This window comes from Sorghum bicolor, chromosome 10 (genome assembly GCF_000003195.3).
Source record: "Sorghum bicolor cultivar BTx623 chromosome 10, Sorghum_bicolor_NCBIv3, whole genome shotgun sequence".
Classification (NCBI taxonomy): Eukaryota; Viridiplantae; Streptophyta; class Magnoliopsida; order Poales; family Poaceae; genus Sorghum; species Sorghum bicolor.
In genome coordinates this window covers 59,634,067-59,697,475 of record NC_012879.2, presented here as the reverse complement: position 1 = coordinate 59,697,475, position 63,409 = coordinate 59,634,067, and the positions used below count along the sequence as shown (strand labels likewise).

Here is a 63,409-nt window from a genome sequence, read left to right as displayed (position 1 = left end):
GGCAGCGGGGATCCACCTTCTTCCCGTCGCCATCAGAACCTTCGCGCACTGCGAGAAGCACGCAAAGAGATGGGAATTTTCAGTTTTTCTTCAGGGAGCAGCGCGCAAAGATCGAAACTTGCTCATGGACACGGAGTTCCAGCGAAGAAATCCGGAATTGCAGATAGAGGGCTTACGGAAGACGTAGAGGGGGAGGCCGCCGGAGCCGCCCTTGTCGCGGCGGCGCGGCCTGGGATGCGGCGCGCCAGGGTCGCTGTGCGTGCTCCCCTCGTATCCACGTGGCGGCAGCGGCACCTTGGGGACGGGAACGGGGCAGTACTCGGCGCAGCGGTGGAAGGGGTTGGCGGCGTTGGGGCAGTCCGGATTGACCGCCTGCCACTGCCTCTCGCCGCCGGCCTCCCCGTCCGTGGCTGGCGACCGGGCGCTCGTCCTCGTCCTGCCGCCGCTGCCCTCCCCGTCCGTGGCCGGCGACCGGGCGCTCGTCCTCGTCCTGCCGCCACTGCCCTGCTCCTCCTCCGCCCCGTAGTTCTCGACGCTCTCGCCTTGCTCCTCCGCGTCATCGACGACGGTAATCTCGCACTCCTCCTCCACGACACGGCGCGCGGTCCCGTTCTGCGCCGCGTAGCCCAGCACCGGCGCCGGCCCCTGACGAGGCGGAGACGTCTTACTGGCCGGGTAGTAGCCCGGGTCGACCGCCCGCGACTCCTCCCTCTCGCCGCCGTCGTTCTCCTCCTCCTCCGCGTCGGCGGCGGGAACGACGCGCGCAGCGCCGTCTCCGTGCTTGGCTGTCCCGTTCTGCGCCACCGTCGTCGTCCTCGGACGAGGCGGGGCCGGCTTGCCGCGCGCCGCAGCGGCGGAGGCGGAGGCGGCTTTGTTGGCGGCCGGGGCGGGGACGGGACAGTATTCGGCGCAGCGGTGGAAGGGGTTAGCGGCGTTGGGGCAGTCCGGGTTGACCCCCTGCGACCGCACCCCTCCTCCTCCGGCGTCCATCATCTCCGGCAGGCAGGCAGGCAGGCAGGCAGCAGCAGCAAACTCAGACTCTCACCCCAGAGAAGGAGGAAGAGTCTAGTTTGACCCGCAGCTCGCAACGGATTCGCGGGTAGAGGAGAGACTCAAGTAAAGACGGGTGCTTTGGTGGTGGGTGGTGGTGGAGGATGCCTGATTTGACAATTGAGGGTGGTGGTGGCGGAAGAGGACACGAGGAAGAGGAAGAAGGGGAAGGGGAAGGGGAAGGGGTCCAAGTTCCAAGTCGTAGTAGGCTAGCGGGCAGCCGGACGGGGGAGGAACGGAACGGAAGGGCAGGGGAACGCAGGTCGGTCCAATCTCATGGATGCCCCTCGTCGTCCCGTCGTCCCCGCTGCTTTTTCGACTTTTTGCGTTTGTTGCTTCTAGCGCATTTGACTAATCTGCAAACATTTGTACGTATATTTTTTATTCTTCGTCTTCGTCAAATGTGTAAAAGAATGGTTGTTCATCCAGAAGCATGGAGTCATGGAGTTGCCGAATTTGGACATCAGGTTCCAGCTCCAAGACTTCATTCAAAAACAGGGGTCGGGCTTCAAATACAGTAATACGAGGTTCAAATGTTTTTAAACCAGCCAAGGGAAACATACGAGCGAGCTTATACTCAGTCCGGCCGTCCAATAATATTATTATAATCCTTATTATTATTCGAGAATTCATTCAAGCGCTCCTAAATCAAGTTTTTTTAAAAATATATATATTATATTAAGATATCAAATAAATGCCATTAGACTATGATGTGTATTTTCATGATATAGCTATTTAGAATCATCAACGATATATAAGCAATTTTACGACTAAATAAGGAGTCTAGTTGTCTGGCTATTAACTTGCTTAATCTTTTTAGGAACACATATAGTTTAAAAAGGAAGTCATGCATGTCATTGATTTTGGCTGTCATGAATGAGGTTTAAAAATCCAATACACAATAATGAATTTGAGAAATCTACAATACTTGTAATTTAAAATGAATTTTAAACTTTGATGCTTTGTATTTTAAAACAGAGAAAGCAAAATTTAATAAAATTTTTCATAAACTTAGTCAAAACTAGAAAAATTGACTCACATAAAAACCTAGTTTTTTTTATTACAGAGGTAGTATACCAGTAGCACACTGTCAGTGTCAAATGATTCGTTACGCATGAGGATTTCCAACCGTAATCTCCAACAGAAGAAGGCTTTTAAGGCCCTGCCATTCAGGCCTTGTTCAGTTGGCAAAAATTGTAGATTTTCGGTACTATAGCAATTTTATTTTTATTTGACAAATATTGTTCAATCATAGACGATCAAAAGATTTGTTAAATTACAGGTAATATGTGTAATTAATTTTTGTTTTCGTCCACATTTAATACTTTATGCATGTGTCGCAAGATTCGATGTCATGGATAATATAAAATTTTTGGCAAGACTTTTTGAGAACTAAACAAGGCCTGAGAATTTGAGATTATGGTTTTCACCATCATCTTGCATTCTAGAAGGAAAGGTGCTCCGTTCCATTCCCCTTCTCCAACTTCCGTGGCACGGCACCGAAAGACTTGTGCGCTCGCGTCATCGTGGGAGACGAAAATTAACGGAAAGCAAAACGTGGACAATAGATATAATAACATAGTTTTTCTTTTATTTTAATTTAAGTAAGATAAGAAAAAACTAAACGAAGAATATACGGATTCCAGTTTCATCCAAGAGAATCTACTGGCACTCTCGTTCGCTGGGCGCGGCGACAGGAACCTTAGAATATCTTCTAAATCTCACGGCTCTGTGTTTTGAATTTAGGCAATAGTTTTTTCTCTTACATAAACCAATGAATAATACTTTCAATTATAACTTTTTAAACAAACAAACAGACTTTATATAAAATATCAATTAAAGAGTTATTTATATTAAAATCATTTTCTATATCCTATTATTCTTCAATACCTTTTGTAAATCTCGTGCGCATTCTAGAAAGTTATTCTCATTTTCTATTTTTAATCAGTAAATAATCTGAAATAAAAGATGACTATATTCAAGTAATTAGTTAGGAAAAAATATTAGAGGGTAATTTTTATCATAATTTTTATTTTTAATATTTAAGAATGATATAGATAATCTTTTAAAGATGCTTTTTGATGTACAAACAAAACATGGCTTAAATGATGCCACATGTGCACGGGAAAGGCAGCCTTTTTTTCACTGCAACAGGGACGCTCATGTGGTTGGAAAACATCTGTAGCAACGAAAAGATGCTTCGAGAATAACAGGAAGTCACTAACCCTATCTGGTTACCACAGTAGTACCAAGGCCTTGTTTAGTTCCAAAATATTTTGCAAAATCGACACTGTAGCTTTTTCGTTTGTATTTAACAAATATTATCCAATCATAAACTAACTAGGCTCAAAAGATTCGTCTCGTCAATTTGAACTGTACAATTAGTTTTTATTTTTGTCTATATTTAATACTTCATGCATGTGTCTAAAGATTCGATGTGACGGGAAATCTAACTAAACAAGACCCAAAAGCTAAAAGTACCGCTGAACGAAATTTCTAGAAACTAATAACTAATTCTCGTCCTGCCTGTCGCCGTTGTGAACCTTATCATATGTGCATTTTCGTTGGTGTGACCGATGAATAAAACACTCTTTTATTTGCGCGTGACAACACCGAGCCGCATCATACATTCCAAATTTGTTTTTTAGACTAATAAATACATTTGTTTATATATATATATATCCAAAACAAAAGGACCTAGTTTTTTTTAAAAAAAATCAAAGTTTATTTTATCTATATCTAATAATAAAGAAAAAAAACAAAACTGAATCTGTCCTAGTATTTACTGTACTTTTCACAATGCTCTCGCGTCACGCTGTCCTCTATCCGTGACCAAGACTCATGGATTCAGTGCTCATATGATATGAGTTCGAACAATACTCCCTCCATCTATTTATTAGGGTTGTTTTCTTTAAAAAAAATCTCCAAAAGTCGGAATATGCATCTAACTATATTATAAATTTTTATTCTAAGATGTACTAAAACAGATGTGTGGCTTATGTCTTCATGCCTTATGTCGTCCGGATGATCATACAACAATTTGTACGTTCCATTGCAATGGTGGACGTATTTGTTATTATATGCTAAAAGTTAAACATGAACCCTTTTCGTTGGATCTGGTGTCATAGTTTTTGTGCCTTTAAAATCAAAATCCCCCGTAACGCTATATTTGAGTTTTTAGTTAAACCGTTTAGTCTCAAAATGGCTTTGCCAAAAATCTCAATATCATCTAAATTCATGGTTCAAAATATATTTTGTTTTCATGTGGTTTCCCAAAATATCTGCTCAAGTAAATTTTATGATATATTAATAAAGCACATGCTCTAAATTAATTTTGATTTTAAACTAAATATAAAATCATTCAAAGTAAGCTTAATATTTTTAGAGATGCACCTAAATTTCTATTATATATCTGAAGTAGAAAGTAATACTAATAAAAAAGTCAGTTTAAGATAAAAATAAATTATTTGTGAATTAAAATGGACGTCGGTAAAGTTAGCAGTGAAGCTAAATTACAAAGCACCAAGAGCCGTCCGAGCAGCAACTTTACCCAAAACAGTTGTTTAAGAGAAAAAGCAACAACATCATGACTTTCTCTAATTACTCCTTTTGTACCTAAATAAATTAGATTTATAGGTGCATAAAGCTTTTTTTTAGTTTGACTGAATTTATATAAGAGAACACTCGTATTTAGTACATGAAAGTAAATTAATACAATTAGATGTATCAGAAAATAATTTTACATTATATAACTTAGTGAATAATCGTACTTTTCCATATAAAGTTCGTTAATTTTAAAGTATTTTAACTTAGAATAATTTTAAAAGTCAGGTTTATTTTAAAAGGTGGGAGCAGTACGTCACACATCTGTCATGCTTGTGAAGCGGTGACATTGACATAGGCCTTGTTTAGTTCGCAAAATTTTGGCTTTTTGGCTACTGTAGCACTTTCGTTTTTATTTGACAAACATTGTCCAATCACGGCGTAACTAGGCTCAAAAGATTCATCTCACAAATTTCAGATAAACCGTGTAATTAGTTTTTATTTTTGTCTTTATTTAATGCTCCATATATGCGACCAAAGATTCGATGTGATGGGGAATCTTGAAAATTTTTGGGAACTAAACAAGGCCATAGTAAACAAACAACGCTTTGCACGCAAACTAGCTTCTGGTTGACTGGCTATAGGTGACACTGACATAATCGACAAACAACACTTTGTAAGAAAAATATTTAGAGTTAGAGGTGTACTACTGTAGTAGTATTGATTATTGCCATGGCAGATACGCCAAATTGAGCTTTTCTGGGACACAGAGCTCGGGAAAGAAAGAAGGAATCACGGCCCATTGTCACAAGCTAGAGGTTGCCAAACGCGATACGGAAAAAGTGCAAGGTTGCACGAGAAAGGAAACGCAGTGTAGCTGAACAATGGGGAAGGCTGTAGGCAGGCTTAGGGCAGCTACGGGTGATGGGCTTGACGGACCTGAATGGCTGACAGTGCTTGTCCAGCTTCATCAGCCCAAGAGATCACGGCAGTGCAAGCACAAGCAGCTTCCACAGCGCGCGCTCCTCGCACGTCGTGGGCTCGTGGCCCGTGGGCGCAACGGGTGGAAGGCCCCATCTAATCATCCCCGGCCCAACAACGATAGACACTTCCTGCAAATCACAAAGCCCAGCCTAGAACCGCATTATGGGCCTTCATTCCTTGATGAGGCCCATCCCAGTCACCAAATACCTTTTGACGCAGGCCGCGCGGCCCGCGGCGTCTTCTGGGCCCCACCAACCGCATCACGACACAACGGTCAAAAGCGCAGGCATCCGATGCGGCGACCGGACCAGCCAGTCTAGCAGCTTCTTCACCGCCACGCGCCGAGCGTGACAAGGAAAGGAAAGCAACGGACGGACGCCGCCGGACGCTCCCCTCGCTCTCCCATCACCACCACACATCCGCGCCGCACTTTCACCCTAGCTCCTCACTCCACTCTCCCCCCCCCCTCCCGATCCACACCCACAGCCTACATGGCGCACTACTACTCGGGCGGCGCCGGCGGCAAGCTGTCGGCGGTGGACGCCATCCTGGCGGAGGCGGCGGACCTGGTGGCGCTCGAGCAGATCGCCAAGCTCAACACGGCCCACCTCGCCGACGACTCCGCGCTCCCGTCCACCCTCGAGGCCCGCTTCCGCAAGCTCAAGTCCCTACCCTCGGCCGCAGCGCCACCGCCACCCGTCAGGACCCTCACCCGCAGCGTCACCGCACCGGGGCCCGCCGCCGCTCTCCCCGACCCCAACCCTCCCGCTCCGGCTCCGCCTGAGCATCACCTGGCCCCCGCGGTCCACGAAGATCCTCCTCCGCCGCCGCCGCTGCCGGGAGACGCGGAGACGAAGTGCGGCGGGTCCTCGCCGCGTGAGGCTCGTGACCCGGCCCCCGCACCCGCGGTCCACGACGCCGACGCCGAAGACGGCGCCGACGACCTGGAGCGGCTGTTCGGGTCAGGGCCGCGGGGGCGGCCGACGCTGCGGGAGCGGAACCGGGGGAGGGATTCCTCCTCCTCCGCTTCCCCCTCGCCGCCGCCGCAGCGCCAGGCGTGCTGCTTCGGCTTCTCCCCCAAGAAGCCGCTGGAGAGGACGCCATCGTCCAAGGCCACGAAGAAGGTCCACCACGGGTCCGGCGACGTCCTCGGCGTCGACGCCGACGAGTGGGGCGACGAGAACAGGAGGATGGCCACCGAGCTCAGGGAGCAGCAGCGCAGGCTCAGGAAGGCGCTGGAGGATCAGGTGCAGGTCAGCAGGGAGACCGCCAAGATGGCGCGCTGGGTCAAGCAGGCGTCCGCGCGCATGACCCATGTCGAGGCCATTGACGATTTGCTCAGTGACTGCGAGGACGATGAGGAGCTCAAATGAGATCACGCCGCGCCGACGCCGCTGGTTTTGCCTGTCGTGCTCGCTGGTTGTTCCACCGTCTTGATGATGATCACAAATCTGTCAAAATTTCTTATATGTTTATTAGTTCTATATAGAAGAAACATATTATTAGGATCAAGCAAAATGTATGAACTGATCGTGTATGTAAGGATTCGGTGAGTGTTGGTATAGGAATGGAGAACCTGCTATTATGAAAAAGATTTGATCATGTGTTTCCTGTATAGATTATGCACGATGAAGCCCATAATAACAGGAAGAAGCCCATAATTCAGTATCCATGAGACAACCAAGTATTTACACTTGGCTCATCTTCTAATTTTAGTAGTGCATCAAATATCTACAATCTGTCAGGATTGAATCATAATTGCTTGATCCTACTTTGAATATAGTCTTTTAGCACAAATACAGAATTTAAGCAGCATAATGTGATACTATGAAGCAGAGTAAAAAAAAAAGAAAAGAAAAGAAACAATTGGCATTATAAATAGTGAAGATGAGAAGTTGTCCACACTCTACCACTTGATAGATAGCTGATTGCATAAGCTACATACAGTTGGATCCAGTTACACAAAAGTCATAACCAGACACCTAATGTTTCCAGCAATACCTTATCACACAAAGTTCCTAACATATGACTCAGAACGAAAGCAACGTAAAGGAAATCCACAATGTTGATGTACTTCATTATCCAATTATGCATCTCACTGTCCATGATTCAAAATTTCTTATATTTATCCCTGATACAGAGTCTTGCCTTAACCATAAGCCTGACTACGTACAAAGGCGAAAAGAATACCGGTTTTATCCTGCGCTGTAACAGTAAAAATGAATGTAAGTAATGCTTCATTGTTTGCTTAAGTGCAAACCGGCACTGGTAAACCCCATACCTTTTTCACACTTTTGTCCAGCATAAACAATCAAGAGCCTTGAAAATACAGAGTTAAGCTTGTTGCTGTGACCGTCCCAAACTTTGCAGGCAATGCAGTTGATGAACAGATGCATCAAACTGAGTCACTTCTGAGTTCTGAGAGGGTCGGAATACGCCAAGCTACTTTGCAAGCAGAGAACTTCCAGATGGATCAACATTTTTCACGCCTCTGAAAAAGAAACCAATGGTGATGACTGTCCCTACAGATTCAGCAGGACCATTCAAGACAGGAAGTAGCTTGACCGAGAAAGGAAAGAAAGAATTATTGGTAATTTACTGGACCCTTTCAGGCTCTGGTAAACCTGTCCCAAATGTATCTAAAAGGAATGCGAAATACACAGCAAGAGACTCTTCTCAAGTGTCTGGCAGCTCAAGGAAGCGAGCAAGAATGGCAGTGGACAACAGCGTTTTAATTTCATTATTAAAAAAATTTCGGTCACCCTCCAAAATTATCAAAATTAGTGAAATTCAGGCAAAAATTTTTTAGAGACTCTCATGTGAAGTATGTTTTTTCTACAAAAATTTAGATATAAACAAACATTAGCATGATTTATGACTACACATCTATTGAGTAGAAGAATTGCAACTTTTTTGCAGCCAAAACCAACCATTGTACAGTTACAGCTGCTCCGACTGCAAATAAGCTGCATTCCTGGCGGGCAGCCCAACAGGCCCGTCGATAGAGGGAGCTGCAACTATATTCTGCGGCTGGGCCCAAAGAACTCCTGCCCATTCTACAAAGCCCACAGCGGGCAAACCCTCAGGCTCTCTACTCTATTAAAGGAGCATACCCTAGCGTCTCCACCCTTCATCCTCGCAGTCATCCCCGAGAAGGAGCCGCCGCCGCCGCCGCGCAAACCCGCTTCGACGCCGTCACTCCTCCTCGGGGCGCAACCATGGTGGCCGCAAAGAAGACGGTACCTATCTCCCGCTCTCTCACATCTATCCCCCGTATCTCGACCACAAGCCCACGTTTCTCCCGCCTTTTCCGTCGATCTGCTGACGTCTTCCGGGCGGCACTGCGGCAGTATGGCATGCAATTTCTGTTCTAAGCTTTGTTTTCTTCGTCTTTGTTGGTTTTCTGCAGAAGAAGTCTACGGACAACATCAACAACAAGCTGCAGCTTGTGATGAAGAGCGGCAAGTACACGCTCGGCTACAAGACTGTCCTCAGGACCATCAGGAACTCCAAGTGTAAGGAAGCTCGGCCTTGCTATTCTGTTTCATGCGTAAGGCTGCTAGATTAACTCTTTAGAACGGTGAATCGGTGCCTATGGATGTGTGCCTATGTTTCTAGATCGTAGATAGTAGATTAATCCTGTGGGATGGTCTAGTTGTTCTTTACTGCTGAATGTAGATTAGAATTGGCAATGGCCACTCTATGAATAGATGTGATGACCATTAGTTTTACTAGCTTGTTCGTGTGGGCTTAATGATCGTTTTCTAGCTGGTGGGGGCATCTATGATTGTGCACAGTTACTTGTAACTTTTGTTATTCCAACTGAAGAGAACAAACAACAGAAGTGAACATTTTTTACATGTCACAATGGGAATATGACTTTGAGAGAAGGAGAATAGGGCCTTGGGTTCATGACCTCAGCCACTATAATTTTATGGCTACATGGACGCCCACCAAAATATTCTCTGGACAACGTATTTTCTGGACATGTTATCTGAATGTTTTTCGCCTCTATACCATAATGTTGTTAGTCGAAGTCGAGGATATGATGATCCTTTCCCCAGATGATCGACAGTGAACATACTGAGCGCTATAATTTCTCATTGAGAAAACCAAGCCAGAATTCTGATCCTCTATTTGTGCAGAAAAATTGATTCAGATTTTTTGTGAAGTGCTTTTTTTGTTGCCTCTTTTCAAAATATGCGTCTCTTTTTGTATTTTTTTGTTCTCTTAATTGAGTTTTACATACCCAAGAGGATATGATGACCCTTTCCCCAGATGATCGACAGTGAACATACTGAGCGCTATAATTTCTCATTTGAGAACCAAGCCAGAATTCTGATCCTCTATTTATGCAGAAAAATTGAATCAGATTTTTGTGAAGTGCTTTTTTTGTTGCCTCTTTTCAAAATTTGTCTCTTTTTGTATTTTTTTGTTCTCTTAATTGAGTTTTGCATACCCAAGAGGATATGATGACCCTTTCCCCAGATGATCGACAGTGAACATACTGAGCGCTATAATTTCTCATTTGAGAAAACCAAGCCAGAATTCTGATCCTTCATTTCCTCTTTTCAAAATTTATGTCTCTTTGTTTTTTGTTCTCTTAACTGAGTTTTGCATACCCAAGAAGATATGATGACCCTTTCCCCAGATGATCGACAGTGAACATACTGAGCGCTATAATTTCTCATTTGAGAAAACCAAGCCAGAATTCTGATCCTTCATTTATGTAGAAAAAATGATTCTGAATTCATGTAGTGATCTTTTTGTTGCGCCTTATCAAAATTATGCCACTTTTTGAGCTTTTTTGTTCTCTTAACTGTGTTGTCCACTTCAGAGGATATGATGACCCTTTCCCCAGATGATCGACAATGAACATACTGAGCGCTACAATTTCTCATTTGAGAGAACCAAGCCAGAAATCTGATCCTCTGATTGTTATTTGAAACTCTTCATATGTTGATGTATTTAGAATAGTTATTTTTTATATGTGGCTGGCATTTGAGTTTTGCGTTGAAAACTGATTACCAATGGCTGAATTTAGATGGTCATTGTGTATGAGTCAACGCCATAGTGATCCCCATGTCGTCCATATATGTTACTAGTGTGTGGTATCACTGGTTGGGCATGAGTGGAGATATCTTCTTACTAATTTAAATTTATAATTTTGCTTTATAGTGTTTTTTGGATTATGTTGTGTTTTGAATATCTCCTGTCTATTTATTAGATGGTGTAATGTAAACTTCTTTGCTTTGCCTAACTGTTCCTTCCACATGACAATATATATTTAAATTTAGACGTGAGTACATACAAAACTATAATGTCTGCCTTTTACTATAGAATTTGTGCAATATCATTTGTTATATAGCATGTAATATTCCTAAATCAATCTATTGATTTACAGCAAAGCTAGTGATCATTGCTAACAACTGTCCTCCGCTCCGGAAGTCTGAAATTGAGTACTATGCTATGCTTGCTAAAGTCACAGTCCACCACTTCCATGGAAGTAAGTTTGCATCCCTTACTTTTGGTTCTTTTAATTGATGTTGCATATGATCTAGTGAAATGTTTAATTGTCAACTGTCAGTAGGCATGGTACCTTTTAATCAATATATTCTTTTGTAATGTCTAGCCAGTTGCAGAAAAGCACAAGAATCAGTGATGGAGCTGAGGACCATGTCACCCCATGCATCTTAATGCTTAAGTTATTTATTAACAATATCAACTGAAAATATCATTTTGTCTTCCATAAACCCAAAATTATTACTAATTGGCTCCCCTGGAAATATATTTCTGGCTATGTCCATGATATGAATTTACATTGTAAGAATGATGTGCATGGTTGGTTCCTACCGTTTGTTTTGAGACATGGTTGTGTTTGTCTTTGCAATTAACTGTTTTTGTGACATTGTCCTGAAATTAACTTCAATTTGTTGTTTTCCAGACAATGTTGACCTGGGAACAGCCTGTGGAAAATACTTCCGTGTCTGCTGCCTCAGTATTATTGATCCTGGTAATGGCTCCACCCTACCACAGGTCAATTTGATGTTTTGATCAAAATATGGATAGGAAGAGTAATTGTATTCTGTTTTCAGGTGATTCTGATATCATTAAGACTACACCGGGTGAGCAGTAAGGAAGCCACACCAGTAGAGCGCTCTTGTGCAATAGTGCTGTAGCGGATCTTCTTGCTGGACTTGTCTTTTGTTTTGTTCCTATAGAATTTACCTGACAGTAAACAGAGTTCGTGGGAACATTATTCTCTTTGATTGAAAATTTTGTACCTGGCAATTGAGTAATTGACATTGTTGAATGTTGAATGGATCTTATGCTGAATGTGCTCGGATTAGAATAGAACTTTCTTGACGACTCTTTCTTGACGACTCTGAACATTGAGTTGGGTCGCCAGTATTCTTCTAGGCCTTTTGCGCCTCTCTCATCTCTCACCACCACAATTTTCCTCTAGCTCCGTGCTTCATTTTGAAACATTCAGTTGGGGCGTCGTAGTATTCTTCTGCGCCTTTTGTGCCCTTCTCATCTCACCACCACAATTTTCCCCTAGCTTGCTGCATCATTTTGAAAGCTGCTGGACAACACCTCTTTCCAACTGCATGACAACCCCTCTTTCCAACTGCATTTCACACATTCGATCAATGTGGCCGATAAGACCGTAAACTTCGTGTGTCTTTGGCCCTCCTCGCCTAGATCCATCAATTGCTTGCGAATGTCCAGCCTCACCTTGATCCTCATATACTGACTGATAGCAATATCATCGTCATCCGCATCACCTCCTCAAATCATCTCACCATCAGCCCAAGGGCATTTTCAGCACCCTCACCTAGATCGGAATTGAATTGAACTCTATCTCATCTATGGTTTCGCGCCATCAAACTCTGCCACAACCACCAAGCCCTTCCTGAACATCCACGAACCGTCCTCCAGAGCCCTCCTTTTCCCGTGAAAGTTCTACGGATTCCGCTCGCACCGTTTTTTCAGCCATGGCCTTCCCCACTGCCTGTGCACCACCCCGCCACAAATCTATCAAAATGCTTGCCTTGCTACTCGTTCTAGCAAAGTAACGAAAGAATACTGTATTTTTTCTTAATTTTATGTTATTGTTGGCATCAAGCAAAATTTATGATCCAAACATGTATGGAGTCCAATAGTGATAATATACAAATGGAGGAACTACAATTCTGATGAAAAAGGTTTGATCATGCGGGGGTTTTTTTTTTTTCCATTTTGTATAAACTATAAGTGATGGAGCCCATAATAAATAAACTCAATCATAACAACGTGGACTTAGGTGTGAAAGTTAATTCAGTAACCAGGACAGAATCAAATATTTACATTTGGCTATTCTAATCTTAATAGTGCATCAAGCCATCAAGTATTTACAGTCTATTTATTAGAACTAAATCATAATTCGTTTGTGCTACTTTGCATTTACAGTATTTACAATTGGCATTTTTTATAAATAGTGAATATACAGTTGTATACACTCTACCACTTGGTAGTTGATTACATAAGCTACCATGTAGCTGCTTGGATACAGTTACATAAGAATCAATAATCAAAACACCTAATGTTTTCAGCAATTCCTCGTCACACTCACACCAAATTCCTAATATATGACTCAGAAAGAAAGCAACTTGTAAGAAACTTCGACAACGTTGATGTACTTCATTTTCAGGGTGTCCATCCTTCTTGCTGTTCATGGTTATGTATATTTTCTGATTAGTCTTGCTGTGACCATAACCCTGACTAACATAAGGGTGAAAACTACACTCTGTTATCCTGCACTACAGCAGTAAAAATTAATGTAAGTAATGCTTCGTAGTTTGTTTAAGCGAAAACCAGCACTGGTAAGCCTCATACCTTTTTCAATCTTCTGTTCAACATAAACATTCAGGAGCCTTGGAAATACAGAATTATCGGCTTGATGCCAAAACCATCCAAATCTTTGAAGGCATAGTGTTTCCCAACATTGGAGAAAATACCAGTACAGGATTCAACCTGTATGATGAACACAGTTAGACTCATATACTCTGCCTTTAAAGTAGAGATGAAGTATATTGAAAAAAAAAGTATGCCTTCAAAGTTGAAATGGAAATAGTGATGGGCATGGGCACATGGCAAAGCAACATTTACATGTTGTACGGTTAACCACAGAAGTTGATGGCCAGACCTCAATGGTCTAAACAAAATGTTATCTCCAGCTGTTTTCTGCATCAAATCCAGCAGTAGAAAATTAAGTAAAAGAAACTGAAATACCTTCTTGGAACTTGGAACAACTTAATGCAAAAATGATAATCCATATTGTGGTGTTAGCAGAATGAAAAACTGGAGAAGAGACAATGCCATAAATCAAGGTGTAAAACTAATTGCCTACCCTGTGTTTGCTCTGCATCATGCATGTGTAAGTAAAAAGGGAGGCGGGTCCCTGAAGTTACAAGCATTGACAATGGACGGATTACAATATCAAGAGTTTCAATTCAATAGATACCTGTCAAAGCATTTTGCATACATCACCACTCATCCATTGTATTCACCCTTAAAGCACCAGTCATATGAAATGAAATACTTACATCCTCTTTGTTCCAGAACTACAGTTGCATCATGTAACATTTCTCTCGCTTTTCTATCTGGAGTGCATCCAGCACGTTCCATTTCTCTGTATACTTCAGATACCTACTCAAGCCAGGAGCAGAATTATTTCAATGTTTTCAGATTAATCAGGTACATACAATAAGATCAGTTAATTTTATATTCTACCATCCTAATCAAGAACAACAAAATTTTGAAGCCTATATATTCAAGAGCTGAAAACAAGACCTTTCATAACCATTACCAACAGTTAAGGTTCTGTGCATATGTGTCATGTGGGGAAATACTTACACTAGGCGTCGCAGGCTGCGCGATGTGCGCAGGGCCGCTGAGCGCGCCCAGAGCCTGGCCAAAGGGGCTGGCGCCGTTAGTGGCTAGCCAGGCGCCTAGGCGGCTTGGACAGATTAGGAGAGTCCAGGTTTGGTAAGATAGGGATTGTTTAGAAAGAGATTATCAGGTTTCCTTAAGTTTAGAGGATTAGTTTCCTTTCTTGTTGGGAGTCCAGGCTATAAAGCCTTGTAATTGGAGACCTTTTGAAATCAAGCAAGATTAAACCTATCTCTCTTCTTCTTCCTCTCAAGCCGCCGGCCAGGGGGTATAACCCGTCCAGCGAGGATAGGCGAGGGGGCATAACCCCGCCAGTTATCACGGACCAAGGCTACGAGCTACGTAGCCGAGGGCCGCCGTCGCTGGGCAATAACGCCCTTGACAACCTGGCACACGGTCACGCCGATCCTCGTCCACCTCTCAAACCTCCACTGCCGCAGCCCACCCTGCCCTGCCGCCAACCCCTACGTCCTCCACTGCGTCCACCTGTCCCCCACCCGCCATGGCTGATCCCACCATCGCCGATGTCGTCGAGATGCTGAAGTCCTTCAAGGAGGAGATGTTCTCCATGAAGGCCGACATGCTGGCACTGAAGGAGAAGTCGGCTTCGACGTCCGAGAGCACGGGCGGCGGCCAGCGCGACTTGGATCGTCCCCCCAAGTTCCAGAAGCTTGATTTCCCGCGCTTCGACGGCAAGTCCGATCCGCTGCTCTTCACCAACAAGTGCGAATCGTACTTTCGGCAGCAGCGCACTTTGGCAGAGGAGCGCGTCTGGATGGCGTCCTACAACCTCGAAGATGTCGCACAGCTCTGGTTCATCCAGTTGCAAGAGGACGAGGGCACTCCTTCCTGGGGTCGCTTCAAAGACCTTCTCCACCTGCGGTTTGGGCCGCCCCTGAGGTCGGCTCCGCTCTTCGAGCTCGCGGAGTGTCGCCGCACAGGTACTGTCGAAGATTACTCTAATCGTTTTCAGGCCCTGCTACCACGCGCCGGGAGATTGGAGGAGACCCAGCGCGTTCAGCTCTACACAGGGGGACTGCCCCACCCCTGAGTCACGCAGTTCGCATCCACAACCCGGAGACCCTCGCTGCCGCGATGAGTCTGGCGCGCCAGGTCGAGCTGATGGAGTTGGATCGCGCCCAGGCCACGCTCCCGCCACCAGCCCCGCGCGCTGGTCCAGCACCCCGGCTGGCGGTCAGACCGGCTCCGGCACCCCTGGCGCTCCCGGCCCCGGCGCCGGCCCTGCCAGCACTCCCAGCACCGCCACCCAGGGGCGCGCCCAACCAGGTCAAGCGGCTGTCGACCGAGGAACAAGCCGAACGACGACGCCTCGGTCTTTGCTACAATTGCAACGAGCCGTATTCCAGGGGTCACAACCGGGTCTGCCGCCGTATCTTCTTCATTGATGGGGTCGAGCTCGCAGACGACGAGGCCGTTCCTGACGATGCCGAGCCAGCCGCCCCAGTGTTCTCCCTCCGCGCCGTCACGGGTATGCCCATCTGTGATACGATGCAGGTACGAGTGGCCGTGGGCGACGTCACCCTCACGGCGCTCCTCGACACGGGCTCTACCCACAACTTCATCGCGGAGACGGCTGCGACGCGCACCGGCCTCCCTGTCCTCGCCGACCCGCGCCTCACCGCCACCGTCGCCAATGGCGAACGCATCGCGTGTCCAGGCGTGCTGCGACAGGCGCCGATCATCATCGACGGCGAGGGTTTCTGCGTCGACCTCTACGTTCTGCCCCTCGCCGGTTATGATCTGGTCCTGGGCACCCAATGGCTGGTGACCCTGGGCCGGATTGAGTGGGACTTCACCGCGCGCACGCTGTCCTTTACCCGCCAGGACAGGCGCGTGTGCTGGTCCGACGTGGCCACACCCACGCCAGCCCTCACCGCCGCCGTGACTGCACTGACGACCCTCCTGGACGAGCTGCTGCTCGCCTTTGGGAGTCTCTTCGCGGAGCCGGTTGGTCTGCCCCCTCAGCGCACCCGCGACCACAGCATCGTCCTCAAGCCCGGCGCGCTGCCGGTGGCTGTCCGGCCCTACCGCTACCCCGCTGCGCACAAAGACGAACTCGAGCGGCAGTGCGCCGCCATGCTGGAGCAAGGCATCGTACGACGCAGCGACTCCGCGTTCTCGTCCCCGGTCCTCCTCGTCAAGAAGCCGGACGGGTCGTGGCGCTTCTGCGTCGACTACAGAGCGCTCAACGCGCTCACCATCAAAGACGCGTTCCCCATACCGGTGGTCGACGAGCTCTTGGATGAGCTCCACGGGGCCTGCTACTTCACCAAGCTCGACCTCCGCTCGGGGTATCATCAAGTCCGCATGCGGCCGGCAGACATCCACAAGACGGCGTTCCGCACGCACGATGGCCTCTATGAGTTCCTGGTCATGGCCTTTGGGCTATGCAATGCTCCGGCCACGTTCCAGGCTTTGATGAATGATGTTCTTCGTCCGTTCCTCCGTCGTTTTGTGCTGGTGTTCTTTGACGATATTTTGATTTACAGCAGCACTTGGGCCGATCACCTACGCCATCTTCGTGCGGTCTTCGACGAGCTGCAGCGCCACAAGCTCTTCCTCAAGCGCTCCAAGTGCGCGTTCGCTGCAGCGTCGGTCGCGTACCTGGGCCACGTCGTCTCTGCTGCTGGCGTCGCCATGGACCCCGCCAAGCTCCAAGCCGTGCGGGACTGGCCGCAGCCACGGTCCGCCCGGGCAGTGCGTGGGTTCCTGGGGCTAGCCGGCTACTACCGCAAGTTCGTCCACAATTATGGGACCATCGCAGCACCTCTCACCGCCCTGCTGAAGAAGGACGGCTTCTCGTGGTCCGCCGAGGCTGCTGCTGCGTTCGATGCCCTCAAGGACGCGGTAACCTCGGCGCCGGTGCTCGCCATGCCGGACTTCTCCAAGCAGTTCGTCGTCGAATGCGACGCATCGTCGCATGGCTTCGGGGCGGTACTGGTCCAGGAGGGCCACCCCATCGCCTTCTTCAGCCGTCCCGTGGCGCCACGTCACCAAGCTCTCGCCGCCTACGAACGCGAGCTCATCGGCCTTGTGCACGCAGTTCGCCATTGGCGGCCGTATTTATGGGGGCGCCGCTTCACTGTCAAGACCGACCACTATAGCCTCAAGTACCTGCTGGACCAGCGCTTGTCAACCATCCCTCAGCATCACTGGGTTGGCAAGCTGCTGGGCTTCGACTTCACCGTGGAGTACAAGCCGGGGCACTCGAACGCCGTGGCTGATGCTCTCTCACGGCGGGATACTGTCGAGGAGGGCACGGTTCTAGTGTTGTCCGCGCCCCGCTTCGAGTTCGTGCAGCGTCTGCGCCAGGCTCACGCAACCGATCCGGCACTCGTCGCCCTCCAGCAGGAGATCAGTGCGGGCACACGGGCGCTCCCCTGGGCCCTGTCCGACGGGCTGGTCACGTACAGCGGGCGGCTGTACCTCCCACCGGCCTCCCCCTTGCTGCAGGAGGCTCTGCGCGCCGTCCACGAGGAGGGCCATGAGGGGGTCCAGCGCACGCTGCACCGACTTCGTCGCGATTTTCACTTCCCTCACATGAAGACGGTGGTGCAGGACTTTGTGCGGGGCTGCTCCATCTGCCAGCGCCACAAGTTAGAGCATCTTCACCCAGCGGGGCTCCTACTACCACTACCCGTGCCGCAGGGGGTGTGGTCCGACATCGCCATGGACTTCGTCGAGGCCCTTCCCCGCGTTAAGGGCAAGTCCGTCATCCTCACCGTCGTCGACAGATTCAGCAAGTATTGCCACTTCATTCCTTTGGCGCATCCGTACTCGGCGGAGGGGGTGGCCCAAGCATTCTTCGCAGACGTCGTCCGGCTCCACGGCATCCCGCAGTCCATCGTGTCCGACCGCGACACGGTGTTCACTTCCAACTTTTGGCGCGAGTTGATGCGCCTGAGTGGCACAAAACTGCAGATGTCGACAGCTTTTCACCCCCAGACGGACGGGCAGTCCGAATCCGCTAACAAAGTCGTCATCATGTATTTGCGTTGCCTGACAGGAGACAGACCTCGCGACTGGCTGCGTTGGCTTCCATGGGCAGAGTACGTCTTCAACACCGCGTTCCAGTCCTCGCTCCAGGACACTCCATTCCGTGTTGTGTACGGCCGGGATCCGCCATCCATTCGCTCCTACGAGCCGGGCGAGACCCGGGTCGCTGCAGTGGCTCAGACCATGGAGGAACGCGCTGAGTTCATCGCCGACGTCAAGCACCGCCTCGAGCAGGCCCAGGCAATTCAAAAACGCCACTACGACCGGGGTCATCGGCCGGTTTCGTACCTGGTGGGAGACTGGGTGCTCCTTCGCCTTCGACAGAGGCCTGCTGCGTCCCTGTCCAGGGCTCCTGCCGGCAAGCTGAAGCCCAAGTTCTACGGCCCATATCGGGTGGTGGAGCTCATCAACGACGTCGCCGTCCGCCTCGACCTGCCACCCCAAGCTCGCATCCACGACGTGTTCCACGTGGGCCTTCTCAAGAAGTTCCACGGCGAGCCCCCAGCCGCTCCACCGCCCCTCCCTCCGCTCCGCCATGGCGCTGTGGTGCCCGAGCCTGAGCAAGTGGTCAAGTCACGCTTGGCCAGGGGCGTGCGTCAAGTCCTCATCAAGTGGAAGGGGTCATCACCGGCTTCAGCTACATGGGAAGATGTTGACGTCTTCCGCGCTTCGTACCCACAGTTCCAGCTCGAGGACGAGCTGCCTCTCGAGGAGGGGAGAGATGTCATGTGGGGAAATACTTACACTAGGCGTCGCAGGCTGCGCGATGTGCGCAGGGCCGCTGAGCGCGCCCAGAGCCTGGCCAAGGGGGCTGGCGCCGTTAGTGGCTAGCCAGGCGCCCAGGCGGCTTGGACAGATTAGGAGAGTCCAGGTTTGGTAAGATAGGGATTGTTTAGAAAGAGATTATCAGGTTTCCTTAAGTTTAGAGGATTAGTTTCCTTTCTTGTTGGGAATCCAGGCTATAAAGCCTTGTAATTGGAGACCTTTTGAAATCAAGCAAGATTAAACCTATCTCTCTTCTTCCTCTCAAGCCGCCGGCCAGGGGGTATAACCCGTCCGCGAGGACAGGCGAGGGGGCATAACCCCGCCAGTTATCACGGACCAAGGCTACGAGCTACGTAGCCGAGGGCCGCCGTCGCTGGGCAATAACGCCCTTGACAATATGTTACCACACGTGCACGTGGCTATTCTAATTTCACAAAAAAGGAGATAAAGTAGCAGACCTTTTCAAATTTCTTTGCTCTCATGAATGTTTTCATAAGTGTAGTGTATGTCACGACATCTGGGCTCATACCCTAAGAAAAAAACAGGTAAGTGCAAAGAAAGCAAAACATCATAAACTTGAAACAAATTTGAAAAAAAAAAACATTTTCATCTCATTTCTAAATGAGGTACATACACTATCCTTGATATGCTGGAATACAGCTAGTGCCTCCAAATGCCTTCCAGCAGTGCCAAAAGCGTTGATTAACAAATTCAGCATAACAAGGTTTGGCTCAAATCCTTCTTCCTCCATTAACTGAAGTACATTGACAGTTTGTTCACACAACCCCTGAAAGAGAAAGGTAACACCTTGACTCCTTGAGTAAGCAGCCAACATGATTCACGTGGGTTGAAACATGTGCACAAGGACAGGCAGATATCGATGTTCTACTGACATATTAACCCTCTCTCCCCTAAGGAAAAGGCAAATGCAGAAAATAGTTGAAGGTTGTATTGCCATTGACCTACTGCAGTGGGCCAAGCTTATTAATTGTACTTAACAAAAAACTGAATGTCGGTTCTCAAATGCACTATATCCTAAAGAATCCTGGTCCAGCTACAGTGCTGAAACAGATGGGGGAAAGTACATCAGCTTAGTCACAATGTCATATAACTCCTGTCTAGATAAATGCAGCACTGCTTGTCATGACTCATGATACTGCTATTTTATTTCTCAGAGCAATGCCTATCAACTTCGTCAACATCAGGTGTTGTACTGAGCACTGACCAGATAAACAAAGATGTCCGAGATCCAGCTAAATTATTTACGGATGTCATGGATCCAGTGTCCAAAATATCATGTTTCCAAACCTAGAAATGGTATATCATATATTCTAAAAAGAACAGAAGAAAATATTTCCAAAGCCAGAAATGGTGTATCTTATTCTCTCAAATAACAAACTGTAAATCTTTTTTCAAGGTTTACAGCATTACTGCAACATGCTTACATACAATGTTAGGATGTAATCAAAGGCATTTGCAACTATATTCAGTTTCAATATGGTGGAAAAAACTATCATGCCATGAGGTAAAATTGATTAAACCAAGTTTAGTAGTTAGACTGACCTGTTGAGCATAAGCATTGGCAAGGACACAAAACACACGAGGCGAAAGCTGCATATTCTCTGCTCTAAGAGCAGCTATACATTCACGTGCATCACGAAAATGGCCATATTGTCCGTAAATGTCAACCAATACTGCATATACTGCACCACTCTCCTTGAAACCTCGATTCTTCATGCCATCAAACAGCTTCTTGATCTCATCCCACTTCCCCTGCTCCCCCAACCGGCTGATGATCATAACAAATATCTTTGGGTCCGGGTACATCCCTTCCTCCTGCATGGAGGTGAAGAACCGCAGTGCGCGTTTCATGTTCCCCACCCGGCAATGCCATTGTATCAATGCATTCCAAGTCGATATATCCGGCTTGATGCCTTCGGCGCGCATTTTATCAAACACCCTGCGCGCGTCCGCTAGCTGTCCATACTTGCCGAACGTGTCGATGAGGCCGCTGTAGATCTTAACATCCAGCTCCACCCCAACCTCCTGCATCTCCATGACGAGGTCGATGGCCTTCTTCCACATGCCATTGTCCCGGTACAGCCGCACGAGCATGCTATACCCGGCGGTGTCGAGGCGGATGCCCCGGCGCCTCATCTCACCTAGCACCCACCACGAGTCCTCGAGCCGGCCGGCGCGCGCGTACGCGCCCAGCAGGAGCGTGTAGGTGCGGCGGTTCCTGGCGACGCCGTCGTCGGCCATCTGGAGGAGGAGGCGGTCGGCGAGGCGGAGGTGCGCGGCGGCGAGCAGGCCCTCGAGGAGCGCGTTGTAGTGCGCGGCGTCCGGGCGCGGGCCGTGGCGGCGCATCTCGAGGAGGAGCGCCTCGGCCTCCAGCGCGCGCCCCGCGCGGGACAGCGCGCGGATGAGGCGCGCGTACGCGCCGGAGCTCGGGCGCCCCCCCGACGCCTGCATGTCGGCAAGGAGGCCGAGGGAGCGCGCCAGGTCGGACCCCGCGTGGGATTGGATGGCGCGGTCGTACCACTCCCAGGGCCGCTCCTGGTGGTGGTCTGCTTCGGCGGCGGAGCAGCAGCAGCCGACCACGGCGCTGGCGACGCGGCGGTGGCGCCGGCGGCTGGGAATTGGAGGCGAGATGAGCGGAAGCTGTAGTGGTCGTGGCAGATGGAGGCGGACGAGAGAGCAGGCGTCCATGGAGATGGAGCGCGCGGCTCGCTAGCGGTGGCTGACTGGCTATGGCTGGGCTTCAACGGAGGTGGAGCTGGAACTCCAACCAACTCTGAGGTCTGAGGTTTGAGGTCTGTCTGTCTGAGTAGCATGATACGCCAGCCGCGGTTTTCTTAGGCCCTGTTTAGTTTACCACCTAAAAATTTTTCATCCATCTCATCGAATCTTTAGACACATGCATAGAACATTAAATATAGATAAAAAAATAAACTAATTACACAGTTTGGTTAAAAATCACGAGACGAATCTTTTAAGCCTAGGTAGTCTATGATTAGCCTTAAGTGCTACAGTAACCCACATGTGCTAATGACAGCTTAATTATGCTTAATAGATTTGTCTTGCAGTTTTCTGACGAGCTATGTAATTTGTTTTTTTATTAGTTTCTAAAAACCTCTCCCGACATCCTTCCGACACATCCGATGTGACACTCAAAATATTTTCATCTCCAATCTAAACAGGGCCTTAAGGGATTAAGGGAAAAATATACGTTTGGTTCAAAAAAAAAATTATCCATGCTTAAATAAAACAACTTAACATGAGATAATCTGTAGTTTTTTTAGACAGTATTTTTCTCTCATAATAAATTAGCGAACAGTACTTTCAGACATGACTTTTTAGGCAACTAAGCAACGTCTTCACGATAAAATTAAAATAGCTATCAATGGATTTTTCAAGGATCGACAATCGCAATGCTATGTTAATCCTTTGTAACAAATATTATAGTCTCTTGGTACAGTAATATCCCTTTTAGGAGCTAGGTTGGACACATTCTGTGTCTCCCACCACACACACCTTTTCAAGCTCTTGGAGGGCTTTGTGGAATAGTGACCTATTCAACAACAAAACTTTGAGCTAGGCAAACTCTAACAATCAACATTAATCCAAGGACTTACTACAAATTAGTATGTGTAAAGGATAGTGGACATACGAAAGAGATATTGATTTATAGAACCCTCATAGAATTATAAGAATGCTAAAGCTTAGTAGTGATCGATCAACGAGCAAGAGATCAACAAGAAGCTTTACAGAAAAAAAAACAGCTAAAAAACCATCTTCTAGCACGTATAACCTTAGCTCTTGATCACTCTATTATGTTGAGTAGAGTATCACAATTAGAAGAACAAAATGGTGGAGTGACTAAGACTGTCCCCAACAAGATAGCCATAAGGTGACCCATACCTAAGATGACTCATGCACAGTGTTTTATGGCAGCCAAACGGATATCTCAAACCCATGACGCATTTTGGGTCCAAAGAAGATCACCTCCTTCTGTCTCTTTGCGTCTCCACGTAGCGAGACCCACCACCACCACCACGCGTGGGGCGACTGGAGTCGGATCAATGCGATGGTCGCGTGGCAGCTCTGCCTTACCACGGCCAGCATTCAAGGGCCCCGCCGTAGTGGAGAGAAGAAGTCATCGAAGTTGGGAAGGATGCTGAGGATGGGGACGGAGTCGTTGTAGAGGAGGAGGACGTCGTCAAAGCTGGTTGTCGAAGCGGTGGAGCATAGGGAGGGAAGGGGCACGCCAACAAATCTGAGTGGGTGTGGAGTAGGGCAGAGCTGTGATGGTAGCTACACGCGACGGCGAGCAGGGCTGGGCGAGCGCGGAGCAGAGCAGGGGGGCGGCTATGGTGCGCGAAAGCGAGCGCGGGCTGCGGCAACGTGGTGGCAAGCGAGGCGGGGGGTGGCGGTGTGTGGTGACTGCAAGGTGGCGTAGAGGCTGAGGAGTAGGACATCGGCGACAAGGTCCATGGCAGCCCGTGGTGGAGATGGAGATGGGTGACCCTTTTTGCCTCCTCTGTTGGAAGAAGCAAGTTTTAGATGGTTGATTTTTTACTGTGGGAAACCCAAAACATGGAATAGGTCCTTTATTAGGGTCATATTTGTTGGAGATAGTCTAAGTCCGTATAAGGCAAAGTAGAACAAGGATTGCACGCTTGTATGAAACTATATTGTACCTAAAATTCAAATATGTTCAACGCTACATATACCCAATGCACGCAAAAAAATGTATCCATTACTAGTCCCCTTTCAAAGTCACTCTTTCGGTTTCAAACTATAAGATGTTATGATTTTTTTAGATATAATGTTTTTACTAGATATGGTAGATATAGTACATATCTAAGTGTGTGTGTATATATATAAGTCAAAACATCTTTTGATTTAGAATACAGAGAATATTGCTTTATTTTGTATCATACCTCAATACATCAACTACGATATGAATCTGGACATTTCATTTCATGTAAGTTGTTAGGAAAGTACACGCGGGGCTCACATCCACAAGATTTTGATATGATCTTAATACAATGGAGGAAATTGCATGCGATCCCACTATTAACGATAGACTATGCACAATAAAAGCCCTCTTGGTCACTCGTTTCCATTCCAACAACTTAAATAGGTACTCACCGACACGTACATCAGATGAAGTAAAATTTATATAAGGTGTTTTTTTAACATAGCAATTGTGGTAAAAAAGTATACAAGAGACATGTATATATATATATATATATATATATATATATATATATATATATATATATATAAATACTATATGTTTTTTTTTCACGCCGGAATATATATTTTGTGTATTAGGGGTATATTCACAACATGATGCTCCTTGAAGTTTTATTGCTACCATAAAAACAGAAATAAAATTTTGGAGGGAAAGAGAGAAGTTAATTTTCTTTTTTCTTTCTGAGAATTTTTTCTTTTGAATGTGAGGGAATTTGGAAGGGGACAGAGAGAAGCTGCAGCCACATTCTGCGACTGGGCCCAAAGGACTCCTGGAATGTAAGCCCATTCTACGAAGCCCACAGCGGGCAAACCCTCAGGCGCCCTACTCTATAAAGAACCAAACCCTAGCATCCTCCCTTCCGCCTCGCAGTCATCCCCCGAGAAGGAGCCGCCGCCGCCGCCGCCGCGCAAAGCCGCTTCGACGCCGTTAGTCCTCCTCGGGGCGCAGCCATGGTGGCCGCAAAGAAGACGGTAACGATCCCATGCCGCGTGCTCTCACATCTGTCCCCCGTGTCTCTCCCAGGAAGCCCCCGTTTCTCCCACCTTTTTGTCGATCTGCGGCCGTCTTCCGGCCGGCAGCAGAATGCCATCCTGCTGCATTCCGCCTGGTCGCGTTTCTAGCCTTGCAATTTCTGTTCTAAGCTTCGTTTTCTTCGTTGCTGTTGGTTTTGTGCAGAAGAAGTCTACGGACAACATCAACAACAAGCTGCAGCTTGTGATGAAGAGCGGCAAGTACACGCTCGGCTACAAGACTGTCCTCAGGACCCTCAGGAACTCCAAGTGTAAGGAAGCTCTTCCTTGTTATTCATTCTTTCGGAAGTTTATGAATCGGTGCCCATGGATGTTTGCTTATGTTACTAGATCGTAGATTAATCCTGTGGGATGGTCAATCCGTGCTTATGGACGTGTTCATGTAGTTGTTTTTTACAGATCACCGTAGAAATGCCCACTGTATTGGCATATGTGGTAACCATTAGTTTCACTGTCTTGTTCATATGGGCTTATGTTGTTGCTCTCTAGCTGGTTTTGGACTTTTGGCATTATGATTATCCAGTTGTACTGTACCTTTTTAGTCCAACTTAAGTGAACAGTCTTACATGTCACAATGGGAATATGACTTTGAGAGAAGGAGAATAGGGCATTGGGTTCATGACCTCAGCTACTATAACTTGGTGGCTACATGGACGCCCACCAAAATATTCTCTGGACAATGTATTTTTCTGGACATGTTGATTGTTTTGCCCCTCTATACCTTAATGTTATCAGTGGAGGATATGATGACCCTTTCCCCAGATGATCGACAGTGAACATACTGAGCGCTATAATTTCTCATTTGAGAAAACCAAGCCAGAATTCTGATCCTCCATTTTTTCCAGATAAAAATATTCTGAATTTCTTGTTGTGCTTGTGTTGTTGCCTTTTTGACAAAATTGATGTTTCTTTTTGTGCTTTTCTGTTCTCTTGACTGAGTTGCATACTCCATAGGAGGATATGATGACCCTTTCCCCAGATGATCGACAATGAACATACTGAGCGCTATAATTTCTCATTTGAGAAAACCAAGCCAGAATTCTGATCCTCTGATTGTTCCTTGGAAAAACAATTTTTCTGGCTGTTTTGTTATTTACTTTTTTCGGCAAACTCTGTTGTCACTGCTTGCTCTTTTGAAATAACTATGTATTCTTAGTAGCTATTTTTTTAATGTGACTGTCTTATGAGTTTTGCGTTGAAAACTGATTACCAATGGATGAATTAATATGGCCATTGTGTATGAGTCAACGCAACAATGATCCTCCCCATGTCGTGCATATATGGTACCAGTGCCTGATATCACTGGTTGAGCATGAGTGTGGATATCTTCAGACTGATTTATATTTTAAGTTTAGTGTTTTGGTGGATTGTTTTGTGTCCAATTGTTTTGAATATTTCCTTTCCAGCATTTTAGATGGTATAATTTGATTACTTTTCTTTGTGTAACTGTTCCTTCCACATGGCAATACTTTCTTTAAATTTTTATTTGAGTATATACTTCCTCTGAACATTTCCCCCTTTATATTCTTTAATGTTATCAGTGAGGATACGATGACCCTTTCCCCAGATGATCGACAGTGAACATACTGAGCGCTATAATTTCTCATTTGAGAAAACCAAGCCGGAATGCTGATCCTCCATTTATGCAGAAAAAATGTTTCTGAATTTCATGTTGTGCTTGCTTTGTTGCCTTTTATCAAAACTGATGCCTCCTTTTGTACTCTTTTGTTCTCTTCACCGTGTTGCACACTTCAGAGGATATGATGACCCTTTCCCCAGATGATCGACAATGAACATACTGAGCGCTATAATTTCTCATCTGAGAAAACCAAGCCAGAATTCTGATCCTCTTAGTGTTTCTTGAAAAATAATTCTTTTGATGATTTTACTTTTTCAATATACTTTTTGGTATTAACATTCCTAGTGATCTGAATTCCTTGGCTTTTTAATCTGTGCAGTGATTGTATTACTGGTTGAGCATGTGTGGGGATATCTTTTGACTGATTTATATTTTTGTGTTATAGTGTTTTTGTGGATTATGTTGTGTACAATTGTTTTGAAAGTCTTTTTGATTGTGTAACTTGTCTTGACTCCTTTACTTTGCCTAACTGTTCCTTCCACATGACCGTGCTTTGTTTAAATTTTGAGTGAGTACATACACAACTGTACTGCATGCCTTTTAGAATAAAATTCATATGGCTATCATTTGTTATATAGCATGCCTACAATATGCCTAAATCAATCTATTGATTTACAGCAAAACTAGTGATCATTGCTAACAACTGCCCTCCGCTCCGGAAGTCTGAAATTGAGTACTATGCTATGCTGGCTAAGGTCACAGTCCACCACTTCCATGGAAGTAAGTTAGCATCTATTACTTTTGGTTCTTTATTAATTGATGTTGCATATGATCTAGTGAAGTGTTGAATTTTCAACGAAGGACGCATGGTACCTTTTCATTTGGACCCTGATTTACATATATTGTTTTGTAATGTGATAGACCTAGGGGCCATTGCAACCTTGTATATATGCATGTAAAAGGTTAAGTTAATTAACAAAAAATGGTAAAGATCATTTTAGATTCTTTGAATGCATAGTTGTTACTAATTGGCTCCTAAAAATATATTTATGGCCCTGCCTCTAACAAGAGTTTACATTTTAATTGCTAAGAGGAATAACTAAATGATGTGCATAGCTGGTTCCTATCGTTGTATTTGAGATAGGGTTGTGTTTGTCTAAGCAATTAACTGTTTTTGCAACAGTTCTGAAATTAACTCATTTTTCTCGTTTTCCAGATAATGTTGACCTGGGAACAGCCTGTGGAAAATACTTCCGTGTCTGCTGCCTCAGTATTATTGATCCTGGTAAATGGCTCCTCCATTTCACAGGCCTATTTGATGTTATAATCAAAATATGGATATGAAGAGTGATTGTATTCTGTTTTCAGGTGATTCTGATATCATCAAGACTACGCCAGGTGAGCAGTAACGAAGCCACACCAGTTCCTCTTCTCGGCACCGGGCTTATGAACTGTTTTAGTGTTGTAGTGGATCTTGCTGGACTCGTTCTTTATTGTGTTCCACAGCATTTATATGCCAGTAAAACAGAGTCCTCGGGAAACATTGTCTTCGATTGAAAATTTTGTTAATGGCATTTGGCACTGTTGAATGGAACATTTGGCTGAATGTGCCTGGATCAGAGCTGTTATACTTTTCTTTTTCCTTTACTGTCATTCCTTATTATCTTTATATATTGTGGTAAATCTGTATCTTCTCTTCGGTAAATCTGTATCATATCTTCTGTCGTTCCTATCATTGCTGCTGCAAACAAGCTACCTAGTCGATGTTTTCTGCCTTTGCTATCCTCGTTTATATTGCGATGGTTTCAGGACTCAAGAATCCTTCATCCTACTAGTCTAGACTTGTACAATGGCAAAGACTACTGAAGTTATCTGGTAAAGGCCTGTTTGGTAAGCCTGACCATATACTAGGTATTCAATGATGTTTTTCGCCTTCATCCTACTAGTCTAGACTTGTCCAATGGCAAAGACTACTGAAGTTATCTGAGTAAAGGCCTGTTTGGTAGGCCTGACCATATACTAGGTATTCATCAGGTTCCAAATAGAATATCATGGCTTGCAGAAAAAAGATGCAATTAGTGGAGCTTTTAAAACTCTAAAAAGGCTACAATTTTTAGAAGACCAAACTAGTTTATTGTATCCAAACACCCAACAGCTTTTCAAAACCAAAGTATTTTTGAAAATTTCTTCAATACTTTAAAAATACTTTGGGGGGTGTTTGGTTGGGGTTGTTAAAGTTTAACAAATGTTGTAGCATTTTGGTTTTATTTGACAATTATTATCCGATCATAGACTAATTAGGCTCAAAAGATTTATCTTACAAATTATTCTTTAAGTATCTTTTTAGTTTCGTAAATAATTAGAAAACCAGGCGCGGCTTTGCCGCGCCCTTGCTGGAGCAGCTCGCCAGCCATGAGAATGAAATGATTAAATTTTTTAGTCTTCCTTTGATGTGGCTTGAGAGGCTTAAACTTTTGATAAGGTGAATGATAAATTAAATTCTGTTACCTAGATTCTACACTTGCTAAGCAATCCACTCTGATAAAATCAATCAGCCAGAGTATAAGTTAATCATAAATTTTGATGAATCATGTTTGCCATAGCTACAGGTGGTCCTTTGTCAGACCATCCAATAGGACATAAGTTGGTTATAATGCAAAGATAATATTTAATCTCTAAGCAAATTTAATATTGTTCACAACATATAAGGCAACTAAAGCATATAGATCTTTGTAATGCAAAAATGCTTGTGCATATACATTTCTCAACGTAAGGCCACATCACAGCACGTCTAAAAAAACAGGTGTTGCAATTTGTAGGGCCCTAGAGAATTATCTTGCATTTATCAAGTTCCATACATTATATTAAATAAAGAAATTTTGGCTAGAGTATGCAAACATATTTTCCACCGGTTGAGGATAAAGTTATGAATCTAACAAAATTAAATTTATATTATTTGGATTTATAATTATTTTCCTACAGTTTTTCTTAAGTTCCTGTGTGGGTTAGTACAAAAATATGTAAGTTCTTATAAGGTTGTACTGTTCATCTTTTGAATAGAAACGAAGGAGCAAACCTTCCATAGATCCACATTAAGAAGCATTCAAAGTGGTGCGCAACCATTTGAAAGTTCACCCCCAAAACCCAAAATTTTTCAAAATTCTTCGTCACATCGAATCTTGCGGTATATACATGGAACATTAAATATATATGAAAATAAAAACTAATTACACAGTTTGTATGTAAATCACGAGATGAATCTTTTAAGCCTAGTTGCTCCATGATTGGACAATGTTTGACCAATAAAAACGAAAGTGCTACAGTGTCGTTTTTCCAAAAAAAAAAATTAGAACTAAATAAGGCCTAAATATAGAAGGGATTTGGCTTAGGTTTACCGTGTGCTGTGAATTTGATTGAAGGAAGAGTAAGCTCGCCGTGTGACGTCCGGCTAAGCTGAAGAACGAGCTCTGGTGGAGCACCTCTGTCCTTGTGATACGAGTCTGAGGCGGCCTTGTCGGTCACGGGTCATCTCAAGCCAAGGAGCAGGAGCGGTGGCCGCTCGTGCCTAATAGGCCGTCGCACACCGGCTTGGCCATGCCGGTGGCTGCCCGCTAGGTACGCCGACGCGTGAGGCCATCCGATGCGAGGCTAGGTCCTTGCTGCTGCCGTGCTAGGGAAGGGGCACTCGTATTGGGGCTCACCTATGTCGAGGGTCCCCACGTTGGGGTTGCCGGCACTGGTGTGCCGTCCCGTCGCCGAGGCCATCCATGCTGGGGCTAGTGCGTCGCCATATGGGGACGCCGCGTGCCACCGTCGAGGAGGCACCTTAGGGGAGTAAGCGGTCGTGGAGAGAGCAGGAGCTAACGCGTGGGCAGACCGGCGCTTGGCGGAGGGGGTGGCAGACGATGATGGTGGCCACGGCGAAGTGGTTCCTGATGTTTCGTGACAGTTGGGTTCGCGGCCCTAAGAGCAGCTCCAGTGTGATGGCGAACCAAACAGCATTTGTCAGGCAACGCATGCAGCCTTTGAAATCGTTTGCAAGTGAAGCAGCACAGCTCTAGTGTTCGGTTCGTTTTTGTGCTCATAGGACCCACATCAAACAAAACCCCTCCAGTTTCTTAAAAAAAAAAGTCCAGAGAGCTCATCTGCTTTTTTTTGTGCATGACAGTACACGGCCGTACATGAAATTTAATATTCTAAGCGTCGAACCGAAAACAAACGCCGAACCGAGGAATCTTCTTGCATGGTTCGGTTACTCTAGTGTGTGCATCGAACCAAGCAGCATTTCTCTCTCCCCTCAGCTCGCTTCACATGCACACTGGAGCTGCCCTAACGGGTGACTGGCCCAGTAGGCCTGGATCGATCAGCTTTTGATTTGTGTGAGGCGTGGCCCAATGAGGTGCTAGATACATGGCAAAATAATAGGCTCTAGTTGGTGGTGCAGATTTCGTTCTTTTAAAATTTATACATATATCTAAACATTCGATCTAATGGATGATAAATTTTATCGTCCGTAACTAAACAGGCCCTTTTATCAAACATAGCATGAGCCTTTAACAAAAATTACAAGAATAAAACAACAAAGTATTTGAGGGTCAAAATGCCTCGTGCGTTAGTACTCGTTTTATCTTCTATAGATATAGATATATAATTCTCTCTCAACCGTTATAACTCTAAAGCAGTTTTGAAAGCGGTTTTGTCTTTTTCTTTTCTTTATTTATTTCGATTGAATCTTTGAAAAATCATAATAAATCACAGAAATTATTAAATAGAAAATCTAATTTTATTGGATTCAATATGAGTAGATCTACATAATGAACATATATTATGTTGTACTTTAGATGCAGTTTCTATGGCCCAATCATGATAAAATTTTTATGGTGGATTGAATCGCAATAAAATTTTATACTCATTGGATAATGTATATCTTAGCTATAGAATTATTTATATTTAACAAGCATAAACCTAATTAAAATCTATAGCTAAGTTATACATAATTCAGTGAGTATGAATTTTTTACTACAATTTAAACATATAGTAATTAGCCCATCATAAAAATTTCGCCACAATTGGAGGATAGAAACTGTAGCTATGAATTATTCTATTTAACTATAGAAAGATATAGATCTAAAGTTACATAAAAAACTTTATACTAAAGTATACCATATTATTATGTTTACTATGCAGATCTACTTATGTAGAGTCCAAAAAATAGATTTTTTATTTTATGATGTTTTTGTGTTGTACTATGATTTTCAAAAGGCGAGTTGAAATAAAAAAAATACAAAACCACTTATAATCGGTTAGACAGGTAAAATGAACGGTCTTAAAAATTAAGAGAGGTGTCTTGTCTGGTTTTAGTGTTTAGGAAGAAAAAACAGATTTATAACGAAGTTGAAGGATGTAACGTAGACTCTTTTTTTTTTTTTTTTTTTTTTTTTTGCTGATGCAGGATGGCGGGAATTTTTCCCCACTTGGGCCTAGACTGTGAGCCTGTGAGTGTCCCATGGGCCCAAGCTCCACCGGCCTGCTCCAGCGGCAACGCGTCGGAGATCCGTCTTCGCGGTCGGCGCGGCCGCCGGCCCTCCGCCAAACCCTAATAGACCCTGTATATATATTTATCGTGTGAGGGTGTAGGGAGAGGAAGCACTAACCGCCGCCGCCGACCTCCCTTCGCTGTAATCGCCAGCCGTCCTTGTCCTCTATCTTTCGCATTCCAGGGGTGGTTGTAGTGTTATTGTCTCCGGATTTCTCGTCGATTTCGCTTGCTAAGTTCTTCGAAATCCTATTTTACCATCTTTGTTTGCGTTTGTATCTCTGTTGCTGTTGTGGGTCTGTTTGATGGATTGGTGCAGATGAGGATTCACAAGTTTTAATGGGTAATTTGCATCTGAGGCATCTCTGTGATGTCACACCCTTTTTCACCTTGGAGATCTGATGCACCCACCACTCTGTCCAAATATCTCCCTCAAGCAGTAGACATTTTTTTTTTCATTTTTTCTGCCTCTGTAACCTTCGATTTAGATGTCTCGATTTGGACTGATATTTCTGAGGGAAGGAAATCAAATCTCTGCTCGTGGTTCATTGATGCCTACCGATCCGGTCTCTGTATGTGTGGAGATGAAATGATGACGAAAGTGTTTCCCTATTGGTTTGATTGGCCGCAATGATGGCTCAAACTGTATTAGCTCTATCTGATCATCTCCCGTCTCTTTATCAAACTATAAATGTGTAATTTTCCTTAGAAAACGATTTCTATGTCTTCACTCAAAGTGATCTCGCCATTCCCACCATCCTTACATTACTCAGCCATCACCAGTTCCTCGTATTTAGTCAGATTAGTTTTTTTTATAAAAAAAAATCCCCTCTTGACGTCAATGTTATTAGTTGAGGATATGATGACCCTTTCCCCAGATGATCGACAGTGAACATACTGAGCGCTATAATTTCTCATTTGAGAACCAAGCCAGAATTCTGATCCTCTGATTGTTTTCTGAAAAAAAAACAATTTCTCTTGATTGTTTGTTGATTTACCTTTTTTCTTTGTATCTATACTATAATGTGTCACCTTGTTGTCTGCATATATGGTACCTTTGCACCATTGCATGAAGCATTGGTTGAGCATGAGTGGGGACATTCGGCTGGGCTTGTCTCAAGTTTAATGTGTTATTCCTATTTCTTTGAGAACGATTTGTATGTATACACCAAAATCATTTAACATTTTGACAGCTCAACAGTATAGATATTTAGCACAGTGAAACTAAACTGAGCCGGAGATATGATGAGCTCTGTTGAGCTGCGTTCCCGCTGGATGATTTTTAGGGCGACATGGAGATCAGATGGATCGCGGACTCACTTCTCAACCCGTGGGCCGTGTGGAATGGCCGAATGGTCTGAAATTGTGAACCAAACCAACTGTGCAGGTGTATTTTGTTTGATGAGCTGTCAGAACCAGGAAGCGTGCTCTCTCAGTTGTGTAGTGAATTTTGTTTTGGAAAAAAACGAAGTAGCAGTACTAGGATTTTTTATGACATGACAATGAATCTTGGAAGGGTGAAAAAACAAAGTATTGTGACAGATTGAACAAGACGATCAACTCTTGTGATCAACTATCTAATAAAACCTTGTATTGAGATTGCAAGTTTCAGTTTTCTCAAAAAAAAAAAAAAATCCAAGTTTCAGTTTTGGAAACATTAGACTGACCTAAATCTTAGATAGTGAAGTTTCTATAACGTCTCCGAATCACCATGAATCCATGATTCTCAACGGTTGTTGTACTGTTTTCAGCATTTCTGCTACGTTTGGAATTCTGGATAAACTACAGAAATTGTATGTTAGGAATTTTGAGGCCTTGTTTAGTTCTTAAAATTTTTCAAGATTTTACGTCACATCGAATCTTGTGGCATATGTATGAGGAATTAAATATAGATGAAAATAAAAACTAATTACACAGTTAGCTTTTAAATCGCTAGATGAATCTTTTGACCCTTGTTAGTGTATGATTGGACAATATTTGCCACAAACAAAATGAAAGTGCTCTAGTAGTGAAATTTAAAAATTTTCACGGACTGAACCAGGCCTGAATCGTTGAGCTGGGTCAGAAATTTCTTTTGTTCATCCAGGTGCAAAATTGAACAAATAAAAAAAAAAAGCATTCCAAATCCAGCCGGTCGCCGGAGGCACAGCCTAGTGCTTGGATCGAATACCCAAATTGCCCGTTCCCTCCCCTCAAAAAAAAAAAAAAAAAAGGCCGTTCCCCGGAGGCACAGCCTAGTGCGGCTTTCTCGTCACTGCTCGCCCCTCACCAGCTGTCTTCCGCTCATCCTCACCAGTGATGGAACCACCGGCGGTGGCTTCTACTTTGCAGCTGCAGCTGCCTCTCGTGGTTTGAACAAGTGCTGGATTCAGACTACGTGGCATCACGCAGGAACAGCTAAGGTCCGCGTCAGCATTTGTCTGCCACGACGTACGTGCACGGTGACGTGGAGTCGACGTCATGCTTATTGGCAGCCGGCAGCAACATACAGTAGGTGCTCGTCCGCTCCAAATATATGGTCAAAAATTGTTTGCTAATGGTCAAAAAAAATGACAACAATCCGAGACATTGCCACCAACCGAGACACGTCATTATTGTTATTATCGTTATCCGTGGTGTAGCTACCCAGTCCAACAGACGTAATACAGTACTAGACTAAAAGCGATGCATAACCAACAACTGTTGGTGTGCTGCCTTCACAAAGGTACAAACATGATCGTCATGTTTGTTTGGCTATAAATCATGACAGAAAGTACCGTTGACTAATTTGTTGTGAGAGAAAAATATTGCTGAATGGCTGACAGATTCGGCTAATAAGCTCAATCGAACACAGCAAATCCGACATATAATTATAAGTATCATGCACGCTAAAAACAGCGCCTAGGATCAAATGCAATATTTTCTTTAGTTACCCCCTTGGTTCCTAAACAAATCTACTTGTTATAGAAAAAATCGCCTTCTAAAATGATATTCTAAAATAAACTTGTGTGAGTTTGACCAAATATATATTACAGAAAGATTTGAAATTTTTATGATACAAAAAATAGTTTTATGAAATATATTTTTATAATAATGATTTATTCGGTGTTATAAAGCTGATATTTTTCATATGAGATTGATCAAGCTTACAAAAATTCAACTTAAAACAACTTTACAAAGTTTTGATTTATTTTAAGGAGGGAGTAACTAACAAGATCAGCACGTTTGCGGTCAGAGGCAGAGCTCTCCATGCGACAGGGTGGGGCAGCTGCCCCACCTACTGCTGGGGTAAGACCACTAGTACCTCCATGTCTTCCTCCCTTCACGTGATGGAGCAGCTAGCATCCGACACATGCAGCGACGAGCAGTCGTCAAGAGCAGTAGCCAGACAGAATGGAAAATAGGGAGGGAAGAAAAGAAAGGCCCAATAAACCCAGCTATCCCAAGTAGAAGCGTCCCTACTGAACCCCTAATTCCCAATCGAGCTCACTACTCGGCTTACTGCTCCTCCCGTTCGCCGTTCGCGACTTCGCGTCTGCCGGTCCGTGCCTCCACGGTCCGCTTCCCGCTGGCCGCCGGCACAAGGTCGGAGCTCCGCGCAACACCCCAAGCCAGGCCCCAAGCTGGCCAGCCCCCAACTCCAAGCCCACGCCGCGCACTCGACGCTCGCTGTCTGCTCCCGCAGACCGCAGTCCCGCAGTCCCGCTCTAAGCTGCTCTGATGGCCGGCGAGGAGATGACAAGCGCTGGCCACGGGCGTGGGCGTGGGCATGGCCGGGGAGAAGGTGAAGGAGCACGAGAAGGAGGAGCAGGCCGAGGTCATGGCCGATGCGCAGGCACCCTAAACAGAAGCAGTCATGCCTCTTCTGGTATTGGAAAGAAAAAATTTGTAACAAGAGGTATAGTTTGAGATTTAGGCATTTAGCAATTTATTTGAGATTTAGTAACTGAAATTTTGCTGGCTGTATATTGTAGATTTGAAGTCATTTTATTCAAGTATGAATCTTGGTTCTGAATCCCACCCAAGTACCCATAAAAGTCAAATTGGTGTGGCCACGGAATCTGAAGAAATACATCAAGAACTAGTTATAGTTTCTGAAGTTGAATCAACTGATGTTAGCACAGAACAAGCTCAAGCCCAAACAGAGCAAGCTATTGATGTGTGTCTTTACTATGTCATTTAAAAGTTGTGTCTGCAATTCGCCCCACCAAAATTTATGTTCGAGCTCCGCCACTGTTTGCGGTGACGCGGAGCCGACGTCATCCCGTCTAATAGCGAGCATATATGCGGAGCCTAGGGGCTTTTATCATTAGCCAGCTAGTAGGAACAAAGATATGTCATTGTCATTTGCGTGATGGGTAGGTTAGATGCTACAAGATTAAATGGTCAAATGACACGACAAATTTCCACCAACCAAGAGATTTGGGGGTGGATTCCTTTTTTTTTTTTGGTACTATTCTCTATAAACTAAACCATCACAACTCACAAGCGTTATGCGCGTAAGTACGTGCATTCCCTGCTAAGTCTTTGTACAAGTCAGCGAAGAGAACCACAAGAGTTTGTGTTTGTGTCATACAAGTCACTGACGGTCAGTCATAGCATGTCTCCACGCTCTCGATCGTATATACAGTATCCTTTTGCAAACGTGCGTCATATACTAGTATGTAATTTCACAAAAAAAAATACTAGCGTGTAATTGTACAGATTAGCCAGAGTCAACCAGCATAGCGGATAATAATATTATGATGCATGGTTGGTGGATGCACCTTCACGACGGATTCTCGGTTGAGCTAGGTCAAACTGCTCCATCCATTGTACATACACCACCTTCCAGTGTACGTTGCCATGGATTAGGTTAAAACAATTATGGTTGGCTTGTAATTTTACATCCAATCTATTCCATCCAATCTAAACTATATGCCGTTTTTATTTTTCTGTATTTATAATGTTTATTACTTCTACTATATATGTACCTTGACATAGCCATATATACAGTGTAGAAAAATATTTGAAGGGGTAGAAAGATTTGCATACACTCCACAAACCTTTGTATGTAACTGTACCTGAGTTTTATTTTCAATACATGCTGTAGTAGCCTAGTAGGGGCTTCTTGCCCCTCCTAATCTTTCAAAAAAAAACCTGATTGATTGCTGCACTACCCATATGGTTTGGTCACCAAACCTGTCTCCTCCGGAGTCCTTAGAAAGAGCATCTGGGACAATGGTCAACATCTAAAGCATCCAAAATAATTAGGAAAAAATTTACGAGAAGGGATAGCTTGGTTGATTAGCACATAAACAGGATTAGTCATGGGCGCCAAGACCGAGGAGACATCTGATGTAGGATTAAGTTGTAACTGAAAATAATTTCGCTTAATTTTCCGACATTCAAACAGACCTTTATGTGGCAAAAAAGGGCATATTATACTGTGCATGGCCGCACAGGGCCTACTGTGGAGCAGTTCATCGCGTTCCATAGAACCATGGGTTTGTCTTCCATTTTCTTATTTATTTATTTATTTTGAAAAAAGCTTTGAGCGCTTAGACAAGTCTCTATACAGTGCCTTCTTCAATTATTGGCTCCAATCTATCTCTGTATGCCATCACATAAGGTGACATTCCTGAGATGGAAAGGTTGGAGGCAGACATGTGTACGGCTTTCAGGTAAGGCCAGAGGAAGAGAAGATAACATAACAATAAATTGTGAAGACGAATACACTGCAACTTACTCACAAGTTGCAAATGACACAACTACAAAAAGTTAGCGGGCTTATTGCCTAACCACTTCTAATAACAGGTTGTTGTAAGCAGAGGAGAGCAAGAAGCTGAGGATGCAGTTACTTAATGATTGATCCGGTGAAAAACACACACGCTCATAGTGACGTAGAGCTGACGTCATCCACCCGCCTATGGCCAGCGGAGATACTTTGCTTTCGACAGAGGTTTATCATTAGCCAAGGACTGTACGTCTGTACTAGCTGCTCCCTCTGTTACTAAATATTTGTTGCCACAATTTGTGTATCAGTAACTTTAACTCAATTTATAGAAAATACATATAATATTTTTTCTCTGAATAAATTTATTTAAAAAAACTAGATTTAAATATTTGTCCAATAATACTAATTATGTATTATAAATGTTAATATTTTTTAATATATATTTAGTTAAAATTGTTTCTCGGAAGGCGAAAGCAATATATATTTAGAGATGGAGGGATTAGGTAACAAAAGTTTGTGAGATGGGAATTAGGTGAGACGATGACAGAAGACTACAGCTCAAGGTCAAATGATTCGAGCAGCCAATAGACTAGACTTGGGGAGATCGGTCGATTTGTTTTAATTTCTCCTTCCTACTAAAACTGAGCCACATCACATCACAAGCGTACGTGTATTTGAAAAGTTCCCAGCTATCAAGCGTCGATGAAAATTCTAAGAGTGTGCATGCGTTGCGTCGTACAGGCCAGTATATATATACCAGTCTCCTACTATATATCCTTTTGCCAACGTGTGCGTTATATATTGTACACGTCGATCGAGCCAGGGTCATCAGTCAGTCGTTGATTAGTCGTCATGCACAGCGGATGGAGTTGCATGCATGCAACTTGCATGGCAAACGGTGTCTCGATCGATTGCCTTTGAGGAAATTTCACGGCGGTAGTCAAGTTGGAATCTTTGGTTGATTGTCCATGCACTGTCAGCATCAGTGTGCACCTTCCAGCCCTTGCTGCTCCGGGTTAGGAGCAATTTATGTATATGTCAGTCTGTCAGATAAAAAAAAACTATGCTTAGCTCACTCAAGTGACCCGGTTGGTACTTGCCTCGTAATCCTAATTTTGCTTATAACCTTATCTGGTTAGCACTTTCGTTTATATTTGATAATTAAGTCTAATTATAGACTAACAAGGTTTAAAAGATTCGTCTCGTAAATTAAAAACAAACTGTACAATTAATTATTATTTTTATTCATATTTAATACTCTATGTATGTGCCGCAAGATTCGATGTGATGAGAAATCTTGAAAAAGTTTTAGATTTTTGGGTGGAACTAAACAAGGCCTTGGTACTATAAATCTGAGTTTTTTTTCTAAAAATTCGGTCAAAGTTTTAAAAATTTGACTTAAGACAACTTTAAAAGTTGAAGCTTTCAATTACCACATTCGGAAAACAAAGCAAGGAGGCCAGGTCTAATTACCCCACTCAACTAAATTAACTAATCCGATTAGGACTCTTCACTTTTTTTTTTTTGAAAAACAGCTCTACAAGCAGTTTTTTTGGTGAAGCTGAACTATTTTATAAAAAGTGTTTGACGTCAAAACATCTTCATCAACAACTTTGTACATGGTTGAGAGAGGGAAACAAGGGAGAGAGCTGTAAAACCTTTTTATTTTTGAGTTCACATCTCTCTATTCCTTTATGAGAGTATAAAAAAAGAACCTTACCTATGAAACTGTTCTTAAAAAAATGATATTTGACAAAAAAAAAAAGTTCATAATAGCTCATAAAGCTGTTGATGAAGAGGGTCATACACTTCTTGCATTTCCAAATGGGAATCGGACGCTTCTTTGTCTCAGGATAAACAAAGACACGCTCTATATGCTCGCAAAAAAAAAAAAACAAAAACAAAAACAAAAACACGCTCTATGGCGAGCGCCGCTGAGAACGAATCTGGCTTCTATAGGGGTTTATCTCTAGCCAACTACGTGTACTGTAGTTGGTGACCAAAATTTGCGTGATGGATTGGGTTAGACGATGGCAGAAAGACTACCTACTGCTCAAAATGGTCACGACAGATTTCCATTTTCCACCAGGCCAATAGACCTGAGGAGATCCATCGATTCGTTTATAACGGATTATTTGAGCAGGAGCAACTTACTATTTATATACTACGCTTAGCTCACTCAACTGACCCCGTTTGCCGTTGGTAGTACTTTAATTGGCTACTTGCCTCGCAATCGCAATTTTGCTTACTCTTTTTTGTATATTCCGGTGCGATTTCAGGGTTAAGTCTACTGTGTGATCGACCAACCCCAACTGTTACCACATCCAGAAACACAAAGAAAGGAGGAGGCCTGGTCTAACTAGCGCACTCAACTCAAACTAATCCGACCCAGTCATGAATTTCCATTCCATTGTGTGATCGATCTGTCGGAGCTGCACGTCAATTCAATTTGCGGCCACCTACCTCCATTTTGATAGAGTCTGTACTTCTTATGCTGATGTATAACGAAGGATGACCACCCTTTTGCTAAAAAAAAAAAACCTAGCCCTCTCAAGCTAGTAACTAATCTCATATGGACTCTTGCATTGTGTACCATCATGCCAGTGGGTTACAATTGGTTGGCTCAAACGCACGCTGACTCGATCTTATCCAGTAAATTTTTTTTGGAGGGTTTTTAGGTCAACCCAATCCATTTCGTTCTTCGTTTATGGTTCCACCAAAGAACACCAAGAGCACAGGTGCTCGATCCTCTTCGACGAAGCCACCAAGGGCACCAAATTTATAACAAAAATAATAGCAATTTTTTATTTTTTATGATAGAAAAGTTAGTACCATGGACCATATCATGAAATATATTTTTATTGTATATTTATTTGGTGTTATAAAGTTGATCAATCTTATAAAAATTCCAACTTACAACAACTTCAGAAGTTTTGATTTGTTTGAGACGAAGGGAGTAACTAACAAGCTAGATTATAGCGTTCGCGGTGATGTGGAGACAAACGTCATCCTGACTTATCATTAGCCAGCTAGTAGTAGGAAACAAAGATTTGTCTTTTGTATATGGTGGGTAGGCTAGACGCTACAAGACTCAAAAATCTCAAAGGGTCAAATGACACGACAAATTTCCACCAACCAAGAGACATGTGGATTCCTTTTTCTTTTCTACTCTCTATAAACTAAACCATCACGAGCGTTAAGCATATACTAGTGTAATTGTACACCATCTACTAGTCTACGTAACTGTACAAAGTAAATCAGCCGGTCAGTACGTCATGCATAGCAGATAATAATATTATGATGGATGATTGAAGTGGATGCTCCTTCGCAACGGTTACTCGGTCGAGGTCAAACTGCAACATCTATTGGTACATACACCATCTTCCAGGGTTGCCATGGACTAGAATAATTCATATATCAATAATTAAAAAGACCATCCTTGGCTCATGCAACTAACCCGGCTAGCACTTGGGTCGTAATTTTACATAGAATAGAATCTATCACCCCATCGAGGTCAAACTACTCTATCCACTGGTACATATACACCACCTTCTAGCGTTGCCATGGATTAGGATAATTCATATATCGGTAACAAAAAAGATCTGCTTGGCTCAACTGACCCGGTTGACACTTGGCTCATAATTTTACATAGAATATAGAATCTACTCCACCCATGGATGCACCTTCACAACAATTACCCGGTCGACACCAAATGGCTCCATCCATTGTACATATGTCGTCAGAGACTCGCTGTCCTCCGACGAAGTCTCCTCAAGAGGGTGAATCTCTCTATTGTGGTCGTGTGGTCGGTGACGTAGTCCAAGCTCCCATAACTGAGAACTTGACAGGGGGCGAAGGAGCCGCAAGTGATGATTTCACCAGTGAATTGCATAGGGTGGCGTATCCGGCTCTGATGGCGAAGCGGGTGGTTCTGGCCACCGTAAAGCGGCGATCACACATAACGCTCTCCCCTACCCGACGCGCTAGCTGTCGCGGGTTTAGAACCATGGCAAGTATGGAGTTTGTTTGTTGGAGGTCGATGTGTAGGTCTTCGGTGGCTTTAACACTCGACAAAGTTTTTAGTAATAAAAAATTAAAATTTTCTTTATCGAGAGCCACCTAGGGACACTTAGCAAAGATTTTGTATGAAAAAGAAAGTTTTAAAAAATCTTTGTCGAGTGCCGGATAGCAATGATCAACAAAGGTGAGTGTTACCGTGGTCTGGGCCGTCATGGCGGCTTTTCTTTGCCGAGTGGCCAACATTCGGCACTCGACAAATAATCTTTTGCCGAATAGGTCTCTGTCGAGGCCCCTTTGCCGAGTGCGAAACTCAGAAATGCCTTTACCGAGTGTAAATGTATCTTTGCTAAGTGTCCCAAACGCTCGGTAAAGAACTTAACCTGCAGTAGTGATGCATGGCTTTCAATTAAGGTAAGGCCAGAGATCGAGAGGTAACGATAATTATCATGATGAATAAATTGTGAAATTGCACTGCGCAATTACTACGCAGGAGTTCATCAGGCAACAGCTCACGGTGATGCAGAACCGACGTCATCCTGCTGCTTCTAATCTATAGGGGTTTATCATTAGCCATTTAGCCAGCTGTCCTTACCACTACGTACGTAACAAAAGTTTGTGTGATGGATTACTAGGTTTTAGACTAGACGATATATGGTAGAAGCCTACTTGCAACTTGAGCCGGGATTGACATTGCAAATCTGCAAGTGATATTTCGGTGGAGAACACACCACCGTATATATTTCGGTGCGTACGTACAGCTGTGTATATAGTAAGAAAACAAAACACGCGTATATATACCGCCATATCGACGAGACGAACAGGACGCATTTATGGTGTACGTACTTGATGACGACGTTCTATCTACAGTAGTGTAAAGTTGCGCTCATGCCTTCCTTGGTAGGCTATTGTTATGCATGCGCACACCCTGACATGTATATATGCATGTACCCCGGCCGGCCGGCCGGTGCGCGGCGGTGGATCGCCTAGAGCTCGGCGGTGAGGCCTTCCACCTCGAGCTGGAACTTCTCCATGGCGTCCTTGGGCAGGCAGATGGGCACGACGGTGCCTTCCTCCCCCTTGCCGTTCTTGGCCCTTGAGAAGTAGTTGGTGACGCCGGGGAGCGGCCCTTCGCCGCCTTTCGCCGGCCCGCCGTAGACGGCCTCACCCCAGCCGAAGTCGATGCTCTTGAACCCGGCGTGGCTGATGTCCGACACGATGTACGTTCTCGACACCTCGAACAGCGGCCGCCCCGTCAGCACCATCAGGTCCGCCACCGACACCAGGTAGTCGTAGGTCACCGCCGACTTGGCCTTCTTCACGAGCTCCAGCGCGAAACCGAGGTCCCCGCCGCAGAGCTCCCCGGCGGTGGCCGCCGCGACGGAGTAGGCGAAGGCGTTCCCGTAGAATCCCTCGAGGAGCGGGATGTCGGGCCGGCCGCGTGCGTTCACGATGAAGGACAGGCGCACCTCTTCGTCGGGTGCGTACCCGAGCGCGGCGGTGCGGCTGCGCCAGATGCACGCGGCGACGAGCTCGAACCGGGAGCAGCGCATCCCGGGCGGCGCCCGCTGGCGCAGCCCAGCGATCTCCCGTGCCCCGAAGAAGAAGGGCACGCGAACCATGTCAGCGGCGGGAGTGGTCAGTATCCGGTCGACGCCAACGCCGCCCGCGGGCTCGCGGTACTCGACGTGCGGGTAGGCCGGGCGAGGCGGGTTGCGCGCCATGAACATCTCCCTGCCCCAGGCCGGCGCGACGGACGGCGCGGCGGCGCCGCGCGCGATCTCGCACACGGCCTTCTCGAACTGCATCCCGCCCGGGGCGTCCACGACGCAGTGGCAGAAGCGCTGGCCGAAGATGAAGCCGCCGCACGCCAGGCGGGTGACCTGGACGTACAGCAAGGGGCGGTCGACGACGGGCTCGACGCCGGCGACGGTGGTGCTCTCGAGGATGAACTGCTCGAAGCACGGGAACGGCGGGCTCTGGACGTCGCCGAAGTCGTCGGCGGTGAGGTCGACGTCGGCCTCGGCGAACAGGACGCCCTGCGCGGCGCAGTCGACGACGAGCTTCCTGCCTTCCACCTCGCGGAGGCGGCCGGCGAGCGGGTAGTAGGGGACGAGCGCCTGCGCCAGCGCCTCGCGGATGACCGTGGCCGGGTCCTGGCCGGCCTTGGATGGGTTGGCGCGGTACAGGTGGATGCCAGAGCTGTAGAAGCGCATGCCCTCGGAGTCGTCGATGTCCGACAGCGGCTTCGTCTCCCGCGGCGTTGGCGACGACGGCGCCACCAGCACGGGTTCCCCGCGCCGCACCGTGAACGGCGGCAGAGCCGATGCCATTGCCATGACGCGTACGGACGTGATCAGCTGAGAGCTGGCCGGCTGGGCGTGCCGAGGTAGCTAGCTGGTAGTGGCCTGTGTCGCTGTAGGTGGAAACGCGAGGCTGTGTGGTGAGTGCGTCGAGGTCTCTGCTGCGTGAACTGAACCTGATGAGAGTTTGCTTGGTTTTATAGCGCGCAGTGGGGGTTGGTGGTGCGAATCGTGCGCGAGACACACTCATGGTGGGGAAGGAAAGGGGAAATACAGCTTGGTCAGCAAAGTCCACGGAGGCTGGTGTGCATGTCCTGCTGGGTGCTGGCAGCGGGGCTGACCGCTAGTAGGAAGTAGGGGCACGGTACGGTACATGGGAAATCGTTTTTTTTTTTGCCTGGGTCGCATCGTCTGCTGCGGTCGTCACGAGGTGTACTGTGACGCGCAATGCCATCTCTCCCGTCCGGAAAATATCTTAGATTTTGACTAATTTTACAGAACATAATAACAATATGTATGATATAAAATGAGCGTATTATGAAAATATGTTGTATGGTTTATCTAATGATGCTAATTAGTGTCATAAATCTTGTTGGATTTTTATAGAAATTTGGTTAGAGTTTTAAAACTTTGAATTAAAATAACTATAGAAATCTATTTATTTAGAAACAAAGAGATCATAGCTAGGCTTGGTGTTCACATGTATGGCGTTCCTCTTTTTAGAGAAAGAGGATGCATGGCGTTCCTGGTCATGCATTCAGATGGTTGATGCCACACACGTAGGCGCTTTAGCGCGGGTTTGGTTTTGGAACTAGCTAGGTTGAATTGACTCCGTTCTAGTTTTTTGGGGGTTGGGTTAATTCCATTTCTTGTTTGGTTATTGGGATGGGGTTATCCCTCATTTCGTGTTTGGTTGGAGGAGAATGCAATGTGGGTTGAGGTCCCTGACATGCGAAGCTCATACATTAGCCTCCTCTAACTCATCTTCTACCTCCCCTGCTCACGAATTGCATGGCTCACAGCTTGGTTGCACAGTCGTGGACCGTCTCTGCTCGCAGTCGCTCGGTCTGGTGTTGCCGCCCTTCTTCCTCCCCTGCTCGCACACACCCTCATCTGCTGTTGTCGATATGGATCCATTCTAATTAATGCTGGTGTTGCCGCTACGTAAACGCATCGGTGCGACAACCGCCGCAGCCCTCATCCGTGCAAGTGCGACAACCACTGCGGCCCTCACCTTTGTCGGTGCAATAGCCGCCGCTAGGGCCCTCTGCTGTGGGCCCCTCCTAGCATGCTCCAACGCGCCATGGCTGCTGTTGTCGCTCCCCAACGAGTGTGGCTGTCGCATCTGCTCCCCGCGGTTACGCCCAAGCGCCTAGGCGAAGTGGGTTCGGCCGATTTCTCTGATTTGGAGGAATTGGGTGAACCTGCATCTACGCAGCATATTTTCCCCTTAGGGGATAAATCCAACTCAGCTTCTCTGCAAACCAAACGGCCCCAAAAATGGGTCCAACCCAATTCAACCCATCCCACTATAACCGTGCAACCAAACACACGCTTAATTTTATTCGGTCGTCTTCGCTCGTCGGCTCCGTGTGCATGCATGACATTGCCAGCACACCTCGTGATCAAATCATGGAGTGTAAGAATGATACGTTGCTTTCAGTTCCAACAAAGTTAAGAGAGTGTGTGTGAGAGAGAGATATCGCTTATCTGAAAAGTCATGACTGAAAGTATTATTCGCTGATTTGTTATGAGAGAAAAATATTATTAGCTGATATAAAAAATGTAACTGCAGCTTATAAAATAAGTAAACGGAGCCATAAATGGTTCATTGTGACCAGTACACTTGAATACTTGATGATAACCCAGCACCAGCAGGTTGCGTATGTCGATGGAGTGGAATGGAATGGAAAACATGGAGTGAACAGTGCCGGTTGAGACTCTCTGAGGTTTTGTTTAGTTTTGATTTTTTTAAGTTTTGGATAGTGTAACACTTTTGTTTTTATTTGGTAATTATTGTTTAATCATGAAATAATTAGACTCTAAAGATTTATCTCATAATTTACAGATAAACTATGCAATTAGTTTTTATTTTTGTTTATATTTAATGCTTTGTGCATGCCTGTTTTACAAAATTCGATATGACAAAGAATGTTAAAAAGTGTTTTGGTTTTTGGGTGAACTGATAAGGCCTGAGTTGAGTTGTCCAGAACTTCATATACAGAAAATCTTCGGGCGAGGGCCTTTTTGACCGACCGGCGCGCGCTAGGGAAAGGGGAATTTTGGATGCAGACTTGCAGTGGCAGAGAATAATAGAGGAACGGAGACTCGCGGAGATTTGATGCGAAATTTTTTTAGATTTTACTAATATAGTACTTTCGTTTATTTATAGTAAATATTGTCTTATCATAAACTAACTAGAGTTAAAAAACTAGAGTATGTGATTAGATTTTGTTTTCGTATATATTTAATATTTTATGTATATGCCGTAAGATTCGATGTGATAGGAAAACTTTTTGTATTTCGAGGTGAAGGCCTTTTTCACCTCCCTGGAGTCGTGTGTGGTGTGTTGTGCGGTCGCCGTTTCCCACGTTGTAAAAATATATATATAAAAATAACCCTACCCTAGGAGACCCTGTTCCGATTGGTGTCACGTCGTCGAAATGCGGCGGCGCATCATCAGAGATCAGATCAGATCACATCCGAGCACAAGTCACCAACACCTTTTAGGCCTTGTTCAGTTCGCAAAAACAGGTGAAAAACGACACTGTAGCACTTTCGTTTTTATTTGACAAATATTGTCTAATTATAGAGTAAGTAGGCTCAAAAGATTCATCTCGTGGTTTACAGATGAACTGTGCAAATAGTTTTTGTTTTCATGTATATTTAATGCTCCATGCATGTGCCGCAAGATTCGATGTGACGGAGAATCTTGAAAAATTTTGCGAACTAAACAAGGCCTAGTTACCGCGCGCGGTCATCATGAGCTTGACTGCTTGAGGGTAGCCAAAAATTTCAAAAGGCATCTTGTTTGTTTAATTTAGTCTAGGATAATCACCACCGCAAACAACAATCGAATTAGTGGTCGCGTTGCGCCAATAATGCAATACTGCGTCTGCATGCATAATGTCATCATCGTCGTCGTCTCATCTTAATTAGCATATAGAAGGAAGTATACATGCACAAGCAACTGATCAAACCCTCCATATCTCACTCGATCACCCTCCCTCGTTGAACTTGAACCGCCGGGCGGTCTCTAATGGACACGACACGACAGTCGACATCTCTATCAGCAGCTAAGACCCTGTTTACTTCCACCAAAAAACTTAAATTTTTTCAAGATTTTCCGTCACATCGAATTTTTAGACCTATGCATGAAGTATTAAATATAGATGAAAATAAAAACTAATTGCACAGTTTGGTCGAAATTGACAAGACAAATCTTTTAAGCCTAGTTAGTCTAATTATCACAAATAAACGAAAGTGCTACGGTGTACCAAAATTTTTTTTCCTTTAAGAACTAAACAAGGCCTAAGTGGTTTGAGTATGAAAACGCCGTTCTCTCCTGTCCTGACTCCTCGCTGTGAATGTGATCGGGCCGGCGGCGAGCATGATTAAGAGGGCCGGCCCGGGCAGGGCAGCGGCAGGAAAGGTTGGTGCACCAACTCCTCGCTGCTGCTTTGCTTGGACAAACCTTGGCAGTTGGCCCGGCCGTTCACACGCTTTTTTTTTTGTTTTGTTCTGCAACTACATACAGACACTACTCCTATAAGAGCATATATATAATAATAGGTTTATAGCTAAGCTAATGCTGATGTGAGGAGATAAGAGAGGAGAGAGATGATAGTTTTGCTCTTATGTAAACACTAAGCTAGACACGAATGCATAGGTAGTGGTGGACCCAGATAATAAGTGTTGTGAGAAGGAATAGAAAAGAGAAGATATTTTAAAGACAAGTATGAGACAACTTACTATATAACTTAGCTTTAATCATTTAGCTTATAGCTAAGCACTTGGCTCTATTATCATTTGTCCGACAGAGCACGTACATTGACATTCAAAATGTAGGTAGGTGGCCGCAAATTTAATTTGACGTGCAGATCCGTCTGTCTAACAGAGCACTACACAATGCAAAATGATGATGGATTTTTATTTTATTAACTATACACACTCCGGTCCTGCAAATGAACAAGGCAAGAGTCCCGGTCGGATTAGTTATTTGAGTTGGGCTAGTTTGACCAGGCCTCCTTGCTTTATTTTCCGGATGAGGTAATGTAATGCGTGGGGCTGCTCGTTTATTTATAACGAAACTCCGACATCCACCAATGGGTTTGGAGTAGTAGCTAGGTTAGTAAGAAAGATAGGATTACGAGACGAGTACCAACAACTGAGTCAGTCGAGTGAGCTAAGCATAGTTTTTTTAAAACTGACATACTACCTCCGTTTAAGAAAAAAAATATAATTCTAGCACAGTGTCATATTTTAATATCTTAAGTTTGATTAATTATAAATAAAAAATATCAATATTTATGAGACCAAATTAATAATATTAGATTAATTATGAAATATATTTTTATAATAAATTAATTTAGAGTCATAAATATAAATATTATTCATTAAAAACTCGTTCAAACATGAACTATTTTTTTTTGTTAGAGTATCATATATAAAATTTTTTGCTCCTTATCCCGTAGGAACGGTAGCAAGTACCAAATTAAGGCTACTTGACTTCTTGTCAGAAAAAAAAATGTTACTTGACTTGACTGCGTCCAACCGCCCACTCGTGTACACACGTTGGCAAAAGGATAATTATGGTCATGTAAAGTTTATTTACTAAATTTATTAATAAATCAGCAAACAATATTTTTAATTATGGTTTTTCATACAACGGAAAACTCTTATTTTCGACGATGACGCGATTTGTCAGGAATATTTGAATACACGTACGCTTGTGATGTGATGGCTCAGCTTTGCAGGAAGGAGAAAAGAAAACGATTTAAAAACCATTTTTTTAAATTCCTTGCCACATCAAATTTTTGACATAATGCATAAAGCATTAAATATAGTCGAAAGTAAAAACTAATTACATAATTTATCTATAAATTATAAGATAAATCTTTTGAATATAGTTACTATATAATTAGATAATAATTATCAAATAAAAATAAAAATACTACCGTTTCAAAATAAATAAATAAAAACCAAACAAGGCCGTGACGTAGATCCATCGCCTCAAGTCTATTGGCTGGTGTGGTACGTGGAAATCTGTCGTATGTCATTTGACCATTTTCGGTGTGCTTTTATGCCAATACCGATTCCGGTAGCATTTCAGTGGGAGATCCGAGACACAGCAGGAGGGTGCTTGCAGGGGCGGTCATGTGCCAGATGTCCTCACCGTGAGGCGTTGGTGGCGAGAGAGGGCCTAAACCTAGCACGGAGAATGGCTAAGGCATATAAATCATCATTGTTTCTATAGACATTAATTATATTATCATCTAAGCATTTTGCTAATGTAGTATGGTAGTTATTGAAGAGAGAAAAAACAAAAATTATAAAAACCGAGTCTAAGTTAGAAACATGTCTACACAAGATTTAAGACATAAAGTGGTATGATTAGTTGAGAATGGAGAGATAATGAATATGGTTGGATGAAAAAATATTCTATAAAAACTATACATTGGAAACATAATTTCTATATATATCGTGTCTAACATTGGGATTGCCCTGACCCGAAAGAGTGATCTTGGAGATTAAGCTTGATTGATGACCCGGAGGGGATGAGGTCCTCCGTTGGAGGTTGGTTGTGCTTGTGCAATAATACTACTCCATTTTAAATTGTAGTTTATATTTTCAGTGTGATATGTTATATAACATATCAACATAGATATATGTTCAAATAAATACACTATCGAATTAATCATATGTAATTGAAGAATTTAATGAAACCACAACTTGATATATATTAAGTTGGTGTTTTTTATTAAATTGTTCAAAGTTATACAAAAATGACTTGGAATAAAGCTAAAATAAATTATATTCAAAACAAAGAGGGTATATTATATATAGAAACATTTCCATCGATACCAATTTATTATCTTAGTAAGAAACATAGTGCATGCACTTTGCAGAATATGTCAACCAAGCTGGAACACTTCAGCCTTATTTGGATGCACATCTATCCACTACAACACATGAAGTGAAAATTAATTTCAGTTTCACTCCAATTCAATTCAACACTAATACATATGCACTTAAACAAGACTTTAAAAGAATTCTAAAAATCTAGAATACTCTTCACAAACTATCACAAAGGCTAGAGGATCTGATTATGTTTTCGACCACATACCGACCATTTTGCTGCAACGTGCAACCACAAGTTTAGGATAAGATCTACAGTGGCTGAAGCAACTATACATACATTGGGCCAGAGGCTAATAGGAGAAACAAAGACGAACATTATCGCAAGATGCAATATACCACCATTATTGGGTTAACAAAGGAAATCGTATTGATATATTTTCTCTCTCAAATAGTCATACTGTCTTCGCCATCTACCCTTTTTGTCTGTACTAAGGCAAACTATCCTCAGTGCCTGATTTTTGTATGTTAAGACCTGCTCTGTACCAAGGACGGAGTATTCAGCAATCAAATCATTGTCCATCCATCGGCCGGCAGCTACAGCTCTCGTCCATCGGCCGGCGGCACACTCATCCATCGGCCGGCAGCTACAGCTCTCGTCCATCGGCCGGCGGCACAAGAACAGCCAGCATCCAAACAAGAGTCAGATTTGAGCTACTTGTTAGGATCCCAAGAGCCAATTCAATGGTCATCCAAACAGATAATATAATAATATTCGAATTGTGACCATTTCAACGCCATGCCTGTTTTGGTATTAAGCCCAATACAATTCCGCGGCCTCCAATAGATGACATGCATCCAAACGGATCCAGCTTAAGCACGCCAAGCCTAGCACGTACCAACACCCTCTCCACCTTGGGCCTTGTTTAGTTCACCCTGAACCCGTCACTACCCGCTGTAGTGATCAGACGACCACCACCACCCAGTTGCCCGAACCCGATTTTCCATGCACCTACCTACTGGCCGTCTGCCACGCTGCACCATATCTCTCATGACCTGCGCGTGCGCCAGCCTCCGTGGACTTTTGCTGACCAAGCTGCATTGTTTCCCGATTCGCACCACCAACCCCCACTACGCGCTATAAAACCAAGCAAACTCTCATCAGGTTCAGTTCGGTTCAGTTCAGTTCAGTTCAGGCAGCAGCCACCTCCACTGCCTCGCGTTTCCACCTACAGCTCTCAGCTGATCACGTACGTGCGCGTCATGGCAATGGCATCGTCTCTGCCGCCGTTCACGGTGCGGCGCGGGGAGCCCGTGCTGGTGGCGCCGTCGTCGCCGACGCCACGGGAGACGAAGCCGCTGTCGGACATCGACGACTCCGAGGGCATGCGGTTCTACAGCTCCGGCATCCACCTGTACCGCGCCAACCCAGCCAAGGCCGGCCAGGACCCGGCCACGGTCATCCGCGAGGCGCTGGCGCAGGCGCTCGTCCCCTACTACCCGCTCGCCGGCCGCCTCCGCGAGGTGGAAGGCAGGAAGCTCGTCGTCGACTGCGCCGCGCAGGGCGTCCTGTTCGCCGAGGCCGACGCCGACCTCACCGCCGACGACTTCGGCGACGTCCAGAGCCCGCCGTTCCCGTGCTTCGAGCAGTTCATCCTCGAGAGCACCACCGTCGCCGGAGTCGAGCCCGTCGTCGACCGCCCCTTGCTGTACGTCCAGGTCACCCGCCTGGCGTGCGGCGGCTTCATCTTCGGCCAGCGCTTCTGCCACTGCGTCGTGGACGCCCCGGGCGGGATGCAGTTCGAGAAGGCCGTGTGCGAGATCGCACGCGGCGCCGCCGCGCCGTCCGTCGCGCCGGCCTGGGGCAGGGAGATGTTCATGGCGCGCAACCCGCCGCGCCCGGCCTACCCGCACGTCGAGTACCGCGAGCCCGCGGGCGGCGTTGGCGTCGACCGGATGCTGACCACTCCCGCCGCTGACATGGTTCGCGTGCCCTTCTTCTTCGGGGCACGGGAGATCGCTGGGCTGCGCCAGCGCGCGCCGCCCGGGATGCGCTGCTCCCGGTTCGAGCTCGTCGCCGCGTGCATCTGGCGCAGCCGCACCGCCGCGCTCGGGTACGCGCCCGATGAGGAGGTGCGCCTGTCCTTCATCGTGAACGCACGCGGCCGGCCCGACATCCCGCTCCCCGAGGGATTCTACGGGAACGCCTTCGCCTACTCCGTCGCGGCGACCACCGCCGGGGAGCTCTGCGGCGGGGACCTCGGTTTCGCGCTGGAGCTCGTGAAGATGGCCAAGTCGGCGGTGACCTACGACTACCTGGTGTCGGTGGCGGACCTGATGGTGCTCACGGGGCGGCCGCTGTTCGAGCTGTCGAGAACGTACATCGTGTCGGACATCAGCCACGCCGGGTTCAAGAGCATCGACTTCGGCTGGGGTGAGGCCGTCTACGGCGGGCCGGCGAAAGGCGGCGAAGGGCCGCTCCCCGGCGTCACCAACTACTTCTCCAGGGCCAAGAACGGCAAGGGGGAGGAAGGCACCGTCGTGCCCATCTGCCTGCCCAAGGACGCCATGGAGAAGTTCCAGCTCGAGGTGGAAGGCCTCACCGCCGAGCTCTAGGCGATCCACCGCCGCGCACCGGCCGGCCGGCCGGCCGGCCGGGGTGCATGCATATATACATGTCAGGGTGTGCGCATGTATAAAATTAGTCTGCCAAGGCATGATCGCAACTACATACTGTAGGTAGAACGTCATCAAGTACGTACTGTGAAAATGCGCCGTGTTCGTCTCGTCGATGACGTGTGTTGTTTTTCGTACTATATACACAGCTGTACGTACGCAACGAAATACGGTGGTGCTGTGCACTTGTTTTGTGGAAAGGTAACTTGGAAACAATTCATATACTACTTGCAGATTTGCAATGTCAATCCTGCCTTGCAATTGCTAGTCCTGTATTTCTTCTTGACGCGATTGTGCTTTCGCAATAATACTACTCTGTTTCAATTTATACGGTGGTTTAGAGTATTTTCACTGCATTTATGTGAAAACATGTTAACATATACGGAGTTGATGTGTTCAAATAAATACGCAATCAAATTAAACATATCTAATTGAAGAATTTAATTAATGAAACTAACTTGATATTAAGTTGGTGCGTTTTTTTATAAATTGTTCAAAGTTATTTTAAAAACGACTTGGAATAAAGCTACAATAAATTATGTTTAAAACAGAGAGGGTATATTCTATATATAGAAACATTTCCGTCGATTACCAATTTATTATCACAGTAAGAAACACAGTGCATGCACTTTACATAATATGTCAACCAAGCTGGAATAGGCCTTGTTTAGATGCATATTTATCATTATCCACTTGAACGCATGGATTGAAAATTAGTTTAAGTTCTACTCCAATTCTCTTCAACATATGTGAATTAAGGTAAATACATATCCATCTAAACAAAGCAGTGAGTGCAGCTAACTCCAAAAAACAGAGAGCAACGGAACTACTTGATGCGGTGCTAAGTTCTTAAAAAAATATTTTATTGCTCCGGCTCCTCACCTAGGATGACTACCCATCACCACGGTGCTCATCAACCCTGAGCAAATATAAGATAAATCTATATTCAATTATTCATAAATTTTAGAAAAGATATACTCAATTCATACCAAATTATAAGATGTTTGACTTTTTTTAACACCAACTTTGATCACTCGTCTTATTCATAAATTTGTGCAAAATATCACTTCTTTTATCGTAGCTTGATTTATTAATCAAAGTTCTTCAAGAATGATTTAAATTTGACTATATTTACATAAATTTTCTAAATAAGACGAATGGTGAAACTTAAAATAAAAAAAATGAAACGTCAGTACATATTTTTAACCCACTACCAGCGTATTTGAGCATCCCAACACGTTTATCAGCGGCTCGCTAGCTTCCTGCTCCTCTCCTCTGCTCCTCTCTTCTATCTCTCGAGCAACGAGACATGAGAAGCTATGGCCTTGTTTATTTTTTGCACCGATGGCTAGCTAACGAGATGGCGCCCGGTCCGGTGGCCGCGATGGCCGGAATGGAGGGGACAGGACAGGAAAGCGCCCGGCGGTTATTGCATCCTCAGCCTCAGGTGGCTATCATATACCAGCAGTCATGCTCATGCACCGATGCACGCAACCAAAAGGCTGCTGCTGTGCACGCAGCTTGCTACAGCTCTCGTCCATCGGCCTCAAGAACAGCCTCTGAAATGGACGACGGCGTCTCGATCGTGCAAGTGCTCCGTCAGATCAGATCGTCTGTGCTGGCTCCTCTGTTTCAGGTTCATCAAGTTCAACGTGCTAGGGCGGAGGGTGAGACAGATATATCGAGGCCTTTGTTTAGGCCACCCTCAAAACCAAAAAGTTTTCAAGATTCCACGTCACATCGAATCTGGTGGCACATGCATGAAACATTAAATATAGACGAAAACAAAAACTAATTACACAGTTTAGCTGGAAATCATGAGACGAATCTTTTGATCCTAGTTAGTCCATGATTGAATAATATTTGTCACAAACAAACGAAAGTGCTACAGTACCGAAAACTTTTCACATTTTCAGAACTAAACAAGGCCTTAGTTCGTTGGGCGTGTTTAGTTCCTCAGCGAAAACATTTCGTTACACTGTAGCAGTTTTGTTTGTTTGTAATAATTATTGTTCAACCATAGACTAACTAGGCTCAAAAAATTTTGAGTTTTTGAGTGGAAGTAAACAAAGCCCTTGTAAATTTCTTTTTGAGCTATTGTAGTACTTTAGTTTGTATATAATAATTATTATTTAATTATAAACTAACTAAATTAAAAAAATATTTTATAAATTACAAATAAACTGTATAAACTGTAAAATTACAAATAAACTGTATAATTAGTTATGTATTTATCTATATTTAATGTTCTATATTTGTACCATAATATTTAATATGACAAAAAATCTTTAAAAGTTTTTTAATTTTTGGAAGGAACTAAACAAGGCCCAAAATCGAGTGAACGATGCTAGAATGCGACGATGACGACGACGACATTTGCATTTGCAATGCATGCACGCGCTGCATTATTGGCGCAACGCAACTACCGATGATTCACTTTTAACATGTTTGTGTGATGTGTGGTTATCCTAGCTAGACTAAACAAACACCTGCTTTTTGAATTTTGGCTAACTGTGAGTGTGAGCTGAGCGATCGTGGTAACTAAAGCTGTTGTGATTTGTTACTTCCCGGATGGACCCCGCGTTGATATGCATGATGAGAATGAGATGCATCAGCTAGCCATCAGGCATATGCGGCGCAACCACCGGTATTATTTATTTAATTAGAATACGTTGGAAACAACGACCGCATGTCATTCTCTTTTCCCCCGTTCTTACCGCCATCAAGAGTCCCTGACTGTCTGCCTGCCGCCCCCTCGCCTGCACCACGAGGTGCTGGCGATGGCTCGCGCGCACAGAGCGAGCGACGATGAGCAAGATCAAGGATTTAAGGTGCGTGCGTGCGTCGCCGACCTGAATCATCAGGAACGCCATGCATGTGAACGCCGAGCCGAAGGTGGTTTTTTTTTTCCTTTCCACACAGTTCGATTGAAATATGTATTTACACACTTCTCAAAATGAATCTAATAAGAAAAAATAAAAGCACATGCCCTCAATCCTCAAAGGTAAAATAAAATTTACACTGCCGAGCCTAGCTATCTGCCTATCTTCTACTTTTCATTGCGCATCACCACGTCACCGTCACAATAGATACGCGTCACACTACTGACACCTTCCGGGAATTTTGGTCTTGTTGAGTTCTAATTTTTTTTTGAAAAACGATATTGTAGCAATTTTATTTTTATTTGACAAACATTGTCTAATTATGGAATAACTAGGCTTAAAAGATTCGTCTCGCGATTTACAGACAAACTGTATAATTAATTTTTATTTTTATTTATATTTAATGCTCTATGCACCTACCGTAAAATTTGATGTGACAGAGAATCTTGTAAAGTTTTGGATTTTTAGAAAACAAGGCCTTTGTTTTGCGAGGGAAGATGGAACACGATTCGCAACCCTCACGAACGTCAAGTTGAAGATGTATACTCTATTTGTTTCACAGTTTCTAAGAATGTCGTATCACATACCGATAGTAAAAACATTCATCACCGCCAATAAGTCACCCTTTTGTGACCCCTCAGCCTATGAACCGGTGGTGATATTCTCACACAACCGGCGGTGATCAAACTTTAATGTAGTAGTGTTAGTAGTCTCTTTTCCTTTTCATTTCCTTCTCTATATGTAGTGGATCTGAAGTAAGTGGTAAGTCGGTTGCAAGTGGTGCTAGCTGCTTGGCCAGCTTTTGTTGCCTTTTATTTTCCTCTGCTAATAAACATACGGTGCTTTTGCATCCGTTAAAAAAAATTATGCTGTGACAAATTAAAGAAACCGATAGTCTTAGTGATGTTAACTAACGTGTGGTATGATGCTTAGGTTTGTCAAGTGGGGAAGGATCCTCCTAACATTGGTGGTCCGAATTAAGAGCAACTACAATGTTGCTCAAAAGTAGTATATAGGCATTACAATAATCTCTATCAGCTAGTTGAAACACTATGAGACCAGTCTATAGAGTAGTACATAGTAAAATATACTCATAAGCTTATTGACTACCCATAGAGAATAAAAAACATTATTGGCTTACTCCTTTTCCTCTCTCTCTTTATAGTGGCTGATGGATTGAAGATAAATAATTATTTATCATCTTTGGGACCCATCTTATAACTACAGGTTCATATACATTGTGTGAAGATAATAATAGTTGTATATAGACTAGTTACGTGGGTCTCGGCTAAAAAAACCTTAACGGTAAAGGAGACGGCAAAAAACTTAACGTTAAGTTTTTTTGCTGTCTCGACTTTGCTGAGTGTGACACTCGGTGTTTTTTGTCGTTTGCCGAGCGTTGTAGACACAAGGCAAAGCACACGATTCCACTAGTGTATAGACTAGTTATCGTAGGTCCCATATATATGGACTACTTTATATATATATATATATATATATATATATATATATATTATGGTTGCTCTAAGAGTAGATTTGTGACCAGTTGAGCCGGGCATCCCATTGCAAAGCAAGGAGTGTAACTAGCATCAATTGGTCTCTTCAAAACGTGAAACCATGTCTTGCTATGATACGATGGTTGTTCGGTCGATGGATTTAAATTAAGACAACGCTATTTTGTTGCTTAATCTATTGTTAGATGATGAGTTGTTTTCTGCCAGAAACTCATGCACCTTTGAGTCACAATGTACGGGATGATAGATGATGATGCAATTTGTAACTGCATCTTTATGTATATATAATATATACTCCCTCCATCCCAAATTATAAGTGATTCCAAGAAATCTTAGAGAGTCAAACCATCTCGACCAAATTTATATGACAAAATAATAATATTTATGGTGTCAACTTAGTATCATTATATTGCTCATTAATTATATTTTTATATTATACTTATTTGATGTTATAAATCTTTGTAATTTTCCCTATAATTTTGGTCAAAGTTGAGATGCTTTGACTCTCCAACATTATTAGAATGACTTACAATTTGGATGGAGGGAGTATATAGCAGTTGTTGAGTCGTGCTGGATGAAAAATTAACATGCTGAGGGCTGGTTCATTATGTGCTGCTCTGACGATCTTGTGGTTCATTAGTAATGTAATTCCTAGGATCATTGTATGACTGAAGTAGCAATCAATACACATATAAAAGTACTAGTATAATGCCCGTGCTAACGCCACGGCTTTACCTTGGCACATGAAAATAACCAAACAATGATTTTTTGCATACTTCAATTTTTACATAATTATATTTTTAAGCATGTATTCCATTCTATTAGCGGGAACTTGAAGCCTGGGAATAAAAAAACAATACGAGCATGAGGGAACTTGTAGAATGAAAATATGGGAATTTGTATTGCCAATAGCATGAGGGCCAAAATTACAATACTAACGGCTGGAGCATAACATCATGCTGCTTTGCAAATGCAACCCGTTTTATTTACGCTGAATTTTTCAGTCAGTGTATTGATTCAGATAACAGATTTCAGTTACAGAATTCAACCTTTCCCTAAGCACACCTTCAGGTTGTACTACCCTGGCCTTAGGTCCAAGACTGATACAAATTTCTGAAGTTCACACTCCCTCCTCGCTGGCTATCAGCCATGTTCCATTACTGTCGACCTGACTGTTGTCAGATGTGCTACAAGAACATGCCATTTCTTCCATTTCTTCACATACGCTCCCAGAACAGTCAGATGAACCTGAAAGTTTGGAACCCAAACATTATATAGGAGACAAATAGGACTCTGATGCTACAAAATTAAAATATCAAGCACACAACCAACAATATAATTTTACATGAGGATTGATAAAATGGGTTGAGTACACACATCGTTAGTCACCAATTTAGGACGTCTTTGTAAACTATATTCTTAGTGCTCTTCCCTGTAGGATCCAAATCCTCTTTTGATTTTGCCAAAATTCTTGTTGTTGCTCTTGACACCCCCCTTGATAAACAAACATAGAGTTGTCCATGCGAGAACACGGGTTCCGGAAGGTAGATCCCAACATTAGGGATGGTTTGTCCCTGTGATTTATTTATCGTCATGGCAAAACTCAAGCGCACTGGAAATTGTTTTCTCTTGAACTTGAAAGGAAGAGAAATATCATCTGAGGGAGACAATGGAAGCCTTGGTATGAACACCCTTTTCCGTGCATGTTGTCCAGCAACGATCTCAGCATCAATTGCATTGTCTTGCAATGCTCTAACCATGAGCCTTGTTCCATTGCACAAGCCATTGTTCGGATCAAGATTGCGGAGAAGAATCACACGACAATTGATTTTCAGCTTAAGCTCGTGCGGGGGGAGTCCATTTGGAGTTATTGAATTCAAAAAATCAATAGGAAAGTGATTCTGAGGATCATCAACAATAGTGTCAAAGCTGTGGTAAACCTTTTCGATCTTGTGGTTCATTAGTAATGTAATTCCTAGGATCATTGTATGACTGAAGTAGCAATCAATACACATATAAAAGTATAGTCTAGCTCTCGTCGATATACTTCTACTGAGCCGCCTTGCTGACAACAGTACACAAACAAGTAACCAAAAATCAACACTTGGGGTAGGATATCCTCCTTTCTTTGCCCAGTTGTTAGCGATAGCTACCATCACCTGCAGTTGCAGAAACAATGGAGAGAAGCCAATACAAGTATCCAGAATGCAACTAACGGCTAGCTTTTGCAGTAGCTGAGCACAAGGAAGCTATAGCGTCCAAGTATCCTCACCTGGCGCTGCTTTTGTTATCCCTAGAAGCGTCGACCTGACCACCACCTCCTCTAATTGCGATGGCGGCTGCATCCGATGCCGGCCTCCTGCCGCCGCCGTTGGCCGTCGTCATAGTGCACACCGGCATGCCACGGTAGGCCAACGTGGTGTGCATTGCCGCCGGAGCTGCCGGTGCATGATGAGGTCTCGCCGCCGTTAGCAGTCCATCGCCCCCACACGGCGGCGTGCCGTTGTTGGCACTGGCGCTGTGCAGGAGCGCGCCGCCAGTATTGCTGCAGGCATTCGACCAGCAGAGCAGCAGCTGCTGCTGCTCGGCCAGCTGCCTCCGCAGCGCGGCGTTCTCGGCGCGCAGCACGGCGTTGTCGCGGCGCAGGCAGGAGACCTCGCGGTAGCACCCGTCCGAGGGGTCGCGCTCCCGCCACCGGGCCTCCCAGGTGAGCGTCTCAGCGGCGCGGCGGCGGGCGGCGTCGCTGGCGTTGGCCTTGATGAGCTTGGTGAGGTTGGCCACACCGAAGACGAGGTGCAGCGCGCGGAAGTCGTTCATCCGGTGCGCCGGGAAGTAGGTGGCAAGCTCGCAGTTGGGCTCGCACTTGCGCCGCTGGTGCTTGCACACCGCGCACGCGCCGCGGCCACCGTTGCCGCCGCCGGTCATCCCCGCGGCTGCAAGTGCAGGTGGCGAGGGGAGGGAGGAAGAGAGAGCTGCATGCGTAGGCATGTGCCTGCATATATGGAGTCCTTGGAACAAGAAGGGACATGCAAGACAGTAAGGTGAAAGGAGGGTCACTGCTTTCTAGGTTGCTCACAGCAAGAGTTCAGGGGCATGGAAACTTCTAATGCGTTGCTTTATTGGACAACAAATACCCTGCCAGTGCCAGGTCAGAAAATGAAAAGGATGTGCCAGCTCCATCTACTGGAGCAGCACACAACACGTATGAACATATATATACAGCAGTGAAACACACATATGTCACCTCAATCTGAAAAATAATTTGCAGGCAAATGTATTGTTTATTAATAGAAGATACAAAGCCAGTTGAAACATTTACTTGAGTTCTCAATTTGATGTGTTACAAGCGGGCCAATGCAAATGCAAGATCAAATTCATCTGTGGTTGCCACCAAAAAGTAGCACATACACTGTATTCTTCGTTGAGGGTGTCCATGGATCACCCACTAGAAATTTAGATCCAATATGAGCACCAAAGAATAGAGTGGGCATGGCAACACAAGTTTCACCGAATATATAATCGGGGCAACAAGGAATCCTACTGCAGGGGCTCTGGCCCCTCCAGTTCAGTCAAAAAAAAAAAAAAAGGAATCCTACTTTGTTGCACCAAAGCCAAATTGCTTACTCATCCTGTCATGCATATGTTGTTGCCTTGCCACCTTCAATATAACCCCGCCATGGACCCCTTTCAAGTTCAAGATTCTTGTCAGGCCTTGCCCAAGCCATTCAATTTCGCTAAGCTTCAGTTTAATAAAGATCTTCCAAATACCTAAACTCTCTTACCTTTGTGGCTTTGTTTTAATTCCAGCTGTTAAGCTAAATTAGCACTTGTAAAGTGAAAGCAATATAAACAAACAACCATTGTCTCTCAACATGTGGACATATCAGTAGCTCACCGTACCGTGAAGTGCCATCTAGCAAACATTCAACTTCCACAGGATTGATTAATGATTATACGACGTTCATCTTAGAGTTTACGCACGGACGGAATGTCACAACACCACACGTTTCCTTGCTTGCATTGTCTCCATAGAATTGAATAAAATGATGATGATAAATATACATAGAATTGAATAAAATGATGATAATGAAAAAACGTGTCAACGGACACGTTCTCGAAAAAAGAAGATCAACATCAACTTAGTTGTGCGTAGGCTATTATGCCAATGCCATGCACACACACCGGAACGAAGGCACCCCATCGAGAAGCCTAGAGCTCCGCAGTGAGGCCTTCCACCTCGAGCAGAAACTTCTCCATGGCGTCCTTGGGCAGGCAGATGGGCACGACGATGCACTCCTCCCCCTTGCCGTTCTTGGCCCGTGAGAAGTAGTTGGTGACGCCGGGAAGCGGCCCTTCGCCGCCTTTCGCCGGCCCGCCGTAGACGGCCTCGCCCCAGCCGAAGTCGACGCTCTTGAACCCGGCGTGGCTGACGTCCGACACGATGTACGTCCTGGACAGCGCGAACAGCGGCCGGCCCGTGAGCACCATCAGGTCCGCCACCGACAGCAGGTAGTCGTAGGTCACCGCCGACTTGGCCTTCTTCACTAGGTCCAGCGCGAACCCGAGGTCCCCGCCGCAGAGCTCCCCGGCGGTGATCGCCGCGACGGAGTAGGCGAAGGCGTTCCCGTAGAAGCCCTCGGGGAGCGGGATCTCGCGCCGACCGCGCGCGTTCACGATGAAGGACAGGCGAACCTCCTCTTCCGGCGCGTACTCGAGCGCCGCCGCTCGGCTGCGCCAGATGCACGCGGCGACGAGCTCGAACCGGGAGCAGCGCATGCCGGGCGGCGCGCGCTGGCGCAGCCCCGCGATCTCCCGGGGCCCGAAGAAGAAAGGCACACGCGCCATGTCGCCCGGGGGAGTCGTCATCATCCTGTCGGGCTCGGCCCCGCACGCCGGCTCGCGGTACTCGAGGTGCGGGTACGACGGCCGCGGCGGCTGACGCGCCATGAACATCTCCCTGCCCCACGCCGGCGTCACCGACGGCGCCTCGGTGGCGCCGCGCGCGAACTCGCAGATGGCCTTCTCGAACTGCATGGCGCCCGGCGCGTCCACCACGCAGTGGCAGATCCGCTGCCCGAAGATGAAGCCTCCGCACTTGAGCCTCGTCACCTGGACGTACAACAAGGGGCGGTCGACGACGGGCTCGACGCCGGCGACGGTGGTGCTCTCGAGGATGAACCGCTCGAAGCACGGGAACGGCGGGCACTTGACGTCCCCGAAGTCGTCGGCGGTGAGGTCAGCGTCGGCCTCGGCGAACAGGACGCCCTGCGCGGCGCAGTCGACGACGAGCTTCCTCCCTGGCTCCTCGCGGAGGCGGCCGGCGAGCGGGTAGTACGGGACGAGCGCCGTGGCCAGCGCCTCGCGGACGACCCTGGCCGGGTCCTGGCTGGCCTTGGATGGGTTGGCGCGGTACAGGTGGATGCCGGAGCTGTAGAACCGCATGCCCTCGGCGTCGTCGATGTCCGACAGCGGCTTCGTCTCCCGTGGCGTCGGCGCCGACGGCCGCACCAGCACCGGCTCCCCGCGGCGCACCGTGAACGGAGGCAGTGACGACGCCATCTATCGGAGAGCGCGACGACTGATGGAAATGCGAGCACACGTGCACGGCAGAGGCAGAGGCGTGTCACTCACGTGTGCACGGAGTACGATCTTGTTCGTTATAGCTAGTTGGTGGTGTGGTGCATGCTGTGGAGCGAGCTCTGGTCCTTTTTATAGCAACAGGGAGTAGAGGAAGGTGGGGTTGGCTGCCGGGAAAAAGAATGCATGAAATGGAACAGTCCACGGTCAGCTTCACAAATCTCACGTCGTGTACTGTCTCCAAACGTAAAATATAGAATGCTTGTCATGAATCAAATTGCTCAATTTTTATTAAATTTACAAAAAAAAGTATATATATATATACCAACAACAAGTTAGTATTAGTAAATTTCAGAAAACAGTGGCGGAGCATGGCATCAAACAAAGAAGGGCTAGCTCAAGATGCTTCTGACTTAACCTACATAGATGCACTGCTCTTATCTTTTACTCTGACCAATGGATAATG

General features: G+C 45.3%; 9 protein-coding genes and 1 long non-coding RNA gene across 13 annotated transcripts in view; 5 read left to right on the top strand and 5 right to left on the bottom strand.

The window, feature by feature from the left end:
- The window catches only part of LOC8065608, a 4,042-nt gene extending 2,764 nt beyond the window's left edge, over window positions 1-1,278 (bottom strand). Inside the window, exons 1-2 of the mRNA XM_002437532.2 lie at window positions 177-1,278; window positions 1-48 (exon numbers count right to left, since the gene is read on the bottom strand). The exon at window positions 1-48 is cut by the window's left edge and continues 141 nt beyond it. Of these exons, the coding sequence (XP_002437577.1) occupies window positions 1-48; window positions 177-993 (865 nt within the window). The 5' untranslated portion in view covers window positions 994-1,278. The remainder of the gene's footprint in view (window positions 49-176) is intronic.
- On the top strand, window positions 5,934-7,257 carry LOC8065607 (formin-like protein 3). The gene has a single exon (XM_002438951.2). It carries the CDS (start codon window positions 6,069-6,071, stop codon window positions 6,948-6,950), a length of 882 nt encoding a protein of 293 aa, XP_002438996.1. The 5' UTR covers window positions 5,934-6,068; the 3' UTR covers window positions 6,951-7,257.
- On the top strand, window positions 8,659-11,929 carry LOC8064975 (60S ribosomal protein L30). The gene is made up of 5 exons (XM_002438950.2): window positions 8,659-8,816; window positions 8,987-9,092; window positions 10,982-11,083; window positions 11,522-11,590; window positions 11,673-11,929. Exons 1-5 carry the CDS (start codon window positions 8,796-8,798, stop codon window positions 11,711-11,713), a joined length of 339 nt encoding a protein of 112 aa, XP_002438995.1. The 5' UTR covers window positions 8,659-8,795; the 3' UTR covers window positions 11,714-11,929.
- On the bottom strand, window positions 12,969-22,133 carry LOC8065606 (pentatricopeptide repeat-containing protein At5g42310, mitochondrial). Of its 4 annotated transcripts, none has more exons than XM_021448984.1 (8): window positions 20,857-22,131; window positions 19,928-20,080; window positions 19,752-19,823; window positions 14,166-14,268; window positions 13,970-14,083; window positions 13,729-13,803; window positions 13,456-13,593; window positions 12,969-13,379 (listed from the first exon to the last, which is right to left on the bottom strand). In XM_021448984.1, exons 1-5 carry the CDS (start codon window positions 22,000-22,002, stop codon window positions 14,073-14,075), a joined length of 1,485 nt encoding a protein of 494 aa, XP_021304659.1. In that variant the 5' UTR covers window positions 22,003-22,131; the 3' UTR covers window positions 12,969-13,379; window positions 13,456-13,593; window positions 13,729-13,803; window positions 13,970-14,072. The 4 variants fall into 4 exon arrangements, with proteins under 4 accessions (XP_021304659.1, XP_021304658.1, XP_021304660.1 ...); XM_021448983.1 differs by having other exon boundaries at window positions 12,969-13,374; XM_021448985.1 differs by lacking the exon at window positions 13,970-14,083 and having other exon boundaries at window positions 12,969-13,374; window positions 20,857-22,133.
- On the top strand, window positions 24,874-28,336 carry LOC8064974 (60S ribosomal protein L30). The gene is made up of 5 exons (XM_002438949.2): window positions 24,874-25,026; window positions 25,232-25,337; window positions 27,344-27,445; window positions 27,882-27,950; window positions 28,034-28,336. The coding sequence occupies exons 1-5, from the start codon at window positions 25,006-25,008 to the stop codon at window positions 28,072-28,074; spliced, it is 339 nt and encodes a 112-aa protein (XP_002438994.1). The 5' UTR covers window positions 24,874-25,005; the 3' UTR covers window positions 28,075-28,336.
- LOC110430804 lies at window positions 32,287-36,616 on the top strand. Its single transcript, XR_002448190.1, has 2 exons — window positions 32,287-36,078; window positions 36,155-36,616. It is a non-coding gene; the product is annotated as an uncharacterized LOC110430804 (long non-coding RNA).
- On the bottom strand, window positions 42,601-44,404 carry LOC8065605 (benzyl alcohol O-benzoyltransferase). Its single transcript, XM_002437530.2, has one exon. It carries the CDS (start codon window positions 44,250-44,252, stop codon window positions 42,900-42,902), a length of 1,353 nt encoding a protein of 450 aa, XP_002437575.1. The 5' UTR covers window positions 44,253-44,404; the 3' UTR covers window positions 42,601-42,899.
- On the top strand, window positions 51,466-53,218 carry LOC8064973 (benzyl alcohol O-benzoyltransferase). The gene has a single exon (XM_002438948.2). The coding sequence runs from the start codon at window positions 51,558-51,560 to the stop codon at window positions 52,908-52,910; it is 1,353 nt and encodes a 450-aa protein (XP_002438993.1). The 5' UTR covers window positions 51,466-51,557; the 3' UTR covers window positions 52,911-53,218.
- Window positions 59,635-60,291, bottom strand: LOC8064971 (LOB domain-containing protein 2). The gene has a single exon (XM_002437528.2). It carries the CDS (start codon window positions 60,289-60,291, stop codon window positions 59,635-59,637), a length of 657 nt encoding a protein of 218 aa, XP_002437573.2.
- On the bottom strand, window positions 61,356-63,046 carry LOC8065604 (benzyl alcohol O-benzoyltransferase). Its single transcript, XM_002437527.2, has one exon. The coding sequence runs from the start codon at window positions 62,923-62,925 to the stop codon at window positions 61,576-61,578; it is 1,350 nt and encodes a 449-aa protein (XP_002437572.1). The 5' UTR covers window positions 62,926-63,046; the 3' UTR covers window positions 61,356-61,575.

Coding starts and splice junctions, on each gene's coding strand:
- LOC8065607 (XM_002438951.2), top strand. CDS start 6,069: ATGGCGCACTACTACTCGGGCGGCGCCGGCGGCAAGCTGTCGGCGGTG.
- LOC8064975 (XM_002438950.2), top strand. CDS start 8,796: ATGGTGGCCGCAAAGAAGACG. Junction 9,093..10,981: donor GACCATCAGGAACTCCAAGT/GTAAGGAAGCTC, acceptor ATTGATTTACAG/CAAAGCTAGTGATCATTGCT. Junction 11,591..11,672: donor CCTCAGTATTATTGATCCTG/GTAATGGCTCCA, acceptor TTCTGTTTTCAG/GTGATTCTGATATCATTAAG.
- LOC8065606 (XM_002437531.2), bottom strand. CDS start 22,002: ATGGACGCCTGCTCTCTCGTCCGCCTCCATCTGCCACGACCACTACAG. Junction 19,824..19,927: donor TCCAGCATATCAAGGATAGT/GTATGTACCTCA, acceptor TTTTTTTCTTAG/GGTATGAGCCCAGATGTCGT. Junction 14,269..19,751: donor GAGCAAAGAAATTTGAAAAG/GTCTGCTACTTT, acceptor TGGCTTGAGTAG/GTATCTGAAGTATACAGAGA.
- LOC8064974 (XM_002438949.2), top strand. CDS start 25,006: ATGGTGGCCGCAAAGAAGACG. Junction 25,338..27,343: donor GACCCTCAGGAACTCCAAGT/GTAAGGAAGCTC, acceptor ATTGATTTACAG/CAAAACTAGTGATCATTGCT. Junction 27,446..27,881: donor AGTCCACCACTTCCATGGAA/GTAAGTTAGCAT, acceptor CTCGTTTTCCAG/ATAATGTTGACCTGGGAACA.
- LOC8065605 (XM_002437530.2), bottom strand. CDS start 44,252: ATGGCAATGGCATCGGCTCTGCCGCCGTTCACGGTGCGGCGCGGGGAA.
- LOC8064973 (XM_002438948.2), top strand. CDS start 51,558: ATGGCAATGGCATCGTCTCTGCCGCCGTTCACGGTGCGGCGCGGGGAG.
- LOC8064971 (XM_002437528.2), bottom strand. CDS start 60,291: ATGACCGGCGGCGGCAACGGTGGCCGCGGCGCGTGCGCGGTGTGCAAG.
- LOC8065604 (XM_002437527.2), bottom strand. CDS start 62,925: ATGGCGTCGTCACTGCCTCCGTTCACGGTGCGCCGCGGGGAGCCGGTG.